At 37.1% G+C, this 62,233-nt stretch overlaps 3 protein-coding genes and 1 long non-coding RNA gene across 13 annotated transcripts; 2 read left to right on the top strand and 2 right to left on the bottom strand.

Moving 5' to 3' along the window:
- Positions 1 to 12,760: 12,760 nt before the first annotated feature.
- Positions 12,761 to 17,133, bottom strand: LOC147501480 (UDP-N-acetylmuramoyl-L-alanyl-D-glutamate-2, 6-diaminopimelate ligase). The gene is made up of 5 exons (XM_086606540.1): positions 16,976 to 17,133; positions 16,837 to 16,889; positions 13,393 to 13,587; positions 13,217 to 13,297; positions 12,761 to 13,129 (listed from the first exon to the last, which is right to left on the bottom strand). Exons 1-5 carry the CDS (start codon positions 17,030 to 17,032, stop codon positions 12,961 to 12,963), a joined length of 555 nt encoding a protein of 184 aa, XP_086462666.1. The 5' UTR covers positions 17,033 to 17,133; the 3' UTR covers positions 12,761 to 12,960.
- Positions 17,134 to 18,982: 1,849 nt separating this feature from the next.
- LOC147501479 (uncharacterized) lies at positions 18,983 to 20,574 on the top strand. The gene is made up of 4 exons (XR_015221391.1): positions 18,983 to 19,083; positions 19,369 to 19,490; positions 20,220 to 20,342; positions 20,440 to 20,574. It is a non-coding gene; the product is annotated as an uncharacterized LOC147501479 (long non-coding RNA).
- An 89-nt stretch (positions 20,575 to 20,663) lies between these two features.
- Positions 20,664 to 28,142, top strand: LOC147501478 (uncharacterized). Of its 2 annotated transcripts, none has more exons than XM_086606539.1 (11): positions 20,664 to 20,943; positions 21,057 to 21,251; positions 22,106 to 22,195; positions 22,893 to 22,955; positions 23,584 to 23,658; positions 23,783 to 23,833; positions 24,589 to 24,666; positions 24,750 to 24,884; positions 25,143 to 25,250; positions 26,013 to 26,078; positions 27,569 to 28,142. In XM_086606539.1, the coding sequence occupies exons 4-11, from the start codon at positions 22,902 to 22,904 to the stop codon at positions 27,671 to 27,673; spliced, it is 672 nt and encodes a 223-aa protein (XP_086462665.1). In that variant the 5' UTR covers positions 20,664 to 20,943; positions 21,057 to 21,251; positions 22,106 to 22,195; positions 22,893 to 22,901; the 3' UTR covers positions 27,674 to 28,142. The 2 variants fall into 2 exon arrangements, with proteins under 2 accessions (XP_086462665.1, XP_086462664.1); XM_086606538.1 differs by lacking the exon at positions 27,569 to 28,142 and adding an exon at positions 26,424 to 26,820 and having other exon boundaries at positions 20,665 to 20,943.
- LOC147501477 (uncharacterized) lies at positions 26,680 to 37,641 on the bottom strand. Of its 9 annotated transcripts, XM_086606536.1 has the most exons (14): positions 34,620 to 37,641; positions 33,630 to 33,883; positions 32,450 to 33,555; positions 32,278 to 32,357; positions 31,743 to 31,814; positions 31,521 to 31,620; positions 31,326 to 31,400; positions 30,563 to 30,816; positions 30,197 to 30,270; positions 29,551 to 29,748; positions 29,285 to 29,460; positions 28,891 to 28,978; positions 28,608 to 28,665; positions 26,680 to 26,867 (listed from the first exon to the last, which is right to left on the bottom strand). In XM_086606536.1, the coding sequence occupies exons 5-8, from the start codon at positions 31,778 to 31,780 to the stop codon at positions 30,757 to 30,759; spliced, it is 273 nt and encodes a 90-aa protein (XP_086462662.1). In that variant the 5' UTR covers positions 31,781 to 31,814; positions 32,278 to 32,357; positions 32,450 to 33,555; positions 33,630 to 33,883; positions 34,620 to 37,641; the 3' UTR covers positions 26,680 to 26,867; positions 28,608 to 28,665; positions 28,891 to 28,978; positions 29,285 to 29,460; positions 29,551 to 29,748; positions 30,197 to 30,270; positions 30,563 to 30,756. The 9 variants fall into 9 exon arrangements, with proteins under 9 accessions (XP_086462662.1, XP_086462660.1, XP_086462659.1 ...); XM_086606534.1 differs by having other exon boundaries at positions 29,551 to 30,270; XM_086606533.1 differs by having other exon boundaries at positions 29,551 to 30,270; positions 31,743 to 32,357.
- Positions 37,642 to 62,233: the final 24,592 nt, after the last annotated feature.

Below are 62,233 nucleotides of genomic sequence, written 5' to 3'. Positions count from 1 at the left end.
TATAAATCATTCTTGTTTGATTTTGAATATTAGAAAATTTTGTAAAGAAAAATTGTGTTTTGATGGTTAATAAACTATTTAAAAAAAAATTTCTTTTCAGTTTTAATTCTATGACCCGTTTGTTTTGTGGGTAGTGTGTGGTGCCTGACACACATCCATTGCCATTTAATTTTGAGTTGGATACTCAAAATTTTGTTTAACAGCCTACATACTACAGATATAACAGATTAACGACAAGAGCTTCTCACGGCAAAAATATAATAATGTAAGTTTTCCCTGTTCCCCGCTACAAGTTCAAGATGTAATAGTTTGTTTTTAAGATGTAATAGTTGACCAGATGAGAAATAGAATATGTGTTTGTTACGATATACGCATGGTTTATTTATTAATTCATAGTTTGATCATCAAAACTATGAAATAAGCGCAATATATCATATGAGATGATGGCCAAAAGTTGAGACTTAGCTAGAAAAAGTAGTGTATGTAATATAATAATAACTCTAATCCATCACAAGCCACCATAACCTTTATATATCCAATCGATGTTGTACATATGCACTAAAAGTCTAAAACTAAGTCGAAGAAGCTGTTGGCTCGACCAGTGTCTCAATCAGCCAAACCAATTAATTATTTGAAAGACGATCGAAAATAGTCAGACATGTTATGTGCTCCTACCACACTTTCATCCGTGTTGTGTGCTATGCAAATGGCATATGTAATGTTTTGGCTGCAAAAATAATAAAAAAAAGGCATGATCTGTCCATTTTAACTTGTTTTTTAAAATAAAGATTCGAGATCTCTATAATTGGGTACAGAGATTATTTCATCTCTATAACCGTATTATTTCGCCGTTGATCTGAATTCGAGATGTGTATGTGTGTTTTAATACCTGTGTGTGTGCTCCGAGATATATGTGTGTACACCGAGATACGAGACGTGTGTGTGGTACAGAAATTGGTTATAGAGGAACCGACCGGTCTCTTAAAGCAAATACTTTGTGAACGAATAATCAATTCCTTAAGTTTGAATCAATCTAATCAACTTTCCTCTATTACGTGTCTTTTACTCCACTTGAAAAAGTTTACAGTTAAATAGTTAATCAGGATCGAGTTAGCTTATTTACTACATTGCCCCACTTTTTCTAGAGTTGCAAGTCATTGCTATTCTTCTCCCCTGTTATTTTGAATGGATATAACCCCTCTCCAAGTTCTTTTTCAGATTTTTTCCTGCTTTTCTAATAATTTCCTATTATAAATTTGTTGTGACGTCTCAAATTCTTCTACAACGAGGCCTAAAATTCGGAAATGTGGTATTTTGAATGGATGGATGCACCATGCACGTGAAAAATTTCAAACAAAAGTACATGTTTGGTCGTGACCTCGTGGGGCTGCTAAATATCTCTCAATCTCTGGTAGTATAACTATAAGATAACATGAGCTCATATTGTTTATACAGAATTGATCGCACCTTCCCATATCCCACTACAGCATTTTGGTAATAATCAAAACAGGGACACCTCAACTCACGTTCCAAACTGGGAATAGTGGTGTGCTGTGAAGTTTGAGATTTGTGAACAATGTCCGCAAGGATCCCCCAACTGATTTGAATGGAATTCGAGGTAATCAAGCCCAGCTTCACTATCTTCAAGTTCGATTTGTTTATTAAGCGAGTTTTGAAAAAAAACTTAAGCTTGGCTCATATAATCTACATAACAAATAAGAAAGAAGTGGGATGATAAATTCCACCTCATAAGATGATATTTGGTCGTGCCACCCGAGTGGCGGAGCCAGGGGAGCCAGGGTATGCCCTGGCTCACCCTGAATTTTGGATTTTGGCATAAATATTTTTTGGTTGCTTTCTTTTATATTCATGAATTGCCTATTTTGCCTATAGATAAAGACTTTAGTCTGCTGGGTCTAAAATAATTTTTGGGTTGCTTTCTTTTATATTCATAAATTGCCTATTTTACCCATAGATAAAGGCTTTAGTTTGTTGGGTCTAAAAGTGATTTGGTAATTGACATGTTAATTTGACTTAAGCTTCACCTAAAAACCGAAAACATTGTCCTCCAAAGAATGAAAAACAAATACATAACACATGCATAACACATGGGTCTCTCTAATGAATGAAAAGTAGAAGTAATATGATAAGTATGATCATTTTGCATGCTCCTTGTGTGGCAATACACCCTCACCCCCTTAGTTATTAGAGGGCCCAGATGCTGGAGCACAGGTACAACAGGCGTATACTAGGTTTTGTATAAACTAAATTACTACAAAACATCTTGGTAGTTAGAATTTAGAACAAGTGAACTTTTCTTTGTTGCTGCATTACGCAAGCTTATTTTGCCGTTAGAATTTAGAACAGCTGACATGACAAATTTACAAGTGAACTTTTCTTTGTTGCCGCATTACACAAGCGTATTTTGCATTACGCCCTAAGTGATATTATTTATTCACAAATGAAGAGGGGAAAAAAAACATATTATGGGCTATATAAGACTACTAGTTAAACACCTTATTTAAAGCAAAAAATATATTAACAATTTTATTTAGTCTAATTAACCAAACTAGTAGGTTCGATTTGTCATCCAACACTTTCAAAATAAGGAAATGTCTGTTATCTAAAATATATATATACTTTTGATTTTCAAAATATTAATTTAACTAGAGAAATTAACAATTTGTCAAACAATTTGATATGCAATTGTTTAACCAAAATAAAACCAACTAATAATCACATATACACACTATTTGATATGAGTTGGAGTTCACCGCTGGCTCACCCTGGAACAAATTCCTGACTCTGCCACTGGTGCCACCCCTCACCATAGCCACTAGATTGTTTTCTTGGGGTGAGTTAACAAGTTTTTTGGGATGAGTTTAAAAAAAAATCTTACCTCATCCACCCCACCCAAAAAAAGTGTGGACTATTTTTGAACTGAATTTTTATGGGATGTTGGGCTCTAGAAACATGAGTAGAGGGAGGGGGCATAGATATGCCGAAAAGCGCGATATCCGCTTGCATCGCATCGAGGGGGATGTGCGCCGTGAAGCCAAGTCGGGCGCGACGATATGTGTGCCGCATCGGGCGGATGCACGGGGGTGCCTTGGCGCGTATCTTTGCGGTATGGAGGGCGGATGCGCGTTGGGGGCGGCGCCGCTGCACTGCGGCGCACGTCTGGAAATGGATGCTTGGCGTTAGGGCGCCGGGCGCGCGATCCGTGTCGTCTGGGGAGGGGATGGCGTCGGGGCGCCGGCGAAGCGCCAGATCTGGCCGTCTGGGGGGGGATGCGCGTCGAGGGAACCAAAGGTGCGCGTATCTATGCCGTATGACGGGTGGATGTGCCGACGGGTGCGAAGGGCGTGCACGATCTGCGGTCATATCGGGCGGATGTCGTCGGGACGCCGAAAGCGCACGTATTTGTGTCATATCGTACACCGTACGAGAGGCGGATGTGTGTCGAGGACGCCAAAGGCGCGCATATCTGTGTCGAACAGCACGGACAAATACTAGTATATGAACAAGTTTGAGCTTTTTTCAAAACTCGCTATATTAACAAGATTGAATAGAGCTTTTAGCGAGCCGAGCCCAAGTAGCTCGATTATTTTACACTATGATGATGCTATTTGAGCTTATCGAACCGAGTTTCATCAAACTCATTTGTTAGATGAGCTATAATATAGGCTCAAGTTTGGCTCATTTATTAAATGAATGAGCTCGAGCTGAGCCAAACGAGCCGAGCCTGAGCCGCTCAGCTCAAATTCCACCCTTACCAACTGGCCAAGTAAGTTAATAACAAAGCAAACCAAATCTTAATTATCAATTTTCATTCAACTATTAAACCATGTGCTCCAAATCATCAAGTAAGAGCTTGAACCCCACTAGATGAGCCAATTAGGATTTCCCCCTTATTAGATGGGAAATTAGGGTCTCCCTCCTAAACACACAGTCAACTTGGTTTGACCGTTAACTTTCAAGTCAAATAACTGAAAATGATATAAATGCCCCCACCTAATTAAAATTGAACATTTTCTTTTTGAAAACAATGAGGATATTTGTGTAATTTTCAATTATTTGACTTGAAAGTTAACAGTCAAACCAAGTTGATCGTGTGTTTAGGGGGGAGACCCTAATTTCCCATCTAGTAGGGGGAAAATCTTAATTGGCTCATCTAGTGGGGGGTAATACTAGTTAACCCAAAAAACAAAGGAATGACGTGCTCAAAGTCTCAAACTGATATTCTTGAACGGAATGAAGCCATTGAAACACAATGTGCCCTAGGGGCCCCCATTTGAAAGCCTACTTCAAAGCCCATGTTATTCTTTTCTTCATTATGGGCTTCTTAGAGCATCTCTAGGTGATGATAGTATCACCTGCAAGTTTGAGGGCGAAATTTGAAGAAAATATTCTCAAATTTTGACCAACTCTAGGTGGTCGCAAATATCGGACGCAAATTTGAATGTAGGTTCTACCATGCGCGCCATTGGTAATGTCGCTCGCCAGTACCATTGTCGCGTGCTATGATTAAATAAATGTCGCGCGACAATCGGACTGTTGTCATTTCACATTTTTTTTTGCCCACTTTTTTCCCGTTGGAGCACGTGACAGTGATAGTGTCGTGCTATAGTAGGAATGACGCGCGACATTATTAATGGCGCGGTGTGCTGGTCAAAGTAAAAAAAAAATTGGGGCAATATTAGTAGTAGCGCGTGACATTGCCACTGTCACGCCGCACTCGCATCCGAAATCCCATATTTGCATCCACGGATGCGGCTAGACAGGTGATACTACCGGATTTGCTTCCATCTAGAGTTGGTTTTTTGCAAAAATCCGAGTTGTAGAAGCAAATTTGGAGGTGATACTACCACCTAGAGATGCTTTTAGTTCTTAATTCTTACAGTGAAGTCCCAACTCAAAATTAGCTTGGGCTGCTCGAAGTTGTAACACTGCCAACCTGCATGCCCGCATCAGTGACACTCTAGTGCGAGCTATATAATCGGAAAAAAAAAATAGTGCGAGCTATGCAACTTGTTTTTTACTAGGGTATGCCCATGCCTACGACCTGCGATTGTTTATGAGCTAGCCCAACAGTTTATAAACCCAGCCACAATTGTTGACTTTTGGCTGATTTTTTGATAGATTCTATGGTATTGATTGCACTTAACAAAACTACACAAATCCTCCAAATACTTAGATATGCCAAGTCATATGTTTGTAAGAATGATTACCTACTATTAGATAGGGCATTTTGGGCCTCACACTTTCCTATTTTGTTAGATAGATGTGCTGAAAAATGGAGTAAAATATTTTTTCAGAATAGTCAATTGACAAATACATTTCTTTTTCTTTGTTGTTTTCCATTAATCAACCATCATATTAAAACTTAAACTTGAACGAATTCACAATCTAAAGATGTTATATACGAGGTCGTCCCATGTCTCGATGCCTAATAGCCCACCTAGCAAACTCATGTGCCTCCCCATTATAAAGCCTACTAATCCAGGGCAAGTTTTAGTGACCTAAAGGTTACGAGCTCAAACTCTCAATGGTATTGCCGATCAGGCATTCTGTGGGTCGAGTAACTAGCACATGGTATTGTAAATCAGGCATTTAGTGGGATTATCTTAGTCGATCGTTATGGGCTTGAGTGATTGGTCTCGATGCGTACAGAAACTGTTTTGGCATGACTGGCTAACTGTATAACCAAGTCAAACGAAGCGCACAAGACTCTATCTATCTCTATAACAAGATTGTTTTCGTTAGAAGTTGGATCACTACACAATGGTCATAGATTGGATGATTTTATCTCTTTTGGTCTACGCACCTAAGAGCATCTTAATGGAGACACCAATTCATTATTCATACATCAACACCAAATTCTTGAAAATTTGCCTAAAAACCATCTTTAGTGGTGCACCAATCAATCATCAATATCAAAAAATCAGCAACCTTGACACCAAATAGATTTAAGGTTGATATTTTATCAAATGTGTTTATCAAACATTGTGTGGGCCTACGGTGTTTAAAAAGCCGTGAGGTGTTTCAAAAACTGTGTGGGCTATCTTAGGCCGCGTGGTTTATTCAAATACAACGTTGTTTGGTGTTGAAAGGTTGATTTTTGGACTAAAGATGTTTGGTGTTTGCTTTGATAAAAAAGGGTTAATTTGACTAAATCTCCCAAAGTTGTACCCATTTAGATTAAATCATTAGACTTAAATACCCATTCTTGTTGTTATTTAACTTAATTCCAAAACTACCTCTATCATATTTGACCCTTCCACTTCTTCCCCAATCATTCGTCCTCTCCAACGGCCAACTTGTACTTGATTCCACAATACAATCAATTACACCCCAAATCCCATAACTCCAACACCAATAACGTACCCAACCTAATTAAATAACCCTAATGATATTCAATTTCAACCTCCAAATTCTCAATTCCTTTGATTACTAGTCCAAAACAAATTGGATTTAGTGAGTTTTGAATAAAAATTAAAATCTTATGTTCAAAGATAGCTCACTTATATTTTTGTTCCTTAAAACCTTATCACCAACTTTTTGAATAGATTCTCATTCAGAATATTTAAACTCATTAATCACACATTTTGAATTCCTCCTCACCCTACCAATTATTCTTTCTCACTCTTAACCCCATTTCCAATTTCTTTAAACCCATTTCTTGTAAAATTGGCCTTCTTAATGGCTTTAAATGCTAATATCAATACATATATATTCTCATATTTTTTAATTAGGTAAATTAAATTTGAGTTCTAACGATGTGGGGCTGTTTTGAATTGGAAGAGAGATAGTGTAAGAAGTTTTAAATGTTGTATTTAGAGAGGACAACATGCTATAGTGTCTGCTAAAGATAATGACCATTTATCATAATCAATTGAATTGTAGCATAAGGAGAATAATGAGTAGAATGGGTTACGATGTAGTTTGAACAATTTACCAAGTAAGTATCATTTCAAATTTTTGGTACTTAGGTTATAATTATGTATAGATATGGTGGTAATTATGTTAGCAAAAATGCAGTATGAGAGTGATCGAGGAAAAAAATAATAGGGACAGTTTTGGAATTAAGTGAAACATCAACCAGAATGAGTATTTAAGTCTAATGATTTAAACAATAAGGGGTTTAATCTAAACTGGTATATACTTTGAGGGGTTTAGTCTAATTAACCCGATAAAAAATTTGCTAATTTTCAACTTTCACCATTAAAGATGCTCTAACCACGGGGAGCGAATCAAAGGCGAAGTGGTTCCATTCCACTAACAAAATCCCTATTAAAGGAGGCATGATTCAGTAAACTTTACATTAAGCTAGCATATTTGGCATTTCAAAATATGAGTACAATACTTAACTACTTACATCTTTCACTAAGATATTCCAACCAAATCAATGGTCCAAATGTCCAATATAGCAATCCCTTTTGCAAAGTTTTTGAAATTGGATGGTGAACAAGAAAATTTGTGGTGAGAAGCCGCTTAGGAACGAGTTCGGTCTTTACCTTTATGAACCAAAATTTTTCTCAAAGGTGAACACATTACAATTCCTCTTTATTTTGATACTAGTATTTGCCCATGCTAGCACTGTTTGCACCCCGGTCCCACCATTAACCCACACACACACACACACACACACACACACACACGACACAACTGCCCATTACCCCCACCAACAAATTAAAACTGAAAATGATCAAATACTCCAGGTACACACAATTACACAGCACACACCCCACATCCTTTAGATTTGTCAAGTCATAATTTAGATCTAGTGGTTTTTAGGTGGGTGTGGGGTAGGGGTGTAATACGGGGAGGGTCGGGTCAACTGCGGGTAAAATCGTAATGGGTCGGGTCGAGCGGGTCTAGGGGATACAAACCCAATGGTCAGGGCAAGGCGGGTTGAAGTGTCATGTCTTAGTACCATCACCCGACACGTTAGGTGGACTTTACGGGCGGGTTTTGAAGGCGAGTCATCCGGTCGGGTGGAAATTATCATTTTAACCCAATTTCACCTTAAAAAACTTTCTAATTCTGCAAGTAATATATTTCTAATTCACAACATAGAGAAAAAAAATATAATCAATCAATTAAAAATAAACAAAAAAAAAAAAACTTGAACTAAAACCCAAAACCATATCTGTAAATTTGAAATTTTTTTCTCGTGATTTATCATTTGTAAATTGATTATTTTTCATAGCATGATAAAATGAAGATGAGAGCAATGATCTATGGTACAAAACAATAAAATATAAACTAAAAGAATACGAAATTAATACAAAGATGAATGATTAATATTTTCCAAAATTCGAAAGTTGAATTTAAACTTTTGATATTTGCTCGATGTTCAAACTTGAATATTTGAAATTGATGTTGAACTCATAAGTTTGTGTTCATATCTCCCAAATTTCTACAAAAGTTAACGAAAATATAAACAAAATACAAAAAATATTTAGAGTTGAAATTGTGAGTCTTTTGAAATTGTGTGGGTCAATTTGAGCATTTTGACACTCATGCCATAGGTAAATTAGGTGGGCGCAAAAGTTCGATCGGTCCTAAGATTGAAATTTTCAACAATAATAATTTTAAATATTGGCAATAAAACCTAACGGTAACTCATAGCGATATACCGCGGGTATAAAAATATTTCGGCTATATATTTTACATTTTAAAATTTTGATATATAAGTATATAACGCTTTTATTTTTATTTTTACAATTTTATTTTTTTTTGGGCGAATAATTCGGGTTTGGGTGTCATTAATTAAACCGCATCATTGAAGACCGGACGGTTTACCGACGGGGTCTGTTTTTTGGGTCGGTGCGGGTTTGGGTGTCGGGTGAAGACCGGATACCCTACCGAATGATGGGTCAACGGTTTTTTTTTACACCCCTAGTGTGGGGGGTCCACACCGTTCTGTTTTATTAGATAGAAGATATTCAACGAAAAATTACCTATGAGTTGAACTTTCGAATTTCTATGACAAAAAACAAGATGGTCTAACTTTTATGACCAGTCAAATGGTAATCAACAATTTTTGTTACCAAAAACCAGACTAACCAATTAAGGGGTCTAGTTATACTAATGCAAATGCAATGTTTTAATGCATTTTTTTCTCAAAAAATACTTTAAAAAAAAAAAATTAAAACGGTGCATGATTCTCTCTATTTTTTTCTCTGTCTTTACCGCCATTAAGTTTCTTCATTTTTCAATAAGAAGTTAGAATACCTCATTCATTTCCTCTTCATTTTTACATCAATCATGATAAGTAAACAACATGTTGAACAACTTCAAAATCAACAAAAGAAAATTTGAAGTTTGTGTATAAATTTTAAAATAACATTTTAATTTGAGAAAATACATTTAATTAAAGTGCTTATTGGTTTGATAAGATGAATATGAGAAAATGAGAATGGTGAAGTGAAGAAGAGGATTGACTAAGAGAGAAAGAAGAGAATTGACATAGAGATTAAAATATTTGAGTGAATCACTTTCTGGATTCTTAGATTTGAAAAAGAGTAAGGTTGTTAGTTGTTACTGAAAAATAAATAAAAAAATATTGAATTTTTGTTGGAGAAGAGTATTTTTGGAAAAAAATAATAATTTATGTTTCTTGAATTAGTCTTACCCAGCTCCTCCTAGTTAGTCTGGTTTTTGGTAACAAAAATTATAGATTACCATTTGACTAGTCCTAAAAGTTACACCACCTTGAAAGTTATAATTTTCTGATTATTCAACATGCTCTTGATTTCTTATCTCAACCAACAAATTTATCACCTTTTATTGAAATTAAACATGTTATCAACAATAATGTTTTAAGCATAATGTTGAAAGAGTTTGAATTTGTAGACAGACTTGTCTACAAATAACACATTTCTATGAGTTAAATCCATTTTCGGTCAGTTTCACAGTTTTTTTTGGCAGGCAGCCACTCCACCCATCAAAAACTAAGGTTTTGTGGACAGCAAACAGTTGTATTTCCACAAATTTTTTCTGATGTTGAAATTATACACGATTCACCAGTACACCACCATCTTGTCCAAAATAATGGTCTTATTCCCGGGCCTTAACGTGAGGATCTTTGTTACAATCATACAATGGGCTGATTCTTATCAAAAAAAAAAACATACAATGGGCTGAAAATACTGAGGCTTGTCTTTGCTGTGGGCGACCCACCAAACTTTTCAGGAGATTCCAAAACCGCACCTCGAACAAAACCACTCATTTTGGTATCCGCTGTTTACGTGCCCAAAACAACCTCAAACTTTGAACTCGACAAAAAAAATAACACCGACCAAACCTACAAAAAGCCTTATAAAACCCCTCACATACACACCACTGCAACCTTCAGTCACTTCTTCACAACTTCCTTCAATTCTTCTATCAAATGGCTTTCACTTTATCTTCCAAAACCAATCACTCAGAGAAGCAGAACAAAATCAACAACAACTCAGTGGATCAAGAAGAAGAACCTGAAATCCAACCTACAATCACTAGGCATCTTTATCTAAAACCCACTCACTCAACTGAAACACTAGAAAAAGATGCTGTTCTCAGGCGCATTCGCCACTGCAAGCGTGTAAACAAGGTTCAAAACGCTCTTCAAGCGATGTTTGGTTCACCGTTTTCAGGAGGATCAACTGTCGATAAGACGTGGTTGGAAGATGCTTTCTCTGCTCCTTAAGTGTCAGCTTTGCTCCACGAAATGTGACACTATTGCTGCCGTCTATATAACAACAGTAGCTGACTTGGCGGAACGATCCTCTTACTGCAACGTGGATGTTGTAGGGCGATCTCATACACATAAATTTTGAACAGGCGTGTACGAGCAATGAGCTCTTTCTTACATTTCTCTGTTGTAGCATGGTTCTTGGCAGAGAATGTACCAAAAATGGCCATCTCATTTCATGAGGTGTGATGTAATTCATATTATATGGGTGTTTATGTCGAGCCAAGTTCATTATTAGCTCTATAAACAAGAACACAAGGCATTGTAATTCGGTTTTGCAGAAAGAGCTTGGCTAGAAAATAATTATTTATTAAATGAAGCCAGGGTTTATATGATTTATGAAACAAAACAAAACGCAATAAACTGCCCTGCAGTCTGCACTAATAATTTCCAAGTTCACGTAAGCTGATGACAAAGTCGTGTACTTCTAAGATAACGGCAACTTCATTCATCTGAAATGCTCAGACCTATAATCATATACTATGACATCTCCTAGTGATTTCTTCGAAATGAAGAAGGTTATATGTAAAATTGTAAACACAGGTTCATTTCCCAAGGCATATAAAAGCACTGACGGGGAAGCACTTGCTTGAGCCATACTTGTCCATTATATATTTTTTGTTTCTTTCGTTGGTCATTTAGTTAGGTACGCTCCTAGAAATACTACTAAAGAGGTGTTCAGAAAGAGAGAGAGAGCTGGACCAAAGCGCTATGGTTGGGGACTTAAAACAGTTCTATGCTTGAACTTAAGAAATGTTATTATTGAGAGTTTGAGACAGATTCTAAATATGGGCATATGTAATTACCAAGAGAGAGTCCCCAGTTCCTACGGTCATTGAATCCAGGGTAATGCATATGAGGGAGAAGTTGTCAGAGATAGGAGAGTACATATAACGGTGGAACTACAGAGAAGTGAATTTGCAGCGGATGCATTTGCAAGATGGGCCACTAACCTCGCGACTGATGAACAGTGGTGGTTGAATCCTCAGCTTCACAGAGACAATGTTAATGCAAACGTTTTTAGTCTACCACCTTCTGTATGTGTGTTCTATACAGTGGGCATGGCCACCTTACCTTGTTGGAAATATATTAAGACAAGATATGCAGGGTGTCTCCACACCCCGCAATAATAAAATACTACCATGCCAAAACGAGAGAGAGACCCCCCTCCCCCCCCCCAAAAGTTTATATAGGATAGACAACCACTTAAAGATAGGAACAGTATGTCAGTATCAAAGAGAGAACAAAATAAAAGAAACATGGTCTATGAAGTATTATAACAAACAAATGGAGTAGGACAAGAAAAACCACAATAATTCAGCTTCACATTTAGGAAGTATCCGCAAGATTTAAAAACAGAACTTGCACACGCTGGACTGTTTCTAATCAAACTCATACATAAGCATATTGCGGATATATTCGACATGTAGATAAAACACGATACGAGTTTTTAATAACTACATCATAGTATATAACCTATAATATATGAGAACAACCAGGTGGGCCACAAGCATTTCTTTTGTTTAGCACTTTAGCCTATTCTAGGCAAAAAGTTTGAAACAATGCAATAACTTCATGTTAATATCCATTAATTTCCTTTATATGTGGAAATAACTTTGTCGGATTCCCACTTAATGCATATATTATTTTAAGAACTGTCAGTTGATTAAGATACAAACAAATCTCTTTTTCACTTTACTTTTCAAAGCAGAAGTGGAGTGACCTTTAAGTCTCACAAAATATATAATGATGCAGGATATCTTAATTCATGAGAAAGAAGATATATAGTCCCTAATGTTAGTGTGGAAAGCATGAACCTAACACTGGTAGCACACCAAAACAGTTCGTCAAAGTAGAAATCTGGGTCCCTCAAACAGAGACACAAGCAGTTGAACAGATAATACATTTCATAATACAAATGAGTTCTGCGAAGGATAGTATGCACGAGCTGTATCAGTGTGTTGTTGTGACCATAGGATAAACTTACAATTCCAACCAATATTTAGATGATAGTCTAAATGAGCAAAAAAAAGGTGTGATTTCATTGACACAACAACAAACTAGGGACATGTTCAGTATATAGGGGAAAACATACTCCTTGAATGAATTTTAAATTGCAAAATTTAATAACTTAAAATTCTACAAGCAAAAAGAGAAAAGGAAAAGATGCAACATATGACTTACTACTGAAAGACCCATGCATCTGTTTAACAGATATCTCACTTCTTCCTTAACAAGCCACAGGAGGAAATGAGGCGTAATGCCTGATTGGAGTTCTCCAAAACCGAATGTGATCTTGAAACCTGCATTTTCTTTTTCTTCAAAAAATCCAGGGAGGTCTGCAAACACGGGGCATGAGGTATCTCATTCAAAATCACAGCTTCTGGTCTGCAAAAAAAAATATTTTAACAATTTAGTGAAATCAAATTATCTTCAGGATTTCAGGAATATATGAATGCTTCTGCTTAATCTTACCCGTAGTGTTTTTGCTTTTTCTTTCTCGGAGCTGGCTTTTCCTCGTTTTTGTCATCCTCGGAATCTGATAAAAAAACTTGTCTGCAAATTAAAATGTTCAATTAGTTACATTAAACAAAAGCTCCAAATAAAGCTTAGTCCAATACACAAACAGAGGAAGGAATTGATGTGCATACTTCTCACGAGCTGCAAGCAAATTGACAATGTCGGTTGGAAGCATTCCATGCTTAACCGCCGCCGCTTCATGTGGTTCTTCATCTTTATGCTGTCCAGAGTCTGTCACCTCTTCGGCCCTTTCATTCCCTTTAGGTGGACGAGGTGTTTTCCTTTGAGCCCACAGCCTCTGTCGTTCTTTTCTTTCGCGGGTAACTCTAGAAGAACATAAAACATATGAGCATTTAACACTTGTATCCCAGTTGGAACAATCCATCAAAAAGAATATAACAAGAACATCAATAAAATAATCAGGAAGTCTTCGGCTCTTGGCACCAATAAACCTAATGATGATTGATGAATATTATTATTTAATACGAAGATAACACCGTGATAATGGCATTTCAGAATTAGTTCAAAGGAATAGGAATCCCATAAGTAAAATTAGGTGAAAAGGAAAAGCACAGATATATGTCCAAGAAATGTTGTGTCAGATATACAAGTTATATACATTCTGTTTGTAATTCTGTAAATAGAATACAGATACAAATTTGGACAACAAGGCAGGACAGAACCGCATCTGGACTTCAGTAACTACTCAAAATATTTACAGTGTGCTGGTCAAGTATCTTGCATACAATGAATTGTAGTTACATTTGGATTAATGGGAAATTGGGTATTAACAATGGGTAAGACCATGAGAATTTTGTCAATTAAAGAACTCAAAGTCACACCAGTATTACATAGCACTGTGAAATCTTCTCTTTTTCTCGTACAATGAGTATTTCTCAGATCACTTTGTGAATTCCAACCTCCAACTGGAAACACTATTGTGAGCCTCCCTCATAGTAGTTAGCCAGTGAATTGGACACCCATAAACTACTTCACACAATCAGTGCTTAAAGAAAAGGTATTGAAGCTTATGCGTTAAGGCACCCCTCAAAGCCTCACACAATTTCACATTTAGGCTATAACCTCACCCACAAATAGTCAGCAAAAACTTGGGGACCCGGGAGAAGGAACAATTTTTTGGTTTTCTTTCATTTTTTTTTTTCTGTTCCCCCACTTTAAACCTCCACACCCCTCTAATATAAAGAACAACAAAGAAAGGTCTTACTCATGATCTCCAATTACTCAACATTTAATTATCTATAGTTCATGGTTGTTTATAAAATTTTACAATAATGTATGTAATTTTATTCAAATGACATGTTGCAATCTCATATCTATATATTAATATTAAAGCTCCCACAAAGGATATTTTTCTAACTCTCTTAAAATTTCACGTTATCAACTCGGGAATTCATTTCCTATTGAAAAGAGAAATTCTAGCACTTCTAATTAAAACAGAAATTCTTCTCCTATTATGATGGGAATTCCTCTCCTATTGAAAAAGAAAAATCTAACACTTCTAATTAAAATGGGAATCATTCTCCTATTAAAAACGTGAACACTTTTAAATTAAAACGGATTTCTCCCCTAATTAAAAAAATAGGTTTTAAAACTTAATTAAAACAATTTGTTGAGAAATTGAGACATTATCCTCAGAAAACGGGAAAAATTATTTGTTTGAGCTAGTTTTAAGACATCATTAAAGCTCCCTAAAGGGTATTTTTCCAACTATACATCAAACTTATTAATTTTTCCTATTGATTTTTTTTTTCTCTTTTAATTGAATCCTATTAAAATAACAAAGAAAAAAATTATTCGAGAATCCCTATTAAAAATGGGAATCACACTTCTAAATTGAAACATAATTCCTCCCCAATTGTCGGCTTTTAAAAACTTAATTAAAATAATTTGTTGAGAAATTAAAACAGATTTTTAAAACTTAATTAAAACATTTGTTGTTGTACTGGAATCACGATTTGTTAAAAAATTTCTATATGTATATTGTATAGTTATGAACAATCCCACAATATAGAGAAGGAACAATTTAATTATCTATAGTTCCATTTTAACAAACCAAAGTAGAAAGAAAAGAAAAAGAACCATTCAAATTGAAAAAAGACAATAGCCTGTTTGGTTCAAAAAGGACCAAGCGATGTCAACAGCAACCAACACAACACATGACAACACATGCTAAGGCCATCATTAGTATTCACCTAATTTTCTCCTAGTCTCCTACGTAGAAAGCTATAACGAGTGCTCTTTCACAGTTTCGCTACCGATAGACGAGAAGTAGAGTTTTACCTCAAACTTAAAATTATTTCCTATCTCAGTTATACGTTACTTTTCCATCTAACTAGAGCATATAGAAGAACAACAAATCTCTATTATATCTATTATAAGGGTCCAAACATTCGTTCAATTAACTACTTATCTTCTTCTTTTTTATGTTTTTTTGTAGTCGGTGTGTATATTATAATCATAAAGTCAAACTTTGTAAGATGAAATATCCCGCTCAAATACAACAAAGGGAAAGACAAATATATGGGCAATACTAGAAAAAGTAACAATTGTGAGAGAAAACTAAAACAAACGGCTGTGATCATGCATGTCCGAGCAAGGAACCCTATATGAACATAAAGTCCCTAAAGATGTATTTGTCCACTCCTCCCAAAAGTTCGACCATTAAAAGACGAATTCTTTGATTGATATAATCATACAATCACCTGTGCCATAGTCATCACACATTCATCAAGATGTCTCTTGTTTCTTTCTAGCCACAAAGCTCATATGATAGCAAAAGGTGAGATGCCCAACAGTTTGCATCTCCTAGGGAATGGACCCTAAGAACCCAAGAATTAAACAGATCTATTACTGACCGGGTTACAACCCAATACACCCCAGAGCGGCCCACAAAATAACTCATATCTCTTAAGAAAAATGACAATGAATGATAGTGTGACTCACTAGCTCCCCATCAGCCTTACACGAGGAGGGAAAGTTAATGATTATCTTCTTTCTACTAATGAGATTGTTTATGGTTAACATCTTATTATGGGTCGCATACCAAATGAAAATATATACGAAACAAGGAATCTTTGCTAACCAGATAAAAGAACTAGGAAAATCTGGAATCATGGCCCCTAAGGTGTAGGTGGGAGCACAAGGAAAAATAGAAAGACTTGGCTGATAATTTCCCATTGTTTTCTAATCATAGCCCAGTGTGACGATCCCTATCCGGTCTCATAGTAGGAATCGCCTCCAACATCAGCATAAGGGTGGAAATGCTCACAATATCCCAATCTGTCAAGTGAACATGAATCCCCAAGTCGCACCCAATATTACTATTATTTAAACACATTAAAAAAAACTGATATGGCATAAAGTCTCAAGAAAAACAATAATAATGGTTTCTCTGCGACCCATATATCCTCCCAAAATCTAATTCTAATCTACTTATCTCACTTCATAAAGCGGTCCTCAATCTATCCATCACACATTTCAGTATAGTCTTTACGCATGTCTTGATTCAACATATTACAATAAAAAAAGAAAAAAGAAAAAGGGTAAAATTGTACCTGGTCTTATTTTCTTTCTGAACTTTCTGTATCTCTTCATCTAACTCAACAGCCTAAAACAATTAAAAGCGAAATATTAGTATTTTGCAAGTCCATGACTATAAAGAGGAGCGAAAAAAAAGAAGATGATGGAATAAACCTGCTGGGTTGTAAACTCTTCTGGCGCGTCTGAATCATCAGAATCTCTTTCCGCCATCTTACGTGTTTCAACTTGGTAGGGTTTTGAGGTTTGTCCTGTGAAGTGACACTGACCACAGGGTTTCGGCTCTCTTCAGTTTTCAACCTTAATGGACTTTCAGGCCCGACCACTTTTGTGGGCTTTCTTTGGCCCATATTGGAAAGCTGGTTAAATACAAAAGGAAAACAGTTGGCGCCAAACTCTCATACTCTTTTCGGGTTCATTTCTACTAAACTGAGTTCATCTCCATTGTTTCCCTTTTTCACTATCTTCTAAGAGAAATCCTTTGCATTTCAAACTCTGGACTGGGCATCTCTTAAATACTCCTTCAGGTTTGGATATGAGTATTTAGTAATTTAGGCTTAGTTTAAGAAATTTTTCTATGGATTGATTAGTGAATTAATATCTAGTTTCAAAATATCTGTTATTTACATATGGTGGTGCTTGGTCTTCAATGGCAAACACAAATTTTTTACATGTATATATTGGTTCAATGGTTTGCTTTTCTTGCTTGTTTATGACTTTCACACATATATCATGGCTTCCTCTATATAAATGCACTGATGCCATCAGAATCCGCAATTAAATGTGCTAGGCGATAGTACTATCTACTAAGGCTAACAGCAGTGATCGCTACTAGACCTGATGTCTTGGCAATGCCCTAACCCTGCTCTGTTGGCCAGCAAAAGCATGTTAGATAAGAAACACTTATTTTATTGATGAACTTGGCCTGTTCATAAATTTAAGTGTAGTAGTAGTTATCTTATTGCACTAAATTTGTTTGTAAACTCTTGAGATGTGCAGTAGACAAATGGCGGGATTGCAAAATTGAGTTAAAGTAGGTACCAGATTATAATCTAGAATATTTATGTGATTGTGCTAAAGTGTGTACAGTAATAATGTGATCAAGTGAAAAAGAGTTGAGAGATACGAACCCTGATGCTTCATGGCCAAAAATGCGAGGAAATAAATGAGCAAGTGGCTGAGAAAAAAGAATTATTAGTTAGAAATGTGATTCGGCATAGGCATACACAGGAGGGGGAGGGTGGACCAGTTAAACAGTTAAAAGTGTACCAATTAAACTGATTTACTTTCATCCTGATATCACTGCTGGCATTGTTAGTCGATCCTATAAGAAAGTATAATTCAAATAAAATTTTAAGTGGTCTGGCAGGGGTCTGGTTAATAAAATTCCAAGCACATTTGTTTTCCCCAAACCAAACTCCTAACATGCCAAACTTCGTTACCTTTTGTAGAGTGAATCACACAACTTTAATTTAAATACGTAGAGTCTTCATCGTATTGAACTTGGTTATGATCATCTCTTATCTGATGTATCGACTTAGGGAACGGTTTTGCACATGGCATTTTATCAAGCTTCCAGTTATGAATAAGGAGCTTAGAACTCATGTCCTCTGCTGGTTGTGGGACTTTTTGTAACAAAAATAGACATTGCTATGACAGATTTAATTTATCAAATGCTTTGCAATTATCATGCCTTTGCCATAAGTTCATAACACCTTGGCGAGCTATTAATTGATCTCAGAATATAGAATTAATCTTTTGTCTCTCTGTAAATTATATATATATATAAAAATCAGGCTGTAGACACAGCCTGTTGGAGATGCTGGTGAAACAAAATCCATGTACAAAGAAGTAGTTTTAGGCGGTGATGTTTGGGATCTTCTTGACGAGTTAATGATTTATATGGGAAACCTTATGCAGTACTATGAGAGATAAGTGCAGTTTGTTCGGATAATTTTTTCTAATTCTGTTATTTATTACGTACTATTTTTAATCAGCAATATCTTATTCTTTTTGGAATAAGCTTAGTTTCTATTGGTAGATTTTGATGTAGCTCTTTGGTGTCTGACAGGGTGTTCTTCTCTCTGGTCCCCTCCGGAACAAGGTAAAACACTTTTAACTAGATTTTTCTTTGATTGGACCCCTTGATTGGAGGTTACCGTTACCATAGCTTTAACTAGACCAGTATACCTGTTTTCCAAGGAATGAGGAAATCTCAGAATTTAACAGGGATCTCTTATTTGAAGAGGATAGCTGCTTTAGTGGTTTGTAGCTTCCTGTAGTATAAAGATATGGTAGTAGTATTTAAGGCCTACTAGTAGTTTATTGGTGCTTAGCAAGTGTAACTAGTTTCTCTGTAGTCCTTAGGAAGTCTTATATCTATTCTGGTTAGGTATTTTGATGTTTCATTGATTGAATTTTTCTTCTCTATATTCAATACTTCCGTAAAATTTTCAGGAAGCCTTCATAGCTTAACTTAATCGGGAAAACTAATCTTTCTTGACTTTTTCTGTCTTTTACTTTTTATGATCATTTTGTTTAAATGGCAGTTTGCACCTCTTGATACTCCTGCTGCAGTCGATGCTTTCCTTAAATATTGGAGTCCAAATGTGTTCGTGCTTTGGGAAAGAAGGTCTGGCCAAATCTCATATTGGGTGCCTAAAGAAAAGGCGTAAGTGAATATCGCAATAATAATTCGTGCCTTTATGTGGAATTTGAAATTGAGGATAACCTGAATGTGGGCAGATATTTTTCCTTTAGAATTCACTTTCTCTATTTCAGTGATGAAACAATTGATCACTTTTTAGTCAATAGAGCTTTAAAGCAGAGGATACTTTGAGTATTTATCAAGTATGCCACTTTCATGATATTAGATTACCAAAAGTTTGTAATACTTAGCATAGTCCACCCCCCCACCTCCTCCTCAGCCTCGTTCATGTCCTCCCGTATAAGCATATTACCTTTAGATCCTTTGGTAAATAAAAATCATTCCAGTTGGTTTTCGTTTGATATGTGCATTTGGATTGTTGACTCTCTCCTTTCATCTCTTTTTTTGGTGATCGGTAATTGTATTTGTTTTAATCCTGGCAAGTTATGCTCAGGTCGTGCTGGCTTTGTTAAATGCCCGGGTTTCTTCCAGATCTTGCAAACTTTGGTCACAGCCACTAGCTCTACCCTTGATTTCGTTGATCTATTGCAGTAGTTTGGATTTTTATACATTGGCAACTCTATGAAGTATTGGATTCCAGATGATGGCATATTCAGGATTAGCTTTTGTAGTTGCGGCTATGTGTCTTAGACTCTAGTGTAGATGCTGTTATCTCTTATCTGACAACCAGAAGATATTCTATATTTTTGGATACGTGGTCATTCTATTTTCCTTTGTGATAATATTTATCAGGTTCGTGAAATATTGGAGCTCTATAGAAGGATATATGAGGAGTATCTAGCAATCCCAGTTGTAAAAGGGAAGGCAAGCGAGCTTGAAAAGTTTCCTGGTGGGTTTTATACAACAACTGTTGAGGTGACTCATGATAGTTTTGTGCAACTCATCTACTTGTTTCAGTGATTACTATAAACTATGAGCTTTCTTCATCTCTGTTCTGATTATATTTTGGCAGGCATTTATTCCAAATACTGGTCATGGCATACAAGGTGCAACATCCCATTGCCTCGGTCAGAATTTTGCCAATATGTTCGAGATAACCTTCGAGAATGAGATGAGAGAGAAGGCTATGGTCTGGCAGAATTCCTGGCATTACAGCACTTTCGAACAGTAACTCTCACACAATTTCTTTTGTTATTTTTTATTTCACATAATTGCTTAGGTACTTAACAGTACTGAGTTAACCATCTCTGTGAAATTTTATAAAGGCATTGGATGAGAAGCACTTCTACTGATATTTTCCGACTGTCCTAGAATAGTTAAAAATTGAGTGTGAAAACCAATAGACTCTTCGTCAGATCAAGAGTTCATTTAATATAGAACTTATAGAAGTCTGATTCATTCTGAAAGTAATTTATATCTCCTGTTCACTTAGCTGTTTGTAGGACTGTTCATTCTTGTATATGAAGAGACGAGATGTGCATTTGACAATGATCACAACATTCTTGAATGGGCTAAGGTTTGATGCTCTATTGTACTTTGTCATTAATTGACATGCTTTCAGGTGGAACACCTGGGTGCTCTGGAAGCCATATTTCGCCATTTAATTCTAATGCAATTTTGTGTTTTCAGGCAAACAATCATGGATCCTTGCAAATTATATGTGAGTATTATCGTTTATGTTGTCCTACCAGAGGAACAACACTTGCATTCTGTCCTCTGGAGCACCTGCATCCTTTGGAATTCCACAGACCTAGTGAAACAGTGCTACATGTTGCGGGATTAACCATTGATTTGAAATCCTGCAGCAGTCTGGAGTTTGTAGAGGTAAATTCCTATATTTAAATGAGTGTACCAATGCCAAAAATAACAATTTAGTCAGTTGTAAGACAAATGGATTCACCCCTAAGTTCTGATATTTTCGCAATGAACAGAGGTGCATGTGTTGGTTGTGACTTGTGAATCTGTGGTAGAGCATTGGGTATGAAAAGTAATATTATGCTCAAAATATTTTGGAGCTAAAAGTAATATTTTTATTTCATAATACCAACAACGCGCAGAGATATGATGTTATTAAAAAGATTTTGATAAGCTCATCACATATCTACTATTGGCATATTTTCAGTGAAAAAACATATTAATTGGAGATCAGGGAAAGCACAATAGATGATAAATGTTTTTCAGTAATGATCCTATACAAGAGAAGTAAAAATTAGTGGAACCTACTCCACAAGAGTCATATGTCCAAAGCGTGTATGTAAATGCTGTTGGTTTTCATTTATTGTATTATATGTTTATGGAGTAGGTTCTGTTTACAAACTTTTTATGCAGCACTTCATACAATGCCCCCTAACAAGGTGATTTAAGGGATAATTTCTTGATTTCACCACCATGGAGATCATGTCTATATAATATCAGCTCATTTACAAATAGCTAGCCTCTTTTTGAAATTGTTCTCAACTTACGAATTTTTTAACGGTTCAGTAAAGCAGATATTGCATCCATCTTTCTGGCAATGTCAAAAAATGTGCAAAGGAACTGATTTTTGGGCTGATGATTTCCATGGAGTATCATACTTAAAAATAATTCAGCCTTCGATTCATCTTGTGGGGTGTGGGAGGGGGCATTGTATGTACATTTATGTATGTATTTCTGATTTCACTTCTCTATGATATTATCAGGCACGCAATGCAGTATTAGCAGAGGAGGAGGCAACTGCTCTATCTGTGTGGACAGTTGCATGCTTATGTGGCTTGTTGCGCCTTGAACATGTAATTATCTGCTCTATCTCGATTGACAAAACCATGCCCTATCATCTGATCCTAGGGAAATAGTTATAATTGTCAGCCTTCTTATGAAAACCAGAAAGTATGTCTGTATGATGTCATTATTGAGGGTAATTCTTGTGGTGTTCACTCCTCGGATCAGGTGATCCATATACATATTTTAATCAGCTTTGTTATAGCTTCTTATTTATAATGGTATAATTCTTCAGGTTTATCTTCAAGTGATTATGCATCTCCCAATTTAAGTGTATACAGTATACATGTAATTTTTGATACTATATGTAGAGTAATTGGATTGAAGTTGAAATCGTTTGTACCTATTCTTGCTTTTAAAACTTTCACTGAACTTTTTTGTTTAAATTCATATTGTATGCTTAGGAAGAAGGAAAAAAAAGTCGTGGAGTAGGTTAATTTGAAATTAAGTAACTGTAGAAGTTAAGGACCAATGTCTAATTTTGCTGGATTATCTGAAACATTTGTTCATTGCACACGTCTTTTTCCGCGTTTCATGTCAAATCTAGTAAGTTTTCAAATGGGTGATTTTTGCTTTTGAATTCTTCAGTTCCATAGAAAATGATAAATTATGTTAAGACCAAAAGAAAATTGGTAACAAGAAACCTTTTTAAATCTGATTCTGTAAGCGTGCCCGTTTACATCCTATGATTGTGTTTGCATGTTTCAGGTATTGACAATGTTAGCAGGGGCACTTTTGGAGAAGCAAATTGTCGTTGTCTGCTCTAACTTGGTATGGTTGAGTTATGACATTGACTTCATGTGAATCCTCCATGTACTTATGGTTTTGTAGAAAGCCTGTCCACTGTAAACAAATGTGGAATAAGGAGTTACTCTGTTACTTGAGCGTGGAGGAATTGTTTCTTGGCCAGAGGTGGAAGATTGTAATGACTTGAGTTTTATGGCTGATTGACTTGGGGCTCATTGAGTCCAGCCTTCACCAGTAACATCTATGTATCTAACCAATAGACGTCGTCTTAAAAAAGCAGTCAGTAGTGCTATGAGCTTTATCTATGTACGTGAAGTGTGTCAGTACCTATCAGCCACTACATTTTTAGAAATTCAGTGCAGCAAACCAATAATTTTATCTCCACCACATGCACATCCTCCTAGCATGTGTGCCTGCTTTTTTCCTCGCTCTGTTTTGTTCTGCCGTCACTGTCAAAATTTTATACATGAATTGAATTCTAAATTCAAACCCATCACTTCATTGAAAAGAGTGAGATTTGATCTGAGGCGTGATTCATCCAAAACCTTGTGATTTTATTGTTGGTTGTGCTGATATAGTTTTGAGTGTATCTACTGCCCTTGCATATTAGGTGCTTTTAGATAAAACTTATGGATATATTGTTTTTTTTCAGGGAATCTTGTCTGCTTCAGTTCTCTCCGTTATTTCTTTAATCCGGCCCTACCAGTGGCAGAGCCTTCTAATGCCAGTATGGTACCTTCTTCTTTATGATTCGTGTAAAAAATTTCTTGAACAATTCGTTGTAATTGTAATGTGGAGATTCAGGTGTCAGTATATCCTGATAGTCTATAGCATCTTGTATGAACTTTCAGGTTTTGCCAAATGACATGCATGATTTTTTGGATGCACCGGTCCCATATATAGTAAGATTTTCTAACTTCCTCCTTTTTCTTAAACATCTTGTATGTACATCTTGTATGTAATATGTTACCCGCAGAATCCTGCATTGTTTCTTATTTTACCTTGTGGATTTGTGGAGTTCACTTTTTGTGTTTCAATACTCTCAAGGCAACTTTACTGCCAATCTTGACAGTTTTAAGCTTTGCTGATGGGTCTTTTTCTGGCACTGACAATTATAGAATTTTCTGAAGTGCGTCTAAAGAATTTTGAAGATATTATATAAAATTCATCTAGTTTTAAACTTAGATGTAGCACCTAACACTTTCAGTAGAGACAATCTTTAGGAGAATATGATATTGAAAGAGGAGAATATATAGACATTTTGAGTATTGCTTTCATCAATCATCAATTGTTTCAACTCCCTCTTTAACATCTAAGAGTTGACTAGCTGGAAGTCAAAATTCGTAAGGGCAAGTGGATTCCTTGCTGTGCAAATAGGTCTGACTGGTTAATTTAGTACTCATCAGCACTAACCATTCTAGCAGGTGCATTGGTGCAAGCATCATGGTAGGTATTCTAAGATCTATACAGACAACGTAGTAGATACCGTGTTTTCCGGAAGCAAATTAATAAAGATCTTTTTTCAAGTGAGAATTCCTATGTGTAGACTACCTAATAGAATCACTGAATTCAGAATCTTATAATAAATTTGTTTTGTATTGCCCTCGGTTTCTAGCATTATTGTATATGAATGAGAAATGTTTAGAGCTCCTTGTAGGTTGGTGTAAAGAACAAAACTGGTGAAGTACAATCGAAGATAGGAAATGTCATTCTGGTCGACGCTAACAAGAACCAGGTATTTAGTTTCGTCACATAGTAGAACTTTCATAATAAATAAAATTTTAATTAACAAAAAAAAATTATACTTGTAAAAATCAGGTGCGGTCTCCCACTTTACCTCAATTGCCCCAGAACAAAGAGTTGTTTAAGTCGTTGAGTCCATACCATGCAAAGCTTGTTGGAGAAAGCTATTTAGGAAGAAGACGACCTGTCTTCGAGTGTACAGATGTTCAGGTTGGCTCTTAACACAATACAAAGTGCATAGACGTTATTGACTGTGAAATGCTAATAACTCTCTCAATTGCTTGCTGCTCGTTATTCGGTCCCACAATTTGTTAATTTTTATGAAGAGGAGGCCTGGGGATAGAAACACAGGTGCAACACACGTAGAAATCAGGACGAAACAATCTGAACTGCGTCCGAATTTGTTCTCACATTTAGCGACTTGAAAATTTGTTTGGTCGCTTATATACCAATTTTTTCTATGTGCAGATTGAGGCTGCGAAGGGCTTCTTAGCTGTTCTAAGGTCTTACCTGGATTCTCTTTGCTCAAATCTCCAGTCTCATACAATTGCTAATGTGCAATCTAATGATGACAAGGTTGGTACCCCCCCCAATACCAGTAGCAGAAAATGTGTCTCAGTTGAAGGGCAATATGATTCCTTCCTCGACTTTAAAATTTCTTTGTATTTTCTTGGGCCACCATCTGTTCACGTTCTTTCTATTGGAGAATTATTCAGGTCATGTGGTGTGATTTCCCATAGTCTATTCATAAAGTTAATGAGCGAGTGGTGAAAAACTTGATATTCCATAGTCTCATCCAACAGGACATTCTCCTTCGAAGCATTAATGATCTTTGGAAGAGAAACATGACCGTTATTAAGTTTTGTTCTTTGTGTGGCTGGCCCTGTGTCAGCAAGAACATTCTGAGGTGGCCTTTGTCTTAGCATTTTTTTGTAATAGTACTTTGGTAGATGTCCAGTATGGCTTGTGTCATGCTAGCTGGGGCGTTGGTACATGGGTCTCTCTCTCCAAGTGAGAAAGTGCCTCTGAAGTTGTGGTTCCTTTTGCTGCTTGGTCTTGGTGGTTGTGTGCAGCTAGTCATTAGGAGCCTAGGTGATTAAGGAGCTGTGGTCTTTCTCTCAGATATTTTTGTCTTTAGGGGAGCTGTTCCATTTTGTACTGGGTGTGTCGCATGTGGTAGATTAGTTTTAGGAGCAGAGATTTTTTTTGTCACTTCTGGCTTTGTGTTTTTTCCTCTCTTTGTTCTTGTACAAAAGAAAAAAATGATTATTTGCTTCTCCATTGACAGAATTAACAGACACTATACACTCTTACGCCTGCATTTCTTTCCACTATCAGGTGTCTTTACTCTTGAAGGAGAGTTTCATTGATTCATTTCCAAACAGAGACAGGTCTTTTATGAGGGTAAGCATCTTAAACAACTAGTTTTACAGGTCTTTTAAATGATATAAATTGTACTTAAGCGTCTGCTTAAATAGTCGGTTCTTTGAAATTTACTATCGCACTTCATACCAGTTTGTATATTTATACTGCAAAAATGTCCAAAAATCTTGATGTAACCATGCTAGAAATAGACATTACTTTGAGATCTCTTACAGAGTCCTGACCCTTCACTTAGTTCCTTACCTGTAGCGGTGTAATAATAAAAGTAAAGACTCTGGACATACAAAAAATCCGACAAGTCATTGTATAGTTGAAAACAACATAAAAGTTGGTATTGTTACTAATAATTTTTTTTATGTTGAACAGCATTTTGTAGACACACAGCTCTTTTTCTGTACATACGGATCTTGTTCTATCCTTCTATCAAAAGGATTAGCGTCACCATGTAAAGGTTACTGGATAAGTTATGGGCGAAGTACCTAGAGCGCAAGCTCTGTAATTTAGACAAGTTATTTATGAATTATTGATCCCCAGTTAGGGGACACAGAGAAGTTTGTTTCCCCAAGTTTTCCTTCATTCCTCTTGTTCACTGTGAAGGAGTTTAGTAAGTCCAAGTTCTTACGATGAATTTGGTTTTGCTAGTTGCAAAGAAAACTTTGCGGTTGTATTGTAGCCTTGTAGGTGAAAGGGAACTAAGTGTTGTACGATATACATACATTAATCTCATATATATTTTTTAATGAGATTGTGGAATTATTGTTTATATTTAACCAATCTCCCCCCATTCCATCAATCTCTTCAATGCCCATGCTGCAAAATAATAAATGAACAGGGATTAGTGATCTCTTTGTATAGATAGCGAGGAACTCAAAATGAAAATATATATACATAGTACAGAGGCTTTGATGCTAGCCAGTAATGCACTACTGACTCCTGCTTTTTGATGCTGTCTGCTTTTTGTGCTGGTGTTCAATTCACCTCATTAGGAACCAATCCAAAGTGTTCCACCCCACCCCCACACCTCTCTTTTATGCATAGATTGCCAGTTTGTATGTACTCCACTGCTCCCCTTCTCAAATTATATTAGACATTCCATTTCTTAATAGTAACAAAGAATAATAAATCTCATAATATAATTATTAACTATATATATCAGTTGTATATGATCTGTACTGAAAGTAGGTGTCAAAAATTTCTGGGCTGATAAAACGTACTACCATAGTTTAGTTACTACTGCATATATATTACATCAGATTGCCATTCTTCTTACCTACTGATGAGTCCTGACCAGTTCTTGGGCATTCAAGAGCACTTAAGCCTATTAGACAGGATCTATTTCATTTGTGGCTTTACGTTACCTAACAGTATGATGTCATGGATGTATTCAGTTCAATTTTGCATTCCTTGTGTAAAATTCATGTGATGATCTGAGAAAAAAATAACTCGTTTGCTGATTAATTTGCAGGTTGGAACTTCAGTTCATTGTGTTTTTATGTCTTTTATGCATACAGGTGGAGGAGAACTATATACATGGGGATCAAATGAGAATGGATGCCTTGGAGTCGGTTGCACGGAGGCCATCTATGAACCAGAACGAGTTGAAGGTCCATTCTTGAAATTTTCTGTGTTTAAGGTATCTTGTGGTTGGAAGCATACGGCTGCAGTTTCTGGTGGTAAGGTTTTCACTTGGGGTTGGGGAGGATCACATGGAACATTTTCTGTAGATGGACATTCCCCTGGTGGTCAGTTGGGACATGGAGATGATATCGACTATTACGAACCAATGATGGTAGAATTCGGGAAGAATGTCAAAGCGTTGGAAGTATCTTGCGGATTCAATCACACAGGCGCAATACTTGAATACGCTTAATCTTATACAAGAAGCTGCAAGAAATGGTATAGTGTTGTTTCTGACGAAGAAAGGAGTTGGTATTTTCCTCAATTCTTCTTTTATAATGTTTAACGTGTTTAAGTACTCATTTCTTATAGAGCTCGATGGTGTAACATCATTATACTTGCAAATCTAACATGGAAACTCAGTTCTGTAATGAAACAACTGTTATATGGTAAATTTTGTTTAAACCATCAAGCTGAAGTCTTGTGGATATGAACGCAGCCATTCAAAAGTCGAAGTCACTGCTCAACACGTTAAATACAGAACTTGATATTTGGCTAATAAAAGTATTTATGAAGCCGCTTCACCATACAGATAGTTCTGATATAACAGCACAAATCACATTAGTCTACAAAGATATGTATTTCTTCCCTCAGCAACTACATGTAACCCAACAACCATGAGAACCAAAGATCAAACGAAAATACAGTCTTTTCTAGTAGATATGCAATAAGTTTCTTCAAATAGATTACAAGAAATTGAAAGTTTTAACCATACAAATTGAAAACCATTCAATGGAGAACATGATTTTCTCACACTTGAGAACAGAAGTACATAATGAAATGAAATTCTATTAAAACTAGCAAAGAAAGATTTTGGATCATAAAGCGGATATCATTCAAGAGAAATCAGAATGCATCATATAGTGATCTCACCTGCATCAACTTAATACTCAGACCGATTTAGCTGCCTCAAGAGTTCCAAAGAGTGAACCTGCGGCATATGATGTGTCAGAAAACGAAGCAGAAACACACCCTCACCCTTCCCCCCCTGAAGCAAAAAGCATAGAAAACGAGCACTATTTCCATTAGTTCTATCCCTCTAACTATGATCATAAATCATGTACATGATAAACTACCGAAATTTGTATGACAAAAGGTTACAACATCAGATCCGCGTGAGACAAATTGAACTTGTTTTAAAGTTGTAACAGCATACCAAATATGAAGTAGAAGTCATCAGTAATCACGTCTTTCGCTAAATTCTTGATGTATAAAACTGTAGCAGAACTCCCGGCTGAATAGTTCTGCATAAATGCAAGGAAGAATGCGCAACTCAGTAAATATTTTTCATGCAAATGGTACTTAGATCTAGACTCCACTGCATTTTGAAATGTTCTGAATTTCTCCTTAATCTTTAAGGATTATACTAATGATGCCTTAGCATGAAATTGACATGGGTCTCTACTATGACTGATATGCAGGCATAGATATTTTTAAGGGTGCCCACCGCCATCCCAAAATTGGAGTTACACAGAACTCCGTTATTTTCTTCGATTATACACTGATTAATTTTTAGCATGTTCAAATCATATTCTTTCAGTTTTCGATACCTTAAACATTGGTAGTGATAAGATTTCTTCGGGAGGCAACTTTCCTCTCTCTATATCTTCAGTTGTTGCAAATGGTTTTAGCTCCATGCCCTCTTATTCTGGCTCCCCTGATTCATTCATGTTGTCCGCATCATATTTATCTTCATTATGATTATTGGTTTAGCAGCGAGTTTGATCTGCATCCAAAAAAAAACAAAAATTAAATTACTGATATATATTGTTTAACTAAAGAATCTTAATTAACTCTTCCGAGGATGAGAAGCTACCTGCAGAACAGGGCTATTTTTTTTTATCATCGGCATCTCTTTTGGAGCTAACGTGGCTACTTTCAATCCAACATCCTCATGAGACACATCTTTATTTACAGTCGGCCCTACAATAGTTTCTCCTCTGCAACGCTTTCGACCACGCTTTGATTTACTATGAGCATCGACGAGGCCGCTTTTGTCTTCATCCTCATCTCCCTAAATTTTTGGGCATGAAGGTGAACATTCCTCTTACTCCTAAGCTCAGACACTTTTTTCTTTTGGTAATCTTAACTCAGAGACTTAATGCCTATAAGTATACTACTCGCGACAATACAAAAGATAAAATGTTCCGAGAAATAAAATCTGTGAATTCTAATCCTACTGTACAAAAATACATAGCAAATGCACAGTTAAAATCTCAAACACATTCTTTAAGTGGTAATAATGGCCCAACTCAAAGGAACAGAACCTTTAAACCAGTAGCTGCTAATGTGTTCATCTCTAGAGGGCTTGTTTATCTTATGCATTCCGACCAAGATTTGTAAGTTCTTGCAGTTCACTAAAAATTCAAAAAACTGAAATCTACACCAAATCCGCAATACTCTAAAGTTTGTTTCTACTTTAAAGAAAATAATGTATGTAACTGAAGCCATAAATTTAGTACCTCCACTGTGAAGGAGTTGTCACTTTGGAACTCGCCCATGATACCTGACTCATGTTCTGATAGCAGGCAACAACCTGCAGAAAATATAGTAACAAGGAAAGCAGGGTTCTAATGCATCAACACTAAAGAAAAACTATAAACAACAACACAAAATAAGGTCAACAACATACTTTCTCAATTTCTCTAGTACAGAATGAAGAATTAGAAACAGGAAGTAAACAGCCAACAGTGGGTCACAACTTGCAACTAAATCATCTTGGATATATTGTAAAATTCAAGAAGAAAGTATGTACAGAGTAGGACATTGTCCATTCAACATGACCACTATGTAAAACTGTAAATTGGAGATTTAGGCTGACGCTCTACCTCATTATCCTTATGTTCTGCCTCTTCTTTGCTATCCTTGTGGCTGCTGTCCTCTGGCACACTTTCTACCACTTTGACTTCCTCTTTTGAGGACGGCTGATTGTTATCTGGTACACTTTCGTCCACTTTGACCCCACCTTTGGAATCGGCCTGGCTGTCGTCTGGTATACTTTCACCAACTTTTAAATCTTCTTTTACAGAAGCCCCTTCTCTGAACTTCTGCCGCACATCCAGGAAATCGTATTTCTGGTTCCCTGAATCAAGGTTAACCAGAAGGTTAAAAAATTCAACATGAATGACGAGGTCCGTAATCTGTGTTTTCTGACATAAGTACTGCCTGGATGGGCATAATATGTACAGATTGGAAAGAAGGAACAGAATCCATACTGTGATCCTATACTTATATAATTAGTTAGTAAGGATTCCAAGTGATGTATGCAAAAGGGTCACACAACAATAAAGTAGATTGAAAGAAAATGTTCTGTGTGTAAGACCTAGATCGAGTTATGTTAACGTTCTTCCTAACGTACTGATTGGTTTAGAAAACAAGAACCATCTATATTTTAGTATTAGTCAATGAAGAAGGTGAGAACCAAGATCAATGGAGTCAGCTTCCAAGAGATGTTCTAGCTTATTTCATATTTGTTTTAAGACACTAGCTTATTTCATACATGAGGAGGCGGAAGCAAAGAAGTGGATATGCCACTACAAAAACTAGGGAAAAAAAAACAAAACAAAAAAACGTAGCAATCTAGTAACAAACCTTATCTGGTTTGTTAGCTGCAAGAAGCACATTTGTGAGACCACACAGTACTTCAAAGTTAATAGATTCACACACCTAGCACAAGTGAGAATACATTTGTGGGATCTGGTCAGAATTCAGAAGTAAGCCAATACTTTTGATTTAAGTTTAAAGCAAGATTTGTAAACTTAATCTCAAATTTCATAAACCACTGACAGATGCAGAACTCCTATAGGCAGCAGCACTCCCTTCATAATCCTTGAGCTCATATTTAACCGCCAAGTAAGCGATAAACATCAGGATCACTTGGCTTTTCCTAAAATACAAAAGTAAATTTTTTGGAAAGTAACCTCCAGAACTGTCCAAACAACTGGATATATATAGCAAATTCTACTTTGGTTCTACTCACTGATAATTGAGAACAAGAGCGGAGCAAACCTTGGACAATTTCTCAAGTAGAGAAGCAGCTTGGCCATATTCTCCTAATTCTGAAAGGGTTACAGCAGCTGCCTGAAGACCATTATTCCTTTAAAAATTAAATCCACACTAAGGTACTTACCCTCAAAACTTGGAAAGAAGAAATTTGTACTGTGTTAGTTGTAGGTGTTAGTTGTACTGTGTTGTCTGCTAATCGCATACTGTAGGTTTGTCAAAATAACATATTAACAAACAAAATATTTCTCAAGGAAATTATAACATTAGAGTTTATTTAACCTGGAAACCTGCAGTGGAACTGTCCAACAACTACTAGCATAGCTGCTTAGTTGCTGAAGTCCTTTAGCTTAATCAATAAATTTTAAGGATATTATTATTAATTTAATAAATATAAGTATTGCATAGATTTTTTTTAACACAAATGGTACATCTCACGTTTTTCTAAAGGTCCAGTGAAGTACAGGGCACTCCTAGGTCAAATCCCTGCTAGCAATATCAAGAATGAGGGTGTAAGTGTTAGTACAGATATAACTTAAACCTCAAAGCAATTTGGAGTTCTTTGTCTTCAGGATCCCGCCTCAAACCCTCAGAGAATGCATTTGGTGCCAAGTTGAATTTCTGCACTTCCGCAGTATAGATTAGCAAATCCCCAGTTGAGATATGAGCACATATTTTCAAGGATGATGGAAAGATTAAGAAAATTCACTCACTTTTAGTGTAGCCCATGCAACTCCTTTCCTATAGTACGCCTCCGGCCAGTCAGGTCTTAGCCTTATACATGCGTTGAGAAAGCTGTGGAATGCAATTGGATTAGGATTTGATTGGAGGTAGACTCCTATGCTGCAGTGCTAGCGAGTAATGGTGGCTCTATTACAATGGACCTGTAGAAACAGGAGGAATGATAGCAGGCAAAAACCTGTAGAAAATATAGTAACAAGAAAAACAGGGTTCTAATACATCAACACTAAAGAAAGACTATAAACAAACAAAATAACTCAAATTCAAAAATTATAATATTGTACTTATTGACACTAATGAAAGATCACTAAAGAGGACTATCTGTCCAAACACCTAATTGAAATAAAGAGAACATAAACTAGAAACTTCTCTACACCAACGAAATAAGTCTTAAGAAACCAAAACAAGGAAGTAAAACTGCTCCTATCCAGTCCATCAAACTCCACCACTACCACTTTTTCCCTCGGGATTCAGGAATTGTACCAACAACCTTCTTGTATGCATCAAAGCGTGGTTGAAAATACGTTTCCCAATCACCGTTAGTAGGATAATGATAGTCAAACCAGAGCTTCGCAATTTCTGGCATCGGATAGTTTGTTTTGAGCTTGAGCTTTAACATTTTGTTCTCGACAAGCCCAATACTTATAACATTAGGGCCATTTTTAGGGATAGCTGATCTCAGTGGGAGAAATGTGACGGACTTTGCCTTTGAAAAAAAGACAACGGCAGTATGATACTTCGAAGCTGCAAGATAACCAGCTTCAGGCATCTTCATAAATTCATCCGTACCAGATTTTGAAAGGTTCTCCACACAATTTTTAAACCCATGAACACTGAACATCTTTACATACTCTTGCTTAAAGCAACTCAACTCTACCAACAGATCTGCTTGTACTTTTATCCAATTCTCTTTACGATAACCCAATGCTAAAGCCAAGGCTATAAAACCACCAGTTCCATCTCCCATTGATTCTTTAATATCCAAAGTGAATGGCCTCACAACTTCTGGAACTTTATCCATATAGTGAAAGTAGCAATGAGTATAGGAAGGTATTTCAACATCTCTGAGATACTCTACCTACAAAAAACATCTCACTAATTTTTTATTTTATTAATTCCTACTTAATCATAAAAACCTTTACACGAATTTACCTTCTCTTTTCTTTTCATTGCCTCCTTCATCAGTCCAAGAGTGACGGGTGAAGCATCGCTAGCACCTTGATCTGTAATATTTGCATCATTTGCAAATTTCTGTTTTTCTTTAATCAATTGAATTCTTTTCTCAATATTGTTGATATGAGACACTATGCCAATAAAAGCCTCATCAAGGTACTCTTTTATTGCATACAAATTCATCTTCAGACCAGCCACCTCCTCCTCTAGTCGATCCATTAGAACTTGGAAATCTAAGAGAAAAAACAAATAAAGAAACATTTAGACCTAGGACAATATCAACATTGCATATACTATCTAGCGAATTTTTAGCACTGTAAAATAGTTAACTAGTTACTCTATTTTCATAACTTATTGAAATTTTCACGGGAATAGTGAGCTAAGTATAGTCTATCTTTCACTCTTAGAATATATTAGTTATGTCAGGGACGAACATACACCACACTGAGTTGCTTGATTTCTGGTCAGGTTTTCTAGTCTCAAATCATGCTTACTGAAAACAACCTTCCATCCAAATATAAATTCAATAACGTTTAAAAGTGAGACAGTATGTAAACATAAATAAAGGCTCTCTTTAAACAAATTACAAGAGTCCTACTCACATTCTCTCAAATCAATAACTGAAAGGAACAAGATTCAACATAACATCATTCTTCAGACAGGGCAGTGAATTCCCAAGGGTTCATTGACATAAGATCAGTTCGGACTAGAGACTACAACATATAAAACTCAACTCAAAAGCATATGAACCAATTACCATGGTCAACGTCGCTTGTCAAATTGGTCACTATAACATAGACAACAAACTAAAAAAACCACTTACAGAACTAGATTACATTTTTGGGTAATGTGCTATGGTCTTACATGCATGAATATCAGAATAATTGCAGAGAATAATTTATAACAGGTGTTCATTAACTAAACATGAAGAACTAAAACATAAAACATATAGAACATATAAAATATTACCTTTTAGTGTTGACACGCGAGCTGAAAAAGAAATAAAGAACAACTGTTGACTGTTGATGGTTGATGTCTCTAATTGGGAGGGGAGGTAATAAATGATTCTACTACGGTGCCACAAATTTGCAAGCTGATCCTAAGTAATCGTTGTTGTTCATTGGATTCCGGAAGAACTACTTCGTTAGGATTGGGGAATTGCTGCGATTCTTTCTGAATAGCCTCGATTCGACCGTCGAGAGTCACTTTGAAAGTATTACCTAAACTCTTCCGACTTAATATGATAAAGCCTATAAAACGACGAGCTACTATCATTTCTTCATTATAGATTGAGATCTTCTTCGAACTTGATGCACAAATAGATAGAATAGCAGCAAATAGCATCTTTCTATCCTGCATATCCGTGGAACTCAATCTCATTTAGAAACATTATCAGCATCTATCTTTCAGCAACAGAACGGGAAGTTGTTTAGGAAAGGACTTTAGAATCGGATGCGCTCGCCCAGCGAGAAAGGCCCTGCCCCTGCCAAGTAAAAAAAGAAAGAAGAGAACGAAACGAGAACAGAACTTCGTATTTTGTAACTCTCTAGGAGTCATGTTTAACCTTGAATGCTATTAATAAATTCTACAGCAATAGTCTCTCGAACTCGAAAAGTAATAACGAAAATGGCTGACCCAATAGCAGATTCCGCAGCTGCCACCGTTGGAACCAATGAAGCAAATAATTGACCCATCATATCATCCGAAGAAACGGAAAATACCAAAAAGTTCGAATTCACAGCTAATAACATTGATTCAATTGGCATTGACATAATAGGAATATTTCGTCTATTAAGGAGGATTCCCCGAATACCTGAAATAGAGATGATCATAGAAAATGTGAAATATTTGATAGGATCCGTTTCGGGAACGTGGAATGTAAGAGAAATTCAAATGTTATAACTCAAGTACGTCAGGAACCTATGCTATAGCTTTCACTCTTTGTAGTAGGTACTAATAAAATCTTTGACTATTTGAGGGTCCCTATGGAGGCTATCTTCCCAGGCTCGTAGGCTTTCTGTCGGGCCCATAAACTAGTCTTTCTTCTTGCCCAATCGAATCTACTTCATATTTAACAACATATTAAAATGAAATTTATGCTTTGCTGCTCTAGCCGCCCTTGTCATTAGCACTGGTACTTCTACAATCCTACTTGAAACCTATCATACCAAGTCACTGCATAGCTACGCCCGCAATGAGCAATGGGCAAGTTTCATAGACGCGAGCGAGAAAAGTAACGCAGAATATATATAGAAAAGAGGAAATGAGAGTCGTAGGAGTGCGGAAGAGTGCAATTGGCTGATGTTGGGCGAGCGAACCCGCTTATGGTCTATCCTTATATAGTAGCGGATAGAAAGGGATAGACAACTACTAGAACGCAATGCCTATTCATCATAATATCGAACCAGGTTCATTCTGAGAATTGATCAGTACCCTCCACTCTCCAGTGATTGTTCTCTGTGGGGACGGGAGGCTTGGACAACTGGATCAATAGCTGAAACTGCTACTGCTTCGAATGGAGAAACTTGCTGGTAGAGACACTTAGGCACTATAGGCAAAGGCACCTGGACCATATACAGCGAAGGCATCATAGGAAGAAGTAAAGCAAGCAGCCACCTGTACGACGTTCATATAGCTAGCGAATTTGCAGATGTGCGTCTTTCGTTTCGCGGGTAGGTCCGACATTCCCCAATGTCCCTATTAGTGTTCTAGCAACCTTCCAACCCGAGTGAAAGCAATTGATTGGATTGATTCAGCTGACCCACCACCAGCCTGGTCTAAGCTACAGTTGAACCGATTTATTTTCTTTCTGTATTTTACCCATAACCTGAAGCATCCGAGCCGGCAGGAGAAGCACAGGCAGGGAAGCTAATTGCGACAGTCAAGGCAGGCTAGTCAGGCAGACAAGAAAGACAGGTCAAGGTTGCTCAAAGATGCCAGTAGTCACAGCTGAAAGAAAAAAAGAGGAAGACAGACATAAAGCCGTTCCACTCGTGCTTATGTAAAGTGAATCACCCCTCTCTCGGGTTTCTTTCGCGAGGAAGCACTTCGCTCACCACTTGAACAGACCGAACACCACAAGTTTCATTCAAGCATTTCCTCCATAAAGCAGTTCTTCCTATCTATTTGCCTGACTACTCACTCCTAGATCGAATGGCTTCCCAAAGCACATGGGACGCCTGTCTAGTTCTCATTGGAAAGGAATCAGCTGAATATTCCTTCTGTCTCCCACCTGACACAGTTTGACACGCGGTCATACCTGATTGGCTCCAAATCTATAGTTGTAGAAAGAATATCAAGAGAACTAGCACGCGGGAAAAGCAAGCGTATGATCAGATCAATCAAGAGATAGTGGTTCGCCAAACAACTTTTTTCCTAAGCAAGGACTACGCTGGCGAGTGACGATTGGCCGAGGTTTGGAACCCTCGTGGTGGAGTACTCTCTGACAGAATTGACGCTTCGCTTGGGCGCTCTATTATTGCATACTATTCCTCAGGGGGTGATCGGGGTTAAGCCGCGTGGCGATACCCGCGAAAAACAAAAGGACTATTAGCTTTTTGGGGTGGGCTTTTCGTACTAAAATCCGTACGGGGATAATTATTCAGCGCACTTAAATCTAGTAGATGGGGTTAAATATTCATGAAAGGCCAGGTTTGAACCATGTTACGGAACCAACTGCTGGGGTAAGGGCCTCCAACGTCTATAAATAGAAGCTTCTTTCAGTCTCTTTGGCAAAGAGAAAGGGAGACGGGGCCGAAATTAGAAGTCGGCAAGAAAGAGCTTTTCGTAGCCATGGATCTCGCTATCAGACTTGAGAAAATTTAGCAATAAATACCTAAAGCCGAAAACGAAAAGCTCCAACGGGAGCAAATGCTAGCTCTGGGAGCATATGCCTGCAGGTATCGATCCAATTCTCATACCAGATCTTATGCTTTTTCTTCAGAACGAAATACGCTCTCTCGAAAACAGGAAGAGGGGCTGCTCAAGAACAGCAAGAGCTCATTGTGCGGGCTGCCGCCCTTGGTGACCGCTGGGGAGACTATAAGAAAAAAAAAGTAGTTACAGTCTCTTCCGTCTACTGGTTTTTACAATTTCAGGCCTACCTTTTTACTTAAAATTCCAGTTTTCAAATCAAACAAAGTAGTTAAAAATGGGTTGGATAACCCTTATTTGTTGTTGTGCTTTCTACTTGAAACAACCTGCGGTTGAGGCTGACTCCAACTAAGTTGTAATTGGCTCAGAGAGCTCTAGCTCTCCTTATTAGTATTAGAAAATATCTTATGGTTAATGGTCCTATAATTGTTTCTTCCAACGCTCAACTTACTCACAAAATTTTTTTTTAACAAAATCGAAAACGGCTGGAGAATAAAAAAAAAAACTGCCTTAAAAGAGCGGGAGAGCGCCGGATGTATCACTCATCTCGCTCCTACGGTAAGGAGTCTTTTGTGTTTTTTCATCTTTACGGGAATGAATCGCATATGTTGGTTGAGAATTGCTCGGGAATTCATTGAGAGTTACTTTGCCAGGTTCTAGGGGGGCTACTCCTCTTTTGTCGATCGAGCCGCTCTCCCTCATTCCACTCGTCCAGCCTTCTTCACGAACTTGTACAATCGATGCCACAGAGATAGCCAACTCTATTATCGAAGAAATAAGGAAACGGGCGATGATTTGGCACCAGATATCCGGAGGTGTGGAAAGAGCAGCTGTGAGAAGCGGAAAAACCATCAAAAAACGATGATTGTTCGTGGAGGTTTCCACAGAAAGACCCCTTGGTTCTGGCAAACGGATCACAATTACAGGTACCTGGGAGCATACCGATGGAATGAACGAAATACGAACAGTTAACATAATATGATCATAGATCTTAGGTTGTAACTTGATCATGAGCGAATTTGTTGATGTTGCACCCACGAAGTATGGAAAGTGCCAAACATTGGGAACTACCCGGGGAGGAGTTAGGAACAGGAACAGGAACAAGGAGAAGCGAGAACCACTTAAATGGAGGAATCGATTGTATTTCGTCCTTTGTTCCCCATAGCAACTGGGGATCGAAAAGCACCAAATTTGATGACTTATTAAGGGAAAGTCGAAGTACGAGCATGCTATTGAAGACGTTGCAACATATGTCGGGGAGGCCTCCGTTGATTGTGTATGAACAAAATACGAGTCCAAAGGCAGGGTAAGAAAGGGTTTAGCTAATGGAGATATTGACTCTTCCGGGAACCAATAACGTGTAAACCATGTCAAATCAAGACCAATCAATATCCGAACGGAACGGATTCGAACTTCTCTTAGAATAGTTTCCGGTGCTAAATGAAATTCATAGGATATATATATAGTAATTCAAATGAGAAATATTAATAATCGACTAAGGCTCCCGAATCTTCTCTCGTCAATTAAGTGAGGAAGTGGTACTCTTGGATCTCTTTCTCTTTCGTGCCCTTCTGGGCGGTACAAACAAATCAGGGATGAGCACACCGATAACGCCGGACCATGAATTATAATCAACACCCCCCAGTCAGGAAATTAATAAGATCCGAGACACAAATAAAATATGAACTCGCGGTACCGTGCGTCTCCAAATCTGTTAGCATCCTGTTCCAAAAGTAAATATCGCTCCGGTCGCCAGCGATCAAATCAATTAGCATAAACATGTTATAGTCAGTAGGGAGCTCCACAACGCCAATCGAATGTAGAAGCTCGTAGAGTTTGTCCGCAAGCAGGTCCTTTATTGTTTCGACAGCAACTTGGATTACCAGGTCTTCTGATGTTTCGGGCCTAAGATCGCACAAGGGCACCCGGCCCATTTTTATAGCGATAAGAACTTTGTAGTGGAGAGAGAGTGGGAGCTCTAATAAAATGGCAACAAGCACGAGATCCATGTTTTTCTTTTTTATTTTGCGCGGCGAGAGCTGATTAAGGGACGGCAGGGGCACCGTCTGGCGGAGCTCAACCGGACCTAGCAGAGTCAGAGGTCCTTACTTGGATGCAAATGCAGAGCATAAAAAGTACTTTACAGATGCCATAAGGGATCGCATCCCGAAGGGGTCCGGAGGTGAAGATACTGAGGCTGAAGGAGGGAGTGTCTAGGGTTGCGCGGGAAAGGTGATTGATCCTAGTAACCGCTCCGCTGCTGGGGGGTGCGAGGTCCGTCGACACGGAGAAATGAAGGAACACTGGACCGGGTCATAAAACGGAACGGGGCGGGCCAGCCTATAGCGTAAAAGCATTCGTGCGGCATGTGGAAGCTGGAGGGAAGTTGCATGTAACAGATCTGTAACTGAGTCAGTTAAAAAAAACTGGACTGGGAAGGAGACGAGTCGTGAAGTCAACCCCTCCTTCCTAGCGAAGCGGTCGTTTCGTTTGGGATTCCGTAGATACCGATATGCGAGTCCTCCTGAACAGGAGGCCATCAGGAAAGAAACTAGCCAGCCAGGGAGTTTAGGCGGGGACAGGATACCTTAAGTCGAAAGGTTTTAGCCTGATGAGTCGACCAATTCCTCTACCCAGACGAACGAAGGCCCGCCCGTAGCGAGTCTATAGCTTTCTTTTTATATTACTTAACGGTTTGGGACGCTAGCTCTAAAGTCTACTACACTCGTCCTCCTAGACGAGCTTGATAGATGTCCTCCGACCTTTCGTAGTTCGAATTCTTCCACAGTCCATCCACGGAACACCTTACGAAGGCTTGGACTTCGCTTCTGGAAACATAAAGCACATCAGAAAGGAATAAGGATATATTGATATAGAAAAAATTCACGAGCTGAGGACTAAGTGGAAGTTCAAGTCGGTGCCATTGTTAGTACCAATACCAAAAATAGTGAACACCAAGTAAAGAGCCACCCTCCGAACTTGAGAAGGGGACGAACTGCTTTGATTGGATCCGATCTGGTAGACAGAGACGAAGACAAGGATGAATAATCTGAAGAAGGCTATGCGAATCCGAGGGAAACTGTGAAGAAGAAGACTACTAAGAAGGAAGCCGATGCCTAGGCGAGGCTGGTGCCTAATTCTAAGTTGAATCTAAATTCAGTTAGGGCTGGAGCCTGAGTTGGTGTTGATGTCCTAGAGTAGCGAAACTACAAGTGAGGGGGGCTATCCGAACCCTTAAGGTCGGGGACAATCTGCTTCGATTGGGCCTTGCAGGCAGACAGGCTAACTTGTGGAGACGAAATGGAATCCTATACTATATAAGTGAGAATGGCAAGTCCCGAGGGAGACAAGCTGAGCTAACAAGCTGGCTGAATATTTCATGGGGATGCCCGATTTGCGATTGAGCTAGCCGATAAGTATGATCTCTCCGGTCTGGCATGAGGCACTCCATTCCTAAAAAAAAAAAAGTAAGAGAAGTAATAAAGGGAGCCACACCCGGGCTATGAGCTATTTAGTCATTTTCTTGCCGCAAGGGTTGAGTTCGCTAACCGTTCAATCCGATCTTCCCTTCAAGATGGCAGAAGAGCGGCTCGAGACTACTTTTTAAATGAAAAAATGAAAGGCAAGCAGGAATTGAACCCACTAATGGGCCAGCTTGGCGCTTACTCTAGCCCGTGTGTTTTAGGAAAACCTATTATATATAAATGTTTCTCCGAGATTCCTGGCTTTCCCCTTATAAGTAGATCGGTTGAGGCCCGACCCTTTGGGGTTGCCGACCTTGATGCCATAGTTTTGAGGGGGCTGAGCGGTGGTTTGGAAACAAACACGTTGTTGAAACGGAATTGAGCTAAAGTGCACTTTCCCTTGATGGAAGTGTATCCCATAAAAGCACACAGACAATAAGTGAGATGAGCCCGCTAGCTCAGCCTTGGCCCTATGCCTTTTGGCCAGCTCGTCTTTCCTTGGCTTTGACCGGTCGAGCGGACGACGAAGCAGGACAGGGTCAACATCTCTTCCTCTCATCCGCTTTAAGGGAAGGTTCATAGCCATCAGACTCGGAAGCAGGGTACTCACAAGCGCAATGCTGGTGATACTAAAATAAAAGGACGGTGCTGGTCTTTTGGCGCGGCCAGGCTGTCCTCCTCAGCCCCACCATGTGAGATCGGACACCTGGTTGCTAAATGACAGATTCTGGGAAGTGGCCGAAAAGTATGAGTATAGGGTGAAGACCCATCGGGATGGTATTTGCTGATGTAGAAGGAGGTGACGGACGGGGGTATATATCCGTCACCGTCAAGCATCCCTCGATTGACGATGGAAAAAGGGGACTACCCCATTTTGAATCCTATACCTTTCCTTCTGGGGGATGGAAAGAATGGTGCAAGCAATGTTTGAGAACGGCTACTACGCCCTGAAGCTTCAAAAGGCGGGGATATTGTCATTGTTCGCAGACTTCGATACAAGGAAGGATACGAATGGCTTAACCGCCCTCGTCCACAGATGAATGATAGTCACAATTTCGTTACTAATCCGAAAAGGTCAGCCTATAGACATCATTTTGAGGGAAATTCCCACTGAGATGATTAATAATCTAGCCCGGGCTTCCTTAGTTTGATTATTTAGTGAAATGGTAAAAATAGAATCCATGGATGAACTAGAGCCCTTGAGAATCATTCAAAGACTTTCTTATTGCTTTGAACTTCGAAGATGCCCTTGTGGAGCACCATTTCATTCATATCCCGATAAGCCCTAGTTGGCTATTCTTCTACTTAAATACACGAATGAAAATATTAAAAATATCCCTGGTTTTCCTACTGCCTTGTCCAATCATAGGCATTCTTTCTGTCTTGGATAGATAAGGCATCGTGATACCCACTTAGTTACATCATCAATCTCAGATATTGACTGCGAAAGCTTAATGTCGATCAGAAAGACCATTAAAATAAGTCCTTTGCCGGGGTTTTCTATAGATGGATAGAGTAGTGTGTTAGTGTTACGACAGATGAGCAGAGGTATTTGATTAATCCGTTGCAGCTTAAGCCAAAGACTCGAACAGTAGCATTGGCTGCTATGATTGGAGCTATGATATTAGCTCATGACTGGTTAACTTATAGCGAAATCTGAATCGTAGAGTGCTTTCACTCTTCAACCTTCTTTCGGCAAATACAGTGGATGCCGCAAATCTGGTGTGTTGTCTCCTTCAACAGAGAGTAAGAAAGCAGAAATTCCTTCCTCCCTCATTCACGGACACTAAGCAGGGGCGGGCTTTCAAAGTAGTAGCGCTAGCGGCGCAGAGAAGGAGCTTGACACCATTGAATCAAGTTTGAAAGACTACGTATGAAAGAAGAATCCCCAGAAGGAGTGAATGGAGCTGCGCGAAGTGAGAACTAGAGCTTTAGGTTAACGTCACAGAGCCGGTAGGAACGGCACGAGTTGTATCGACGCCAGGACGCTTGTACTAGGATAGCCTATAAGAGCATTTGCAATGCAAGTCATAACTTTCACCCCCTCTATCACCGCCACCTCCTCACTTTTCACCCCTCTATCACCAACCCGTGATAAACAAGGTGAAGCGCGCAATGCAAAGGTGATAAAAACATCTCGGGACGGGATGTTAGATTCGCTCGAGTTTTTATACGAGGCGGAATGTAACATCCCGTCTCGATATTTTATAACGGGATGTAACATCCCGTCGATGGCTCAATACCAACGACCTTGAACAAGGCTCCATTTTCACTTCATTTCCAGCCAAAATTCCAATTTTGTAGCCTCCATTCACAACCTTTGAACACAAATTTCCATTCATAATGACTTCTCCATCCCCAACCCATCCCCACCAACCTCACCACATCAAGAGCATTCCGATGGTTTGGAAATGTCAAAATTTCCAAAAAAAGGGGCAAAAGGATCGTCGTCGAGAACGCAGAATGTGGGCGAGGAGGACTAAATTGAACTTGGGTTTAATTTTTCCACGCAGCGTTGTTAAATCGAGGACCACCCACCATTAGCGTCAACATCGGTCCGACCGCATTGTAGCAAATCGAGTGGCGGAATCTCAAATAAGTTTTTTTTTTTTAAGTTAATTATTATTATTTATGTTAGTTTATATCAAGTTTGTTGTTGTTTGAATTTGTCGTATTATTTTAGTTTGAATTTGTCGTATTATTTTAGTTTGAATTTGTATTAGTTTATATTAGTTTATTTTAGTTTGAATTTGTCGTTATTATTTTAGTTTGAATTTGTATTAGTTTATATTAGTTTATTTTAGTTTGAATTTGTCGTATTATTTTAGTTTGAATTTGTATTAGTTTATATTAGTTTATTTTAGTTTGAATTTGTCATTATTATTTTAGTTTGAATTTGTATTAGTTTATATTAGTTTATTTTAGTTTGAATTTGTCGTATTATTTTAGTTTGAATTTGTATTAGTTTATATTAGTTTATTTTAGTTTGAATTTGTCATTATTATTTTAGTTTGAATTTGTATTAGTTTATATTAGTTTATTTTAGTTTGAATTTGTCGTATTATTTTAGTTTGAATTTGTATTAGTTTATATTAGTTTATTTTAGTTTGAATTTTATCGTATTGCGTGTTTGTTGAATGTAGGAAGTACACTTATGGAAAGTGCGTTGTGCACTTTCAAATGTTGTGTCGTGGTGGCGTTGTATGAAATCAAAAACGGATCCTAATTTTGTCACAGTTACCGATATTATATCCGCCACACCATTTGGGAGTTTTTTTAATTGTAATTTGGGACAAAATGATCAGGCGTTGTTGTTTGTTACATGATTCCAAAATCCTTTTGCATTTTGGAAAGCACCAACAATAGAGTCTTCACTAATTTTTATCCAAGCAAGACATAGAGCTTGATCATCGGACATGCTAAAGTGAGCTCTCGCTTTTGCTTGAGTGCTACCACTTGCTTGAGATGCTTGAGTTGATGCCATTTGATATTTGGTTTTTTTAAGAACTGATTTTAAAGAAGAAGAAATATGATATATGATTGTTGGAAGTGTGAGTTGAAATGAAACAAATGTTGTATATATACCAAAGTTTTTTATTTTGACCGTTTTTTGACCGTTCTGACTTTTTGACCGTTGGTAGCCGTTAGGACTCCGGACGGGATGTTGGATTCCGTCTGGTGAGTTTTGTAATCCAGACGGAATCCAACATCCCGTCCGAAGTTAACAAGTCAGTGATAAACTCGGTGGTTGGTTTCACCTCGTTTTGAACTGGGGATAATTATCACCTTCATTATCACCCTGCATTGCACAGCAGTTTTGGACCCAAGTAGGTGATAATTATCACTACCCCCTCTCTATCACCTGCATTGCAAATGCTCTAAGACTTGTGGAGATATTAATATGAACCATGGGCCCGGCTAACAAAGGTACTAGAACCTTCTAGCTGATGGTCAAATCTTGGTCTCTGCCTATCGCCGGGACGTGTGATGCGGAGGCTTCCGTCTCCAAGGACGGACTGGAAAGTTATTCCCCTTCAACTTGATCTGCTTAATCACCTTAAGCCGATGAATGAATCTCAACCGTATCCACGTCACATTCAAGGTCGATTAATTGGCTTATTTGATTGCTGCCATACTTTGAGGCTTCAACAAAGCAGCAAGTGGTCATGGTTAATGAGCCATAAGCCAAGGTGACGATAAGCGGTAGTTGCGGATCGTGGGTTTGGACGTGGGTGTGTGGGGAAGCCGCGAAAATAAATTATCTAATTTTTTTGAAGTTTTGAAATTTTGAAAATTCCAATAAACTGAAACAAAATTGAAAATTGCACTTCATCCGAAATGTGGGTAACGGGGCAAATCCACATGGCCCAATTTTTCCATATCTGTCGATCTCTAAAGCACGGACGCACTAACCCATGGGCTGTGTCCAAGTCGGACACGCGACGGACGCGGACGCGGACATGGATGCCCGTCAGACGCGGTCAACTAAACTGGACGCGGGTCAACATGGTCAGGACGCGGATTTTGACCCAAAAAAATAAAAAATAAATCAAAATAATATTAAAAAACTAAAATTTTTCATTTCTTGTTTTATTAAGACTTCTGACATGTTTTTAAAGTTTGATTAGGAAATATTAAACTTAATTTTGTGGCTATTTATCTTTAATAGTTTTGAATTTATAAATGTTGATACATTTAATTTAGTTTTTAATGTTCAATTTATATAAAATAAAATTATTAATATTAATTAATTTCCGCGTCCTTTGTTGCGTCAAAAGCGTCCTACATTTTTTGAGATATAACCGAAGTCGCCGTCGTGTCAGCGTCGGCGTTAATACCAAGCGTCGGCGTCGGTGCAACATAGCTCCACACACACCCAAAACCGAAATATAACGGTCTATATCGATATTTAAGAGATTCCAACTTTTTTGAAATAGTTAAAATTTTAATATATATCATTATATATCTGATATATCGCTGATATATAACGACATATGTCAGAATTATCTATCAACAGTAAATATAATCGGTCAAACAGTCAACAAGTCAATCGATATATATCAAATATATCATATATATTGCTAATATATATCGATCCAAGTCAATCGATATACATTATTTCCATATCATGTACCCATATTTCGATATATTGATATATCGGACGATATTTTCGACCTTGGTTGAAGAGAAAAATAACTAAGTTAGGAGTTCAATAACATTTTTATTTGACAATTTTTGGTTTAGGAGGAAATAGTAAAATCAGCTTATGTGTTTGCTCAATAACCCCAAATAGATATAAATAATGATTGTGAATATGAATAGTGATTGCTCATAACTTATGTTAAGGTATGAGCAGTGATTGTTCATACTCATATTGAGGTATGAACACTCATTATTCATACCTAAAATAGGTATAAACAATGAGTCTTCATATAAACAATGATTGTTCATAGCTCAGGTTGAGGTATGACCCCCCTCCCCCCTCCCCCAAATAGGTATTAACAATCATTATAGGTAGGAAGAGTCATTGTTCATACTCATAGCTTATGTTAATGTATAGTATGAACAATGAGTGTTCACAGCTCATTTCGTCCTTAAACTAAAATTTAACCCGTGGCTACGCCACTCGAGTCATAATTAAATGAATACATGTAAATTTAATTTTTAGAACAGAATTACCCTTTTTTTTTTCTTTGACATTTAAATTGAACTTGTTAGTGTCATTGTGATACCCTTAATTGAATATGCCTTAGAAAATCTTCCTGCCCGAGAATATGTATTGAGAACAATTTGTTCATCCAGAAGCGGAGGGTACATAGACTTGTTCCAATTCCTCATTCATAGCGTGGATGCCACTTTGAAAACATTGATCTTCTAATAAGTTCAATTGTGGTACTACTTCAATGTGTTTTGATATTGGCGTTCATGCATTGGCACTGAGAAACCACTTAATAGAGAATATGCAAGTTACACGATTCCTTATATATGAGCATGCTTCTAGGAGCAACTTTAGAAATACCATGAATCCATGATTATATTCCTTGATATGTACTTTGGACGTTGAACACCAATTGATGGAGAAAATGTGAGTTGAAATCCTTGATCTAATTAGGCAAATTCAGTCAAAAGGAAAACATATATACCTTAATTATAAACGATTTTGTTTTTGAAATGAAAATCAAATATACCTTAATCAAGTTTCAAACTGAAATTGCATAAGCTAATGTATACCATGTTTAGTCATCTTTCATAAAAGAAAAGAAAAATGAAAAAGAAAACTTGCTTTATTAGTGTGGCCTTTGTCAATATACGTATATAGCTTCATTGCCCAACCTATAGTGAACTTCTCTAACCACGGTCATCGATGGAAATCTCATCTTATAATCCCACAATTTATTCGACCATATCTTCAATGTATAATATGAATTAACTTGAGATAGTACGTGCAGTGAAAGCTGAGGCCCATTACCTTGATACCTTGAAGGCCTTGAATAGTTGAACTACAGTCTTACTTTTTATGTTGAAATGTTGAATAATTTGTTTACCCAAAGGAAAAAAAAACCATCTCAAAGGCACTATATGAATAACTTGGTTTAATTTTTGGGTAATATAGATAACTCAAATATAATGAAAAAAACAATAAAGGATAGAAAAGTGATGTAAACCTATTAATTGAATGTTATATGATACACAACATTCAATTTGAAGGATACAAACATAAGATCAATGAATATGAACATGAACTTAGGGAATGAGACCGAGCGTCCACAACGAATTGAAGCATCTAATTGCTTGTTAGCAATACTTGTAGAATGATCTTAAACCGATATTAATCAAAAGACCGTATGTCATTACATGCATTAGAATAAAGAAAAAGAATGAACTCATCATTAAATAGTCCTAGAAAAAATACCTACTTTAAGACGTGTAATGACAAATATCTCGGATTTGAAATTAATTTTTTCCGATTTTGCATTTTATGTCGTTTTGGTCATTGCTCATACCTTATGTGATATATGAATAGTGATTGTTCATACCCAAATAGGTTAACATACTTCATACCATAGTACAAAATATCAGGATAAGGCAAATATCGATTCCTGATTTATGTATATGTATCGTGGATATATCCCCTTCTTAATAGATATTTGACATTGTTTCATATGCAAATATCGTGGATATATCTAAAATATTGACAAGTATCTATTATATTATGGAAATTTCTTGATATATCATGATATATAATTTATATTTATTTGAAATATAATGGTAAATATTAAATAAAATTATTACATACACAAAATATCGCCAAATATCCTTAAATATCGCAATATATCTCAAAATATAAAAAATATCGCTGATTTTTGTAGTTGTAAATATCTATAAGCATATCACGATATTTACTTATCATTTGCTGAAATCTCAATATATATCGCCATATATCACGATATATCGCGATATTTTGTACTATGCTTCATACACTATGTTGATGTATATTCATTCCCCAAATACGTACGAACAATGATTGTTCATACTCCAATATGTGTTATTACTGATTATACTTTATGTTAAGATATGAACTTATGAACAATGATTATTCATACTCCAATATGTGTTCTTACTGAGTATACATTATGTTAAGATATGAACTTATACATTATGAATAGTGATTACTTATAACTCATGTTAAGGTATAAACAGTGATTGTTTATACTCATATTGAGGTATGAATGAGTATGAACAATGATTGTTCATACCCTAAATAGCTATGAACAATGAGTATTCATATAAACAATAATTGTTCATTGTTTATACTCATACTGAGGTATGAATGAGTATGAACAATGATTGTTCATACCCTAAATAGCTATGAACAATGAGTATTCATATAAATAATAATTGTTCATAGCTCAGGTTGAGGTATGAACCCCCCCCCCCCCCCCCAAAAATAGGTATGAACAATCATTATAGATATGAATAATCATTGTTCGTACTCATTGCTCATGTTGATGTATAGCTCATTGTTCGTACTCATAGCTCATTGTTTGTGAGTGATTATAAAAAAAAATTATATCCTCTAGAGTTGTTTTGAAACCAAACTTGTGGCCTCTGACTAATTTATTGTTTTAGAATATATTGCCTTGGCTTGGCCTCGATTTGACTAAAGTAATTTCAATGTGTATCGATAAATAAAAAAAAATCATTGTGTAATAAAGTTAACTGCTGTTTGGTAATACTCAAGGTCTGCAGGTTTTGTTTGTTTGTTTTAAAAAAACAAAAAAAATTAAACAGTAATGCTACATCGACCCACTTATTTGACCTACTATTTGAACCTACTGATGTGTGAAAAGTCATAATCATTGATTTACATAGAGATATGTATGTGTGTGTATTGCAATGCAAACCAACTTCATACAAATAGTGAGTTCAATAGTAGATCTAAAAAGTAGGTCCATGTAGCAGTACTCAAATTTAAGTCCACAAAAAAGCCCAAAAGATTAAAAAAAAAAAAAAACCCAAAAGAGAAAAGCCCGCGAATCCATATATTGAAAACGTTGACGAAGTTAAACGAACTCAATGTAAACAGACGCTTAGCTGAAAAGAAACTGCCGAGGTTATTTTGGAGGTTTTGGAACTCCCAACCCCCATGTTCAAGGTTCAAACCCCCCACGTCTCTAGTCGTTTCTTCATTTGTTTCGCGACTTAACATTTCCGAGGTATACACATATCCATTTCCCGTTGCTTAGAAGTTTTTAGCTTTTCATCCATTTCCGTTGCTTAGAAGTTTTAGCTTTTCATGTTGCAACGCTTTTGTTCCTACAAATCCGAAATGTTTGATTTGCTACAAAATCACTTTATGGATACATAATTTTATTTTTAATCGGTGATGTCCTCTTTCTTGGTAAGCTATCCTATATACATTTCTCGACTGTAGGCCAAATTGCTTGTTCAAGAAGGGTTAATGGACTTGTGATTTCTTATTATTTCCCATTTAAGTTTGTTGTATTACCAAGTTCAAGTATGTTAACATTTTAATTTTTTTCTCATATTCTAAGCCATGCATCTCTCTCTTAACAGTCCATTCTCACTTCAAAGAATAGCAACCATGGAGATGAGTGTCATAGTGACCTGCATACGACTAAAGTAAAAACTTAACTTCGGCTATTAACGGCTTCACTTTGGTGTATTTGGAATCAGTATAATATTATGTGAGGGATATATAATATAGTTGACTTGCAATTGCGGGACAAAAAATTCGAGCAAGAACGTGATTGAGAATCATAGAGTTTCTATGGAGTCGCAAGGGCCTCTTTCTCATCTTCCTCTTGTTCATCTTCATTCTCCTCGGTTGAGTGTAACAGATCTGTAGATGAATCTGTTGAGAGGGGGATCAATGGGAAGTATAAGGTGTCTGTTGATCCTCCTGAATGGCCTCACTAAACTTCAAGAGGTGCCTCGGTATTTTCATGATACAAGAGAACCTCCAAGATCATCACCGTATGAAGTTCCGCAGAACTTCCTTTTCAAGCACAAAAGGACACCCCTCGGCTCTCTTATGATGGGCGTGAAATGCCTCGCTCTTCTTTTGATTCGAGACACCTTCAAATCCAACACAAAACTTCGAGAGCTGCCAAGGCTTTCTTTGGATAGCAGGCAAAGTTCTATGAGAGGTTGAATCGGACTCCAAATCAAACTCATTTTTGGGGATTTCCAAAACGGTGGTGGCAATTCGAATGGAACCTCAAATACACATCAAGGGTTGGAAAGTCACAAGCACAATCACGAGTGTTGTGGCGAAATTGATGGGCTTGGAAGCTATCCCCAAATCCTTAGCAGCCAATGAAGGCTCAACGAGGCCGACTAGGACCTCTATCTACCGGTGGTAATCATGATTCTTTGTCAAAGTCATCAAGAACAACAAGTGATTGCAAAAAAAATTCAATCTCCCCAGAAATTACCTTAAGGAGTCTGTTTCACCACGATTAAGAAATCCCGATCTTTCGGTTTAAAACCATTGCCAAATTCACGGTTCCCTCGCCGGGGATGGATAGTAGTCATATTGTCCGTAAAACCCGTCTTCGGGAATCGTGATAGCCCCCTCCTAGGGGAAGTAGTGGCTCATCTTACGGTATGCGAGATTGAGAAAAGGTTGAAGGAGCTTGAGTTCAAGCAATCGGACAAAGATCTTAGAGCTCTTAAGCGGATATCTTGGACACAATGCATGCCAAAGGGTTGTTGGAAACCGAAAAGCAAGAAGATCAACGTTTTGTTTCCGGCGTAAACTATGACAATCTAAAGCGAGAATATCCTTGATCGAGAATGAAAGATTGGCACGACAAAGTTCGGTAAGTAGATATCCTGTTTCTACCACCGCCAAGAGAAATAGTTCACCAAGGACATTCGAAGTCTCCAATTGTGATAATGAAACCAGCCGGACTCGTTAAAAGTCCGGCATCCTCGCTTCCTCTGTTATACCTATTGAAGGTATATCGGATCTTCAAAACCCGAGAGAGGAAATATGATTGAAAACAAGAAGAGCTCGGTTAACAATCGAATGGCTAAGGACTTGCCTTATAAGCTAAATCCCGAGAGAGCACGCCAAGCTCCCTCTTAATTCCACCGATAGGAAAGTGAGTACCAAGAACCTAAGATCAACAAACAGTCTAGCAAGGTCTTCCACGGTTGCCAAGAGAAAACATGGTAAGCTTAGGAAGAAGCTCGGGGATCTGTAAGCCCAAGATTGCAAATGAAGAAACTCAATTTGGAGAAGCGATCTCGTCCTCCCACCCCTACCTCAGATTTAACCAAGCCTAGAAAGTTTGGCAGAGTGAAGATTAGCGCAGCAAACCTGCAAGGAAAGTCCTTGAGATTGCCGACGCGTCTCATGTAATAGCAGTTCCACCATTGAGGTTTTAGAAATATTCCACCATTAAGTTTTAGAAATAGTGATTGTATTCTTGAATGTTGAGTTCAACAAGTAAATCAAGTATATTGATTCAGAAGAATATATCGTAATCTGATTTTGTCCTTAAGAGTTGCTTTTTCTTCCATGAGGGCGACACAATTTTAGAATTTTCAGTTCATTTAGGTTACATTAAGCGGGCCAAAATCTGCTATTTAACAATGCTAAAAGTAGGTGCTAAAGTGCTAATTTGGCACAAAACTTGATGAGCCTCATACCATTGCAACTAACATAGATAAACACAGTTACTAGAAAAGCTTTATCTTGTCGGGAGGAATACAACTAGACCAGATTGCCCTATTTTATTCAAACAAGTGTGGATAATCAAAAAATTTATGACAAACTACAATTTAATTCCATGATCGAAGATACCTCATGCAAGGCTTACATAAATTGATCTTTAGCTTGCTTTGCCAATACACCGATAACCACACCGCGTACTACATCCACACAAATGTTCCAACTTTACTCTTTTTGATGGTTGGACATCCAAATGCATTTTCAGGGCATCTCTAATTTGTGCAGATTTTTTGAACACGTAACCATTGGCAACATTGCGTTCTTCTTGACTTTGGGCAATGCATCAAAACCATTCCTTTTGGATTTGATGATTTGAGATAGAAGTGATCCATACCGGTACCTACAAATTACTTCAATAAGTTTAACTCAAAGCACTCCAACAAACAGGTCTAATTGCATGATAATATAATCTAAGAGGTAGTTAAAGTAAAATCCATAACCACAAATCTAATTAACATGAATCAAAATATAAAGAACTACCTAAAATTAATTTGATAACGAGCGTGCACCCATTTGTTCTGCTGCCTTTTGCTTCTAGTGGGAGTACCGGTATATGTTTTACCATGAAAATCCAAAGTTGAGATGAACAACTTTGGAATAAGACAATTTGATTTGGGTAGTTGTATAAATAGGCATTTTCAAACCAATCTTCACAGCAAATTCATTAAGGATGGATTTGCAATAGGTCATATCCTACAAGAGTGACAAAAACAAATAAAAATATATAACCTAAGAGGAAAAAGTAGAACAAAGTTTAACATAATAGTAAAATAACACACACAAACACACGCATATATGCAACACACCTCATCTATTATTGGACATCCTTTGTCTTTGACCTTCTTCAATATAGATTCCATAGCAACTTTAGCAGCATTCTGTTCTGCCTCTTTCTTATGTAGAAATGTCTCAACGACATATAATTTCCCCATCAATGTAAAAAGAAGATCTAAATTGTGGTACGCAGTTCAAAGCATTTAGTAGTATAGGTTGGAAGTGGCGGTTTGGATTTCTGAGCATACTCTTGCAATCGGTTCTTATGCATCATGACTTCAATTAGACCACGGGGTGTTCCCAATTAGACAAAAAAATAAAATCCATGTCAACAACTTTTTTGCACTGAGTTAAAAAGTGCAAAAATAAAATTTTAAGTCCGAAGGAAAAAGCAAAAACCATTCCATGATTTAATCTCGATACTCATTGTCGGACAAAAAAACCATTCAAGCAGATTTAATCTATGATACTTATTGTCAGATGTAATGTAATAGGTGAGTTTAAAACCTAATCAGATTATGTCTTTGCATTAATAGGCCATAATTATCCTCAATGATATTTGGTAACTATATAACTCATATATATGAACATGCAAACTATAAACTATAATAGTCAAAGTTTGTATATTAACTATAAACATGCAGACACATGAACCACCTCAAACACAACCAAACTTAACGAAAAAAATCACAAGCTAATCTATCTTATCAAAACAAATATATCTTTCTATGACAATCAATCTCATTTAAATCCAAAACCTTGAATTGTAAATAGAATCAAATCTTAGTTAAACGATGAAACCTTCGAAAAGAAATCGAAGTGAATCTTTGAGAGAGAAAGAGTACCTATCAAAGAACTCGTGCCTGCGATTGAGGATGAGAATGAAGAGTGATTTCGTTTTTTTTGTTTTGAGAAATCAGGAATACTCAAATGGACTCTAATAGGTAAACAAGGTAACTGATGAGCTAAACCGAATCTAATCAGTTAGCATTAGATTCGGAGGTTGACAAGGGTTGACAAGGTAAACCGAATCTAAACAGGGTTGACAAGGTAATCAATCTTAAAAAAAAAAAAAAAAATCTTTGAGGTTATTTCGGAACTCCCAAACCACCCCAACAACAAGGTTCAAACCCCACGTCTCTAGTAGTTTTCTTAAATTGTTTCCTCTACAACGCTCATTACCCTTAGAGGTGACACTTTTATTAGCATTGGTTCATTAAAGGATATCAGTGGACTTCACATTTCCGAGGTATAGACCCATTTCCCGTTGCTTAGAAGTTTTTAGTCTGTCATTTTATTTTTCTTTTTGTTCCTTGGTTTTGTTACTTAGTTTCATTATGTCTCCCAGGTAGTAATTATTGTTTTTGTTCAGATAATACCCGTACCTTCTTCCTGAGAAGTAATAGAAGTTCGATTGTTTTCTAAATTTTGCTATGTTAGTTCTCATATATTCGTATACTGCACCGTCTCGTTTGCGAGTCAAAATGAACGTTTAAAGAATGTTAAGGGTCAATTGTTATGCTCGACTAGAGTTATCAATATGTCGTTGAAGCCTCAAATATTAATGCTTATTTATTTAGTTTTGATTTTCAGATACCAATGGAAAAACTACATAAGGAGGTGGTTGGCATGAAGCTAGATTTAAGTGCAATGAAATCGTATCTTGATGAGAGTTTTAAAGGTTTAGAGTCCCATGCCAACCAAATTGAGGATAGAGTTAAGTTGGAAATATCAGCAAAGAAATGGGAGAATGATCCTGAGATGAGACGTTTCGAAGCAACTTTAGTGGAACTAGAGAATACTCCTGCGCCAATTATTAGATATAAAGATGCTTTACCTATCACTCCTGAGCTGATGAAGGAGACAATGAAAGCAAAATGGAAGGTAAAATCATGTTATGCTAAGGATTTTATGATTAAGTAGAAACTATATTAATGAAAAGAAAAATAGTTGCATAGTGAGATGTTGTTGTACCCTTGAAACGGTGTGTGCTAGAGATTCTTTAGACAATACCCCCATTGTAACAACGAAAAAGGTGCATTCACATAATACTCATTTTACTTGTTACAAGCGAAGAAGATAATTATTTGTTATTGTTTTAGGTTGAGTTTGGTAAGGATATTGGTGATTGCTCCTTCTATCGCTATCCTGGATTACTTCGGACATTCTACAACCTTTAATTTTGGATATTGAAGATCCAAAGGGTGGCGACAACTGTGGATTTAGGGCCTTGGCCATGGCATTGGGGTATGACGAGGAGGTTTGGGTCCAAGTACGAAGTTAATCTGATTTTGAGTCAGCGCAAGTAAGGGAAGAGTACATACGGATGTTCGGGTCATGAAAGCGTGACTTCGTTGTGAGGGAAGTCTATTACACTTTAAGGTGATGCTCCTGAAGAGAAATGGATGTTGCTACTGAACATGGGTATCTTGCAGCGTCAAAGTATAGCGTTGCGATTGTGTATTTCTCAATGGCAGGTTGTCACACTTTTCTGCCGTTAAAGTCAGCATTCAATGAGAATGACTATAAAGTCATTGGTATTGGGCGTGTTCCAAACCACTTTTTAAAGTTGAATTTGGAAGCAAATTGTCCAATGCCAAAGATCGCGACGTTTTGGGAAAAACATCATCGTGAAATCGCAAATGAGTGGAAATCATATTTCATGTCTCGCTTTGATGCATTTCCACTTGTCTCTTGCAGAGATGATCATTTGGGCGACCATGTGATTCTGAGTGATTCAGACTGACTTGGTAGGAGGCTCCTACATTGTGCGATATTTAAAATTTTCTTTTTTCATTCTACTTTTTGAGCATCTAACTTTATGACTTCTTTACACTTATTTTGAACTAATATGGTTTTTGTGTAAACCTGCAGGAAGACATTTCATATATTATTTAGGCGCCATCTCGTAGAAAGGATGGTTCGTCATCCCAGCGACGTGACAAGCATTCTCTTATTGATATTTTCAGTTAGTATTAAGAAAATATTTTTCGTTATTGAGTAGAAGTGTATGCTTTTGTTTTCTGGATTAGACTATTGACAAACATTCTCTTGTTGATGTTGTCAGTTAGTGCAACAACATTGAATTTTCTATCTGGTTGTTATTGTGATGTACTTAAGTTAAAATTTTATTATTTCTTATGCCTAAGTTGATATCCTATCAAGTTCTAAATTGATGGTGGTCAAATAATGGTATTTGATACGAGGGAAGGATATGGTACGGACGTACGGTGCTAGTGCTCCAAGTTTGTCATAACTGTGTTTTACATTGGGTGCAGATAAGTTTCTTTCTTTATTCATTTTTGTGTTTCCATTGCTATTCTGCGGAAAGTGTTTTCCTTCAACTCAATTTGGTCATTTAAATGATCTCTTGTTGCATATCTTTGTTGATTTAGTCCGGTCTTTGTATATGGTTATCTTTGATGTTACTTTGTAGTCTTGTAATTTGTAGTGATGTTACATTGGGCTCTGAGCTGTTTCAAAAAAAGAACATCATTGATATTACTATCTTGCTCATCACATTCCTATTAGTGATATGGTGACGACAAGTGTGGAATCACGCAATCGGCCGGGGCATACAAAGCCCACATACCCCATTTACATCCGAAGTTGGGGGTAAGTGGTTACATTTACTATCGCATAAATTTTTCCGATACAAGTAACCATATTCTTTGAAGAGTTAATATTTGTAAATGTGTTGCCTTTGGTATAAATTTTGTTTCTTAGTAAGGAAAATGTTATTTGTGTGAATTAGGTTCAAGTGTGGAATCTGCAGTCAACCAGGTCATACTAAGCGTTGGTGTACATCGTTGAATCCTCAAGCACAAGGTTAGTCGCTTCTTTCCAATAATCTTTGTTAGGGGATGTAGTTTATCACCGTTGCATCAAGGTTTCTTTTCTCTTTTATGAATCTCTCCCCGGTCATTAACAAAACAAAAATGGTGTGCAACTATTTCTGTGAATAGCTACGCGTGAGCACTTGGAGTGCTAGCCAAGAACTTGGTTATGGTGTTCCCATTGGCGAGACTTTCTACCCAGACACACTTTCTTAAAATGTTGCCAAGTGTGAAACTTCATTGTTTTCTGAGAATACCGAGTAATAAATTTTATTTTGCTTTATTTTGTTTTATGCCCCTGTATTTCAATGTTAATGTCTCGAACTCGATTGCTCAGTATCACATGTCTTTCTCTTCCTATTCATGGAATCAAAATCAATATTCAAATTTGGAGTTTTTTTATTTTTAGGTCTTGGGGCTGTATGGAACAAAGCAAAGGTTGAAGCGAGGTTCCATTGTGGCTGTATTTGGTCTTGGCACCGTTGGTCTTGCGGTAAGTCAAAACACTGTTTCATATTACATTCTAATACTACCGCAGGGCTATAGTTAGTGTTATTTATTCTTTATTTCTTTGTTTGTTTTTAATCCAATAGGTTGTAGAAGGTGCAAAAGCGGTGGTGCTTCACGTATCATTGGTGTTGACATTTGACAAGAAGTCCGATATTGGTACATCACTACATCTATGACTCTATTTTATCACATTTATCATGCTTGAAATAATATTCATCCGGAGCTTGATCTGAATAAAAATCCGACTATGATCAAGTCTTTGCAATGAATTTGGCCACCCCTAGAATGCTCATATAACAGAATTGAATACATGCTTTTCAATTTTCAGCTACCTCAACCTGAACATATTTCATTCACAAGACCAGAAACTAGGAGGGAATGCTGTGTATTGCCGTATTACCTTCCTTGTTCACAATCCACAAATATCTTACTTCTTGAACTGTTAAATATCTCCTAACCTCGTTCACTCGCTACTTTCAGGGTAATTTTAGACACATTATAGAAAGTGAACTGGAGCTGATAATTGAGTACAATGGCTGAGTTGTTCAACATGGTCTGTTTGGTACGGAGATCATTGCATACTTTTATGTTTTTGGAAGGGATTGACGCCCTTCCCTTAACAAAAAACTTATTGCTCCTTTTTGGAAACAAATAAGTTTCCATAAGATGGTTATGGTGGATGACTCGCCCTAGGTTGAACCTTTTGTTTGTTTGTTTGTTTGTTTGTTTGTTTGTTTGTTTTGTTTTGTTTTTTTCAATCCGTAAAGTGAATAATTCCAGTAAAAAAAAACCTTATATGATTTAAAACGAATGGGATAGGTGGTTGTTACAACAAAAGTAGGTCGAGATTCGAGAAAACCTACGAGTACAACAAAAGTAGGAAAATTGAATATCAGGTGCCCACCTCTGTAACAGCTATAATGAATAGGATAGGTGTTTGTTACTTAACGACTCCTGTCTCAAAAAACAAGCCCAAACTAAGTGGCGCATTGTGTTGGGGTTGTTGAGTTATGTTGAGCTTTCAATTTTCATTGGTTTCATCGTTGGATTTGTACTAGGTGGTTTATACAAATACAACTTCCATATAATTGAGTGTGTTGCTCATGTGTTAACTTCCATGTAATTGAGGGTGTTGCTCATGTGTTTGCACTTTTGGAATGAGTTTGATGAACTCGTTTTTTCACTTTTGTTTTGGAACTTGCTTGATTTTTTTAAGTTAAAAATGTAGGTAAATAGATTATTCATGGGAGGGAATACAAGCGAACTTGGATAATGTTTTCTCTATATTACTGATGTCCGCATTGTATGCTTTATTGAGTGCTTGATAAGAATTGCGATAGGATCCGGTCTTAAGTAATGATACCAATTTGTTGCAAACTATTTCCAGCCTTTTGTTGCAAGGAGCTCTCGAAAGTCTTACTTGGTAATCTTGACTTGTTAAAAGCGTTAGCCGGTGAGCAAATTTTATCTCGGTTTTTCATTATTTCCATTTATCTAACTCCCCTTCTTGTCTTTTGGTATCTTAGGATGTCGAGAAATCACCCTGTTTTGATCCATTGCAAACGTGGCAAGGTATGTCCTATTATCATTGTTGGTAGTTATTCTTATTTTTAAGAAGAATATGGTTTCCTTTTTGACCGAATATAGAAACAAGTTCATAACCGACTATGTCTTTTACTTTCCTAGGATGAGCACAAGTGTTAATTGCTGTAGGAGTGGCTTTTGGTAATTTCCTCGAGGAGCTAAAGCAAGCAAGGAAGGCTTTTGAATTAGATGAAGAGAAGCTAACTACTACAGCAGATTGAGATTGGAAATTTAGATTCGATTCCTACTCTTGGAGCTCTATTATGTGCTGACTCATATGTTGATACTTCTTATTTTCAGCATTGTAATTAAGAATATCTAGACAGATGTACAAGTGTAATTGCTTCTGTGTATTTTTACCCAGACTTGTTTTTTAACATTGAACAAGTTTCTCTCCAAATTGAGCCTCACGAAATTTTGTATGCTTGCTTTGGAACAAATTGTTGAATATAAGCACACCATCTATGATTCTGCTGAAAACTTCTCGCAGGAATTCTTTACCGATCCTTGAAAATATATCTGGAGAAAAAGAATTGTGAACAGCTCATGCAGGAATTCTTATGAAGTTCGAGTAGCAAGATCTCTCTTTCAATTACAATGTTCAAGCCTACACTTCTTTGTTCAAGTACCATACTAAAATGAAACACTCCAACTTTAAGAGCTCCATTGTAGCACTACTCATTGGATTGTGCTCTGTCCAGGCACTTTTAAGATACATTTTTTCCTCATTATCACTCTTGCCTTTTCCACTTGATCCCATTTACCTTGTTCAAAGATAAATATTGGATAGTAATACATAGTTGCCGAGAATTCCATTTCGAGATGTATTAGTTTCTTGATTGCGTGTTCGCAAGTTCTAGATGTCCATGTACTTTCGGCGAAAGCGGCGGTGCACCCCATATAGCAGCATTTGGCATCATTGGCATTCCTTTAATTAACTCTAGAGCCTCCTTTACACACCGGTCGACCAAGAAGATCAACCATGCATCCATAGTGCTCGAAGTCCGGGTTTGATTTTGTACTTCTCTGTCAAAAAATAACAATTCTAGGCCCTTTGGCACCATTCCCGTGTGTGGCACAACACGCTAAGAGCACCTACAAATGTTGCATCATTAGGATCCACACTCATCCTCTCAAACATTTCTAACCCAAGCTTTTTGTCCATTATAAGCCGGACACGAGATCATGGTATTCCATGATACCACACTTTTCTTAGGCATCTTGTCGAAAGTTCTCCAAGCCATCTCCAAATCACCACACCTGTGATAAAAATCAAGAAGTGAGTTCGTCCAAAAATTGTCCGATTAATCCCGATTAATTAACCCGGTGATTACACCTACTCGCTTCTTTCATTGTTGGGATAAAGGTCTACTTCTTCACATTTACCACACATGTAAGCATTGATATATAATTACATTATGCGTGCTAAAAGCGTTACACATGTTAATAAGGTTTTGTTGGTTCAAGTCACGCAATAAAATAACCTTAGCAAAAATATTCATTCAATATTGTTACACTTGCAATAAACTAGACAATGATATACTCTATTTTTCTTAATTTATCTGTCTAATTATCAAATAATTAATCAAGTCGTGGAAATAAATAAATAAATAAAATATATTATATTATATATAAAAAAAAGAGCCAAATAAATGATATATTATGCGGCCCCGCACGCAATCAAAGATACTAGTTAGAAATGGATCGGATGGATTCGAACCATCGACCTCTCAAATAATGAAGCTCTTACCCTTTTGAGCTTATGGATCTATTGACAAAGACAAACATTCACCATATGATAAGTAACAAGTTCAGATATCATAAGTCGTATTGATCTGATATACATACAAAGGGTACAAGAAAATCAATTTAAGGGTGATTTGATGAGGGAAAAGGTAGGAGATTCACTTTAAAAGGTTCAAGATAGATATAAGTTATAACATTGCAGCAAGTGAAAATAGACTTCATCAAGGTATGCTTGTATGCTCCTTTGCTTTCGGAGTAATTAGATTGCTCATGTATTCCAAGAGCTTTAGTTTATCCGAGCTTTATTTGAAGTAAGTAATGCAATTCAAAGTCTGAAGGAATTTCTTGTTATGTTCCCACCAAATCGATGAAATAACTTGACACCGCTGTGCAGTTCTTTGTATTGTGCTCTAAAAAACTGAATGTGGGAAAATAACACGCTAAAATGTAGAAAGAGGCATCGCTTCCTTGAACTTTTGAACATGACTACCACGCCTTAAAAGCATTTTCGTTCGGAGATAGTAGACAATTTGGGGTTATTTCAAAGACACGCAGGTCAAAATATGCAAAATTTGAGATGCTATTAAACTATTAAAAAAGGGGATGGAATAATTGAGTCAAGCATATCAAACATCAATTTTTCATCATGACTAACTTCTTTGCTGCATATATAACGAGAATAGAATAGTACTTGCAATCATATGTGTTGCATCTACGTGTAATAAAATGGCGTTACATAAAAAAACATATGCAAGCCAAAATATAACAACTTGTTGAAAATATTAAATATTTCATTAGAGCGGTACACAAAGTTAGGAGAAGCCAACCCTTCTATGTATCGTAGTATGGCCAATGATTGGTTGGTTTGCCTCATTTTCATGATGGAAGAAGCCTCAAGTCGAGTTAAGAAAGGGGTATGAAGGACCCTCGTGGAACATCAAGCCACCTTACACGGCCAAATATATCGGTATATTCAGTTTTATCTAGTTCAACCAACTTCCTCTTGGATGTTGGATGGGCATAACTTTCCTCGATTGCGACAAATCTGTAAATAGCGGAACAAATTCTAAGGTAAGATCATATCTTTTCGGCACACTAGTTTAAAGACTGCATGTCTATGTTGGAACACGGGACCGGTCGCCCGCGATAGCTTCTTAAAAAGCAAAAACTGAAGTAGTTTAAATGATAAGTGTGTAAATAAAAAAAAATGAAATCAGGAACACGGCTATGAAACCTAAGTGGCGTTCTATACATAGTTTCCGAAGCGAGGACTTTTATCCTCTAACTTTTTACTATAAACATCTCCTTCACAGATAGAACAACTTTCATTCTGATTGTTGTTACCTTAGCTTCCGTGAAAAAAGAACCATTATACCGCTCACCTAGTGACAAGTCCGATGCCCTGAGCCCCAAGGGCCAAAGCAGCAACATAACCACGCCCATCCACAATACCACCTGCAGCAATGATGGGTATATCTTGACCAGCAATGAGATCAACTACTTTTGGCAATAGCGACGTCAATCCATCCTGAA

This window comes from Coptis chinensis, chromosome 4 (assembly GCF_015680905.1).
Source record: "Coptis chinensis isolate HL-2020 chromosome 4, ASM1568090v1, whole genome shotgun sequence".
Classification (NCBI taxonomy): Eukaryota; Viridiplantae; Streptophyta; class Magnoliopsida; order Ranunculales; family Ranunculaceae; genus Coptis; species Coptis chinensis.
This window is presented reverse-complemented; position numbering and strand designations above follow the sequence as displayed.

Coding starts and splice junctions, on each gene's coding strand:
- LOC147501480 (XM_086606540.1), bottom strand. CDS start 17,032: ATGGCGGAAAGAGATTCTGATGATTCAGACGCGCCAGAAGAGTTTACA. Junction 16,890..16,975: donor AAGAGTTTACAACCCAGCAG/GTTTATTCCATC, acceptor TAATTGTTTTAG/GCTGTTGAGTTAGATGAAGA. Junction 13,588..16,836: donor CAGAAAGAAAATAAGACCAG/GTACAATTTTAC, acceptor ATGTTCTTCTAG/AGTTACCCGCGAAAGAAAAG.
- LOC147501478 (XM_086606538.1), top strand. CDS start 22,902: ATGTTAGCAGGGGCACTTTTGGAGAAGCAAATTGTCGTTGTCTGCTCT. Junction 23,659..23,782: donor GGCAGAGCCTTCTAATGCCA/GTATGGTACCTT, acceptor ATGAACTTTCAG/GTTTTGCCAAATGACATGCA. Junction 24,667..24,749: donor TCGACGCTAACAAGAACCAG/GTATTTAGTTTC, acceptor TGTAAAAATCAG/GTGCGGTCTCCCACTTTACC.
- LOC147501477 (XM_086606528.1), bottom strand. CDS start 33,869: ATGGATCGACTAGAGGAGGAGGTGGCTGGTCTGAAGATGAATTTGTAT. Junction 33,556..33,629: donor CAATGAAAAGAAAAGAGAAG/GTAAATTCGTGT, acceptor TGTTTTTTGTAG/GTAGAGTATCTCAGAGATGT.